Genomic DNA, 71,421 nt, shown 5'->3' on the forward strand with positions numbered 1-71,421 from the left:
TGTCTCTCCTTCCCTCTCCCTCCCTCCTCTCTCTCTTCCTCTCTTCCTCTCTCTGTCCCTTTCTCTCTTTCCCCCCTCTCTCTCCCTCTTCCTCCCTGCACCCAGTAAGTTGTATGATGCAATACCAAGATTTTGTGCCCCTTTTAGTAGCACCCTGGTAGTTTGTACAGGGAGGGGGGTGAATACTGGATGTTTCTGATAAGTACAGAGAAGGCTCCCATGGTTGATACAGGTGTTTTAAATGAAATACCTGAAGCTCATTTTCAAATCCCAACAATAAAGGGAAAATATTAGTTCCTACACAATGGCAGAAGCCTCTGGGGCCCTGTTATAGCTAATGATTTTGCCTGCCTATTGGGAGTCACTGTGGCTCCCTGGGCTGACCCAGAATGGGATTACAGCCAGGAAGATTTAAAACACTTGGTACATTTCTAGGCTTGTCTAGTGGAGGGGTTGATAAGAATCAGGACTAAACCATTTAGCTATAGCAAGTTAGCTAGCTATCAGTGAACAAGAACCAAATAAAACCTCTCAGCCTTGGGACCAGAGTGTTAGAACAGCGGGTAGGGCGTTTGCCTTGCACACAGTTTACTGGGTTCGATTCTCAGCATCCCATATGGTCCCCTGAGCACTGCCAGGAGTGATTCCTGAGTTCAAAGCCAGGAGTAACCTCTGAGCATTTCTAGGTGTGACCCCCCAAAAACAAACAAACAAACCGAATAGCCTTTGGGAAAGACCTACACAGACTCTCGGGAAGCACCTATGGAACATGACTCCATAAGATAAATTTCCCAGACATCAGGAAAACACTTCCAAATCAGGACTAGTCTAAGTAAACTAATGAAACTAATGAACAAGAAGAACAAGAACAAGAAGGAGGCCTTTGAAAAAGGGACTAAAGGAAAACAACATCTTGACTCCAGCTCTTAAATCTGTGCCTCCGGCCTTCCTTCTGACACCTCTGAAGGGAAGTGCCACTGCTGCCCCCAAGAAAGGCACTGGAAGAGCAACTGTCCAAACAAGACAATGCCCCCATCAGAACCCTCCTCACAGAGTGGAAAAGATCACTGGCTGCAAGACTCAGTCCAGCTGATATCGCCAGAGGATTACTAGTAGAGCTCTGTGCTTCTGGTAAATTCCAAGTCAATGATCAGCATTGTAGAAGGGGATTTAGGGTAACACTGGAGTTGGCAGGTAAAACCATTCACTCCCCTTTGGACACAGGCATGTTCTGGTTTAAATGCATATGTGGTACCTCTATCCTCCAACACCGGTCAAATTATTAGGGCCACGAGTTGCTACATGAGTGGACACCACACTTAAACGCCCTGCTGTTTGTGGAAACCATCTTTTCCCATGACTCCTTTTGGATAAAAATCTATTGGAGAGACACATGTGAAGGCTTCATGTGTCCTGACTCATCAAAGGAAAAGTGGATAATGCCTACAGTTAGTTACCACATAGTATCCTGCCTGACGCTTCCTTGAATTCCACAAGCTGTTTCCTATACAGATTCTTTTTGTTTTGGGGTCAAATCCATCCTCCTCATGGCTTATTCCTGGCCCTGCCAAGGAGTCACTCCTGGCAGTGCTTAGGGGACCTTATGGAGTGCTGGGGATCAAACCTACCAATAGTACCATTTCTCTGGGCCCTCTTAATCTGATTTTTAGTTCAATTTAAAGTCATATACTCAATATACAACATAAGCTTTCCTGTGTATTATCTCTGTGACCATAAGAAATTCACCTACTCACTCTGGATTCTTTATTCAGATTTAAGGGGATTTTCTAGAAGATCTCTCATAACTCTTTCAAACTTAAGTTGTAATTCTGCTAAGTATATTTATTTATTCCTTGCCTACCAGGTTTAAACTTTTCTGAACATAAAAAAGTGTTAAAAATAAGACTTCAAGATTTGCTCTTCAAGCCCATGTTCTCACTTAAACACAAATCTCACTTGCTTGTCTCTGTTTCTTTGCTGCCTTATTTCCACTCTGGAGAAGCCCGTGTTCTCTTTTGAACATGTACTTCTCATACTTTCCTCTCATATCTTTCTAAATAAGTTTCAGTGAAAACTTTCTTGCTTCAGAGAAAAAAAAAAGACTTCCAAGAACAAAAATATGAGAATAAATTCTCATTAAAGGAACAAATTTGGAACAATCTACTTGACATTAATACATGTATTATGTATGATGGCCTCTCTTCTTTCTATGCTTACCACTTTGCTGATGATCTCTGTAAACGTTTCTTTCACCTTGTCACTTGCAATATGTTTAATGGTACAATAGCCCTTTACTAACAGAGAAGTGGGGGAAACTGGGATAAAATTATTTCAACCAGAGTGGGAGACATAGTACAGAAGATAAGGTGCTTGCCTTGCATGAGGCCAGTCTAATTCAGTTCCTGGCACTACATATGCCTCTGAACTCCACCAGAGTTATCCCTCTCAGAATAAAATTCACCCCAGTGAATTTAATAAATAAATATTTGAGGGGCCAGAGCAATAATACAGCAGGAAAAGCATTTGCCTTTCAGAAGTCCAATCTGATTTGATACCCAGCACCACATATGGTACCAGAGACTTGCCAGGAGTGCTCCCTGGGCACAGATCAGGCAGCACTAAGCCCTGAGCATTGCTGGATGTGGCCCAAAAAACAAACAAGCAAAAAACAGATATTTGGGCCAGAGAGTACAGCAGGTTATCTCAGGTGGCATTTTAAACCACTGAGTTTTATAGTGGTTCATTATTTAGAAAAACTAATATATAATATACACTTTTTCCATCTGGACACAAGGCAGAAGTGAAACAACTATATATTTATTATTTTTTCAATGCATATATACAGCATTCTGGAGTATAGCATTCAAGACTCTTGGGTATTATATCTAAGATAACATATAACCTAAAATTTGTCATTTAGGGCCAGAGACATACCATAGTGCGTGAGGCACTTGCTTTGCATATGACCAACTCAGGTTCCATCCCTTGCACCACAGGTGTCTCGAGACTGCCAGAAGTGATCCCTGAGTGTAGGGTCAGAAGTAAGCCCTGTACACAGGCAAGTGTGGTCCAAAAACAGAAATCAAAAATAAAAGATTCAGAATCCATTCCATTGTGAGGTTGTTAGGCTCTGCTCTGTGAATATGGAGTATGCCATAATACCAGTGAATCCTGACCATGTACCTACTGTCTCACCTCATTTTCTACAAAAAGGGTCTTTTTTTGTCTTGAGAAATAACATTGATAGATCAGGCACTTGCAATCCCAACAATGGTGTTGTTGATGAAATACTTTAGGCAGAGAAGACAAATCTTCTACTTAGAAAAAAAAATAAGTCAACATGCCATAAATTTACTTGTTGGTATAAAGCTGGATATTTATTGTTTCAGGTTCTCTGGATGTTGTAGAGGTTGTGATGTTGTAGAATGTGCTACAACCCTCCTTGGAAGGCTATAAACAACTTTCAGATTTTTAAAAGTCCTTGATTGTCCCTGGAGAATTGTCTGTCAGGAACATTATCCCTAGGGTTCCTACAGGGAAACCCAAGGAGGGATGAAGTAATTATTACTGCAGCTGAGTAAGCTTGTCAAAATTGGGTTCCCAGGGACTGCAAGAAGCCATAAATCTCATTATGAAGGGAGTCCTGGGGTCACTTCCGTTCTCACTTCACCAAATATACCTTCCCCCAGTAATCCCACTCTCATACATGCACAACCTGGAAGGAAGGCAACATTTGCTCATTAATTTTTCCCATTTTCCTTGAGTGAAACTTGGAAGCTAAGGTCTCTTCCCAGAAGACTATTGATATGCATATGTGGTAAGTACAAGTATGGAAGTGAGAGGACTTAAGAATAAAAGCAAGAGTGCTTTACTTAAATAAGTAAGATATATTCAAATTCTACTCAAGGCCACCAGGTATTGCCTAACACAGAGAAGATATTAACAATCATTTGTGGAATTAATGAATTGATCAAGCAAGAAGATTCCACACTGTTAAGCTGTGACATCCTCAATGCAGTAGTGACAGTGAGAAATTAAATTTCAAATCTAGAAATCATAATTCAAATTCTGTCTCTACCAAGATCTGTTGCTCTATAATAACTATAATATAATCTACATTATAGAGTCATTAAAAGGATTAATAAATATTGAAATATTTAGTGCATCATGAAGTACTCAATATTGGTAAGTCTTGCCTTTATATGTTTTCTGTCTTGTTGAAAGTTTGTGATTTTCAAACAGCTCAAGAATTTACTCTGTAAATTAAATGTACCTTTTATTGCTTTATCATCTTTCCAAAGATGAAGACATTTTAAACTATGGAAAATTAAGAGAGAGATAATGTGTTATCAGCACTGCCATGATGCTGACAATGAAATCAATACGTGTCTATAACTATATAACTATGTATCCAAAATATTTTCACATGCCTATAACTCCTTTATTATGTCTACCACAGATTATTGAAATGTCTTTCTAATTTCTCCAGAATATTTGTTTTGTAAAATAATTTCCTTTGTACATTCTTTGAAACTTTTCAATATTCCAATCAGTTCTTTAATAGAGCCCTATGAAGAGTTTCAGGATAACCATTAAGAATTGGCTTGGGTGAAGCCAGAGAGATAGTACAAATGGACGGTGCTTGCCTTGCATAAGGCCAATCAAGGTACAATCCTTGGCATCCCATATGGTCCCCCAAGCACTACCAGAAGTAATTCCTGAGTGCAGAGCCAGGAGTAATCCCTGAGTATTGCCAGATATGGCCCCAAAATAAATTAAACAACAAAAGAATAGGCTTGGGTAAACATAAAGAAATATATATATATGTCATTCTATAGATACATGTTTATATAAATATATAGACATATACAAGCATATATATAGACTACATAAGCATATAGACATATACACATACAGTGGAAATAGTTAACAATAGCTAAATGCCAGTTGGTATCATCTTGGCCTGAGGTTTGAATAACAAAAAGAAACTTGACTCTTCAGAACCGACTTTACAAGTTTGGTGTGACAAGAAGGTCAAAGATACATAGGTGGGATAGAAAAAAGACGTAAAATATAAATTTTTTGTAGCCCAAAAGCCAAACAAAAACCTTAAGAGTTTAAGTATAGAGCCTGAAATAGTCTCTCCTAACTCCATAAACTGTTTCCAGAACTTTTGGGTCCCTCTCTAACACACACACACACACACACACACACACACACACACACACACACACAGACAGACAAATAACCAGAAACAAAAGTTAAGGCAGACGCAGGATAGCAGTACATGACTTGCTACCTTTTCCTGGAAATCTCCTTCTTGCTTCTCTCTCTGAAGAGATTCTTTCCTCTATTTTTCAGTCCCCAATGTTTCAAGTTCTAAATGTTCATATCTAAAATATCTAAGAACTAACCTCACTTCACCCACCCATTCCCAAAGAACCCGGAGTCAAAGGACAGGGACATTATGGGGGAAAGATTATCAGGGCCATTTTCTCTTGGGAACTTAAGCAGAAGTGAAGGTCTGCCATACTAGATATAATTATTATCAAGGCAGAAAAGCATTCTATAATGTTTGTGCCAAGTGGAGAAAGGTTTTTACTGTGGACCCGAGAGAACTCAGGGCAGCACCAGCAGGAGTCGCGTTAGTCATTCCGGGGGCATCAGTGTCCTGATACTGCATCAGCTGTGGACCCAACAGTGAGAATAAACAGCAGGCAGTGACTCTGCCTACTATTCTAGTCCTTGAAGCCTGTGGAAAGTTACTCTAATTATTTCTGGGAATTCCCAGGAAGTTCTCAGGTGAGCTTTGTGTTCTCTGGAGTATATTACACCAAAGTAGTCGCCACTTTGCACATCTCTCCCTTCCATGCAGTTTCCCACCGAGGACTCAGTCATTGAAGGGAGCTGAGCTGTGTGTCTGACGGTGGAGCTCAGGCTGTGCATTACAGGAGTCCTGGTCGATACTTGGCACTAAAGAGTCCCTCAAGGCAGTCAGCAGTGTCCTCTGAGCATTGCTGGCTGTGGCCCCAAAACAAAGCAAGAAATAGTCTGATAAAGCCACCACACATCCTTTAATTCCTACCAGCAGGGTCTCCAGTCCTTTGACTAAGACAATGGGATAGGCAGAGAATTAATAATGGAACCAGAGATGGTGGGCTGGAGCAATGGTACAGCGGGTAGGGTGTCTACCTTGCATGCAGCCAACCAGGGTTCAGTCCCCGGAAACCCCTATGGTTCCCCAGAGCACTGCCAGGAGTAATTCCTCAGTGCAGAGCTAGGAGGAAGCACTGAACATACCAGATGTGGCCAAAAAAAAAAAAAGATTCAGAGATAGTGATGTCTTACTTCTGCTGTACAGCTGTACAGCTTGTTCCACACACAAACCCAAAAGAAGCTTCTTTTTCATAGTCAAACAAATAACTGTTTATCAAACTAGGTTCCCCTACCCAAGAACAAATATGTATATTTTTTATTCACTGTGATTTACAAGGCTGTTGATAGTTTCAGCGTTTCAGCATTCATCGTTCCAAGTCCAAACCTACTACCAATGTCAGCGGCCCTCTACCAATGACACAGAGTTCCTTCTCTCTCCTCATTCCACCTCCACAGAAATTTATTATTTCTTAAATTTTCTTGGATCACATGCTTACACTAGTACTGACTCTAAAGTTACATAATAGATATGAAGCAGTTATAATGCAGAGTCACCTCACCTCCACATCACCGCAACAACCAAGACTCTTAATCAAAACCCTCCATTTATCACCAGCCGCCTCTGCCTTCTTGGGTCCTTCCCTGCATTCCCCTCCTTTCTTCCATGCATTCTCAGTTCCATAATCCAGGGCAAGGCTTTGCCAATATTTGATACCTTCATTTCTGTCTTTGTTACTCTGTATACCACAGATGAAGGATGACATCCAGTACTTGTCCTCCCTCTGACTTAATATGATACCCACTCTCCAGTTTCACAGGTTATAACAAACTGTATGATTAGAATAAATAAAATCTTCTCCATGTGCTCCCCAAATACTTTATAAGCAAAAAGAATCATGAAAACAAACCAACAAATATTTATAGATGCAAAATATTAATGTTATTTATATGTTTATTTATATTATACTTACACATTTTTATTTGGGTTCTATATATTTTATATATATACTAAATTTCCTAGAACAAAAATCACTATTAAATATACGATAAGTGAGGTGCCCAGGTTTGTGGTTCAATTGCAACAGCTTTGTATGCATGAGACCTTGAGTTTGACTTGTAGAAAATTCAATCCAACCTTGCTGATGGGACCCTCAAAGCTGCAGTCGAATGTGCAACCCCCAACACATATAATACGATTACAGACACCTTAAGGACATGTATTTCTAATACCAAAAGCTTTCCAAGTGCCTCAAAGTATACTCATGCACTCATTTATTCTACAAATATATCAATTACCCACCATATATTAGGTACAATTCCGCATGCTCAGTGGTTAAGAAAAATATGTTTTTCCTGTTTGGATAGCCCTTACATTTTATTGAAGAAAGAAAATTAACTTTTTAGTAATATAGAAAATTTCAGAGCAATAACTGATATGAAGACAAAAAGCAAGGGCAAAGCAACAAAAATGGGTGAAGGAAAGATATGTGATCAAAGAATCTCGAAATGAGAAAAGTCAAGAGAGACCAAGTTTCAGTGTGTCAAGGAATTCTAAGGGTGGGAACTAGCAAGAGCTATGATGAGCTCTGTTTTATCTTAGAAAGGAAAAGATAATGAAAAAAGCTGAAGACATAACAGGAAATTTGAGATTTGAGTGGAAAACAACTGAAAACCGCTGGAAAGTCTTTTTTTTTTAAATTTTATTGATTCACCATGAGGTATAGTTACAAGCTTTCATGTTTGAGTTACAATCACACACAATGATCAAACACCCATCTCTCCACCAATGCACATTCCCCACCACCAATATCCCCAGTATGCCCCCACCTTTCCCACCCTCCCACTGCCTCCATGGCAGACAATATTCCCCATACTCTCTCTCTACTTTTGGGCATTATGGTTTGCAATGCAGTTACTGAGAGGTTATTATGTTTGATCCATTATCTATTTTCAGCACACATCTCTCATCCCGACGGATTGCTCCAACCATCATTTTCTTAGTGATCCCTTACCCCTGGAAAGTCTGAAGAAAGTAAGCCAACTCTCAGACCCTGCACTTCCCAGGACACTTGCTATTTTTTAGAGATTCCTCCCATATTCTGAAATTACCTCATTTGTGTATGTAAACACTTGTCTGTGAAATTATTTTCCTACACAAACTGATTCCAAGTTTCTTGGGCAGAACTCAGTCTTCTGTTTCTTTGCATTTTCTATAACTATAAGAAATACAGGACCCGAATAATGACAAAGATGAATACTGTGTTTATAGTTATGGCTAAAACCATTAGAAAACCATTAAAAGAAAAACCTTTAGGTCTAACCCTCCCATTTTGATGTTTTTTTCTCTGTAGCCTCCGTTTTGGTCTTCTCTATGTGAATTATATAACTCCACATATTACATAATCTTTTAATGTACTTGAAAATACTTCCTATGTCACTCAAGTTTACTTCACATAAACTATTTTGGATATTTTTTGGGGGGAGGAATCAAACTCAAGACTCACTCAAGACTTACTCCTGGCTCTGAGCATAGGGAACACTGCTGGCAGGGCTCAAGAGCACCATATCAGGTGCTGGGGATCAAATCTGGATTGGCTAAAAGCAGAGCAAGTGCCCTAACCCACTGGACTATATCATTCCAGCCCCCAAATAAGCATTTTTGTTTGTTTGGTTTTTATTTTGGGCCATCCATCTGACAATTCTCAAGGGTTACTCCTGGTTCTGCACTCAGGAATCTCTCCAGGGTACGCTCAGGGAACAATATGTGATGCCAGGGATCGAATCCAGGTCAGTCATGTGCAAAGAGCCCTATCTGGTATACTATCTCTTAAGCCCCTGTAAACTTTTATTGGAGGCTTAACCTTATACACCTAACAAGCATGCTAATATATTTTTCTTTTGAAGCTTAAAAAGTCAAAATAGTTTATCTTGTTGTAAATCTTAAATGATCATACATATCTTACCGGTTTCTAAGGAGGACAGTTTATGTAGTACTTGACTAACATTTAGAAAAGTATTCTCAAATATATCTCAACACTTGTCATGTTATATCATCCATGTGTGTGTCTCCACACATGAATCCAGCAGCCACACACGATGAGGACCATGCCAGAGTTGGTATCAGCAGCACGAGAAGGAAGAATCTCTACCTCCTGAGAGGTGACAGAGGCCTGGAAATCTTGGGTAAGGTAAAGATAAATGAAAAGGCAACTGAGAAAATGGAAAGACAGGGGCTGGAGTGATAGTACAGCTGGTAGGGCATTTGTCTTGCTCATGGCCGACCCAGGTTCAATTCCCAGCATCCCATATGGCCCCCCGAGCACCACCAGGAGTAATTCCTGAGTGCAACATCAGGAGTAACCTCTGAGCATCGCCAGGTGTGCCCCCACAGAAAAAATGGAAAGACAAGCCCAGGCTTTGGGAGTAGTATTGGAGAAGGGAAGTTTAAAAATAATTATAATAATAATAATAATAATAATAAATGTTGGGGACTAAACTTGGTATAAAAAGTGTCATGGGAAAATTTTCCCACAAAAATATTTTATCTTCTGGCTCTTCATGCAGATACATCCAAGCAATGGAAAAGGAAAACCAAACCACAGTCTCTGAATTCTTCCTGCTGGGCTTCCCAACCTGGCCAGGACAGCAGGGCCTCCTTTTAGCTCTTTTCCTGTGTCTATACTTAACAGGACTGTTGGGAAACTTACTCATTTTGCTGGCCATTGGCTCAGAGCCACGCCTTCACACGCCTATGTATTTCTTCCTTGCCAATCTGTCCTTTGTCGACCTCTGCCTTCCTTCAGTTACAGTTCCCAAGTTGCTGCAAAATATCCAAACACAGACACAGTCCATCTCCTACTCTGGCTGTCTGGCTCAGATGTATTTCTGCATGATGTTTGCCAACATGGACAACTTCCTTCTCACAGTGATGGCCTATGATCGTTATGTAGCCATATGTCACCCTTTGCATTACTCCACCATCATGACCCGGAAGCTCTGTGCTTCTCTGGTGGCCGTGCCCTGGGTCGTGGCCACGCTGAACCCCCTCTTGCACACCCTTTTGATCGCCCGTCTGCACTTCTGCTCCGACAATGTCATCCACCACTACTTCTGCGACATCAACTCTCTCCTTCCTCTATCCTGTTCTGATACCAGTCTGAATCAGATCATGGTCCTGGCTGTCGTGGGGCTGATCTTCGTGGTACCATCAGGCTGTATTCTGGCATCCTATACCCTCATCATCTCTGCCGTCCTGAAAATCCCCTCCACCCAAGGAAAACTCAAGGCTTTCTCCACCTGCAGCTCTCACCTTGCCTTGGTCATTCTTTTCTATGGAGCAATCACAGGGGTCTACATGAGCCCCTCATCAAACCATTCAACTGAAAAAGACTCCGCTGCTTCTGTGATTTTCATGGTGGTAGCCCCTGTATTGAATCCATTCATTTACAGTCTCAGGAATAATGAGCTGAAGGCAGCTTTAAGGAGGGTTGTAGGCCAGAGCAAAACCTCCCAGTGATTCTGGATGAAAAGAGTTTAACAGGGGCGCAAATCCTAAAGAGATCTTCATTTTCATTCTCATAACAAACACAGTGGTTATGAAGTACCTAATAAAACGAGTCAGCTATCAAAGTTCACCACAAGTTCTAGGAATAACATAACTACAGTCCATTGAGTTTCCTAAGATTTTAATGATGTAGGCATGTGTGTGTGTGTGTGTGTGCGTGTGTCCCTGAAAATAACAAGTAGGAAATCAATATTTGAATGCATCGTTAAGATGCAGTGAGCAGAAAAAAAAAAGGCATCTCCCATAGAACGGAGTAAATAGGAGAGAATAATCACATTAGTATGCGTGAGACACAGTAAAGAAATCTTAGAAAGATTTCTAAGAAAGACACAGAAAAGGTTCACACCATAACTTTAATGTAAGGCAAAGAAAGAAATATTCATGAAGGCTTACAAGGCCAAATTAAGTTTCAGGGAAAAGAGCACTCATTTAGATCTTGAACGTAGATACATTTTATAAAGCAACAATGAGAATAGTCAACTCAGGTGAGGAATATTAGTAGGCAAAAAGGACCATGAGATGTATAATAATCTAAATACAATGAAGCATCCATATTAGTCTGGTGAAATAAGGGACCACTTACTTCTCACCCGAGCATTCCATACTTATTCAGCTTTCAAATTATATTATTTCCTAGCTCTCATTGCCCCTTGTGTAAAAAGCAGGGCTGTATGTATGTCTATGTTTATATCTATATAGATCTTCATAGCAGTCTAGGACTGGTCTGGAAAACTAACCATCATCATTTAAAAGTGTAAAGATTTTTGGTCGTACCTATTATGAAATCTTCATAGAATTATCCATATGAGAAGCAGATGACAGCAGCGATGGAAAGTATATGACAGTGTGTGACTAACAGACCATTTCCCAAGCCCACAATGTGCCCAGAACCTCCTCAGTGCACTTTCCCGTATGCTCTGTATTTAAATCATTCCATCAAACAATTGATTTTAAAAAAGAAGGATGAAAAAAGAAAGATGAGAAGAGTAGAAGACAGTAGAGGAAAGGAAAGGGTGGGGTGGGGGAAGGGAGGAGAGGCGAGATGCTCAGGGCCTGGGAACGTGGCTCAGCCATAGAGTATCTGACTCTTAGGTGGAGGGACCCGAGTTTGATCCCCAGCACCGTTCCACCTTTAACGTGTGATTCCCCCGAGTTATGGTGAGAGTTAAGAGGACATAAGAAACTAGTCAATTTATTTGGTTATTTTAAATTCTGTCCACCAAAAAGTTTTCCAGCCAAAACAATGCAGGGAGACCAGGTGCTGTGCACCCAGCCAGGTGGAGGGACACAGCCAGGACACCGCAGTCTGGCCCTGGCATCCAGTGAGAAACAGGTGCAGGAGTCACATGGGTGAAAGGAGAGTTCTGGACACTGGGGAAGGACCCAGGTCCATCTGCATAAACTGTACAATAAACTGGACCTCCTTAAGCAGCTGAATTTCATATGCGAATCTTTCGTAGAAGACTCGAGAACCCAGAGCAAAGGAATAAATCCACTTCCATAGTAACTCCCCGCACTGCTGCTCTGCTTGGTCCCCGAGGGCAATCTCAGGCACATTGCGACAAAATGGGTCAGGGAACACAGGTGAGCACCACCTCCAAGTGGGTGTTCCCTAGTCCCCAAACACAACCACCAGCACGGACTCAAGCACCACAACCATATATGCAACCCCTGGAAGACACAGCAACACCCTTTCAGCCCTACCTGGGACCACATTCATCCCACTGCTACCCAGGGGACAGTGCTTGGCCACCACAGCTCAGCTCCCTCATGAAGATGAGGAACGGGGGAAGAGATGTTTGTGGGAACAGTGTGTGCTGAAATGCTTCTCGACTGCACTGCAGCCGGAGGAGCAGGCTAATAGAACACACAGGCTGTAGTAGCAGGGTTTTGGCCTCAAACAGTCAAAATTGAAAGGAGGGGACTGTTGGGGAACAGTTTTCTCCCCAAGGAGCCCAGACACATTGTGCATTGGGCAGACATGAGGGGAAGGATGACAGGAGTGCAGAGAAACTCCCTCGGGGAGCAGCTGATGTCTGTTCACCTTATTGCCAAATACAAACATATTTTATAGAATGTAGACAGTTTTATAGGAAGGTCCAATCACACCTGGCCTACTCTGCTTTCCCTGGGTCCAATCCCATTCGAGGCTAGATACTGCAGTTAGGATGACATGCTAAGCATACGTGACAGTTTCTGCGTCTTATGTGAGTAAGAGGTGGGGTTTGCCTCAAGGCCAGACACCTGGTGCTGACATCCTGTTCTTGCCAACTTGGCCCAGACACTCCCTTCTGAGGGGCCTCACTTCAGGACCGCTTTGCAAGTCGGGACTTATCTGCTCCAATGCCCATTGTCATGCTCTGCAGGGGACCAGAGAGCAAATGGCCCCATTCAGGTATATTTAGAAAAGGGCACAGGAGGAGAAAGAAGAAAGGAAAGTGCCCAGATGGTGGGAGGGGTCTCCTACAGCAGGACTCTGAGATGGGATTAAGCCTTTCTCCTCCAAACCCTTTTTAGCAAGGAGGAGTGAGCATTTCTCTATTAAGTCCCATATTCTATGCTCTGGGCTGGAGCGATAGCACAGTGGGTAGGGCTTTTGCCTTGCATGCAGCCGACCCGGGTTTGATTCCTCCGTCCCTCTTGGAGATCCTGGCAAGCTACCTAGAGTATCCCCACCCCCCCCGCCCCCACCCCCCGAACTGCAGAGCCTGGCAAGTACCCGTAGCATATTCGATATACCAAACACAGTAACAACACGCCTCACAATGCAGACATTACTGGGCCCACTCAAGCAAATTGATGAACAACGAGAGGACTGTGCTACAGTGTAGTGCTATACTATGCTCCAAGAATGCAGGGGGAGAGGATACTGAGATGATTCTCTTCTGGTGTCTGGATCCAGTTGGGTTATCTGGTACCACCTAGTCCTCCCTGGTGACCCTTCCACACCAGGTGACTTTTTTGTGAGGGCCATATCCCAAATCTTGCCCTTCTATCCCTCTGATTAGTTGCTGGGTCACTGTCACTGTCACTGTCCTCCCGTTGTTCATCGATTTGCTCAAGCGGGCCCAGGCCCAGTAACGTCTCCATTGTGACAATTATTACTGTGTTTGGCATATCGAATATGCCACAGGTAGCATGCCAGACTTTGCCGTGCGGGCAAGATACTCTCGGTAGCTTGCCGGGCTCTCTGAGAGGGGAGGAATCGAACTCAGGTCGGCCATGTTGGCCGCGTGCAAGGCAAATGCCCTACCTGCTGTGCTATCACTCCAGCCCAGTTGCTGGGTAGATAGCACAAATGGTTATGCGCTAGGACCACAGCGATAGAATAGCACCTTAGCTGTTTGCCTTGCATGCATCCTCCCAGGGTTCAATCCCCAGCACCCCAGATGATTCCCTAAGCCCCACTAAGCCCCACCAGGAGTGGTCCCTGAGCACAGAGTCAGAAGTAGCCCTCAGCACCGCTGAGTGTGGCCCCCAAACGAACAAACAGCGCATGTGCCCGTCATGCAGGAGTCTCTGGGTGTGATCCCGGATATTGCAGGACCTACCCTGCAATACGAGACCCACCACTGAACCTTCGGGCCCACACAAGGGTGTCCAAGTAGTGGCGGGAATGCCTCCATACAACTGGGGGTGGCATTTATTTAGCAAACAAACATAGGGAAGAGAACTTCTGAGGCTGTGAGCCACAGGCTAGCAGTACCCCTAGATACCACAGACTGTGATCCAAAATCAAAAACAAAAGAAAGACAAACATACCTGCAACTGGTATGATAGCACAGCAGGTAGGGTGTTTGCCTTGCATGCGGCCGACCTGGGTTCAATCCTCAGCATCCCATATGGTTCCCCCAAGTCCCACTAGGAGTGATTCCTGAGTGCAGAGCCAGGAGTAAGCCCTGAGCACAGAGGTGCCCACCACACACACACACACACACACACACACACACACACACGTGATAATCACAATTGTGTCTAGTTCTCTCCAGAGACCTCTGAAGGTAATTGGCCTTCCCACTCTCCTCTGAATTTTCCCCAATACTGGTGAAGCAGGCAGGCAAATGGGAAGTCCCTGACAATGACTTTCTCCAAAAGTAATCAAACCAAGATATTATCAAGGTTTCTTGTCAACTGCCATAAAGCATGCAAGCTGGGCCCCTTTTGAACTGAAGCCTGACCGAGACTGCTAAGGATCCCAACCCAGAGAAGTCTGAGCAGCCTCAAGAGGGGAGAAACTTTGGCAGGAACCACTGTAGCACTATAGCACTGTCCTCCCGTTGTCCATCAATTTGCTCGAGCGGGCCCAGTAACGTCTCCATTGTGAGACTTGTTGTTACTGTGTTTGGCATATCGAATACGTCACGGGGAGCTTGCCAGGCTTTGCCGTGCGGGTGAGATACTCTCGGTAGCTTGCTGGGCTCTCCGAGAGGGGCGGAGGAATCGAACTCGGGTTGGCCATGTTGTCTGTGTGCAAGGCAAACGCCCGACTGCTGTGCTATCACTCCTCCGCCCCTTTGACCTATGTAAAGTAAGTAAGGCCCTCCCGTTGATCATCGATTTGCTCGAGCGGGCCCAGTAACGCCTCCATTGGAGACTTTGTTGTTACTGTGTTTGGCATATCGAATACGTCACAGGGAGCTTGCCAGACTTTGCAGTGCCGGCGAGATACTCTCGGTAGCTTGCCATGCTCTCTGAGAGGGGCGAAGGAATCAAACTCGGGTCAGCAGGGTCGGCCTCGTGCAAGGCAAATGCCCTACTCATGTGTTATCGTTCCAGCCCTGGCAGGAACCAAGGACCCTAAAATAAGAATTTAAAGAAAGACCACCAAAAGTGCAAAGTCTTTTTCCCTTGGCAACACCCTAATAAGCCTCTTATCTGCATAGAAAGAACCAACCTGGGGCAAAATAAAGGCAACTTTGCAAAAGCAATTAGAATCCTCATTCCTGGCTAATCTACTCTCGCCTTTCTTTAACTTTATGGGGTTGTCTTCGAAGTCTCTGGAGAAATCTATGATTTCTCCCCTACATGTTTCTTTCTTCTTTAGTCTCTCCAAGCCCCCTCTCCTTTTCGTCTCTCGTGTGTGTGTGTGTGTGTGTGAGTGTGTTTCCTCCCTCCTTCTCTCCTCACATTTCCTAAGTAAAACTTCACTGTTCGTCTTCTCCTAAAATTCTTTTATGCCACGTAGACAACAGAACTGGGAACGGTGGGTAGAACACAATGACGATTTTATAAACATTTAAAATTTTTATTTTTAACATATTAAATAATATGGATTTCTTTTTTCACTCATATAGATGTAGACTAAATAAAGTATCCTGGTTTATAACTAATAATTTATTAGAAAGAATCACTTGATCACTTGATATTCTGTTACTCATCGATTTGCTCAAGCGGGCACCAGAAACGTCTCCATTCATCCCTGTCATGTGCTAGTGTAGCCCAACATCTGCTCATTCTAGGAACACGAAGAACCTCAAACTGATCGTTCAGGGTCTTGACGAAGAAGTCTGACCATCTTGTAGGTGGGCAGCCATGTGATCTTTAGATGTCCCATGGAATCCAGTCGGTAATGGCTCTAGTCCTACGGTGGTCTCCAAATATCATTATTGTCCAGCCCATCTGATTTTTGATGACTTGGCAAACGAGACAGCGTCCCTGATTCTTGACCTTCAATGGAGGTCGGAACTCCCGAGTCTTTCTCTCATTACAGTGAAGCGTGATACTCCAAGCACAGCTCTTTCTATTCCTCTTTGGGAGACCCGAGTAGGGTTCTCATCCTGTTTTCGTAGGGCCTAGGTCTCTAAGGAGTATGTTAATGCAGGAAGAACAGTGGAATCGAAGAGATGTGCCTGGAGCTAGAGGTTCTTCGTCCTCTTAGCTATTTCTTTGACACTCTTGAAGGCATTTGAAGCCACTCTCTTCCTCCTGTGCAACTCAGGTGCAAGGTTATTCGTCATGTTGACTTCCCGACTTAGGTACGCATAGCTGTTGCATTCAGAAATGTTCGTCTTGTTGAGAGGGAATGGAACGTCAGGAACGAGACTGTTTCTCATAAACATTGTCTTCGTGAGATTCAGCTGGAGTCCCACCTTTCCACACTCATGGTCGAAGTTGGCCAGCAATTGTGCCGCTTGGCTAATGTTTGGCGTTATTAGAATGATGTCATCAGTAAGGTGGAGGTGGTGTAGTTGCCGACCATCTATCTTCACTTCCATTCCTTCCCACTCCAGTTGTCACAAAATGTTCTCGAGGGTGGCACTGAAGAGTTTCGGTGAAATGGTATCGCCCTGCCAAACCCCTCTCTTGACATGGATGATCACTTCTTTGTAGAATGGTGAGATCCTTATAGGGAATCCGTAATACAGCTCATGGAGGATCCTGATGTATTGACTTTGAACACCCTGTTTGGCTAGGGCTTCGATGATGCTTCAGTCTCAACAGAATCAAAGGCCTTCTTTAAATCAATGAATATTAGGCAAAGCGGCATCTTGAACTCCCGAGAAACATCAGTGAGCTTGGCTATTGTGTGGATATTGTCAATCGTGCTGAATCCTTTGTGAAACCCAGCTTGCTCTCATGGTTGTTCTTCATCTAGTGTTCTGCCAATCCTATTCAGGATGACTCGAGTGAACAGCTTGTAGATGACAGACAACAGGCAGATCGGACGATAGTTGCCAATGTCATGGATGTCTCCCTTCTTGTACAGTAGTACAGTCCTGCTGGCTTTCCACTGGGACGGAAACTTGCATTCAGACAGATAGCGTGTGAAGAGCTGAGCCAGTGTATTGATGAGTACTGCCGGCAGATTCTTCAGGTGTTTCCGTCTCACCTTGTCTGGGCCTGGTGCTGTTCGCTTCTTTACCAACAAAATAGCATGTCGAATTTTGGAAGGGAGAACATTGGGAATGACATATCCATCCTGTGGAATTTGGTATGTGGGCAGGTGGATGTGGGTTTGGGAGGGCTTTCTTATGTTGGCCAGACTTGTGTGCCCCCCCCCCTCCAGGGTCCCCTGCTGGCCTCCAAGAATGCGATTGGAGTGGGTGAACCCCTCGTAGCCACTCGTGAGGGTCAGTCAGGGATCACCCTGTTGGTGTCCCTGAGGGGGGACAGTTGCGGGCAAGCCCTCTCCTGTAGGCCAAGCAGGGGTCCCCTGGGGTGCCCGTGGCTCTGTGGTTTAGTGCAGGCATAGACCTCACCCTTCCAAGTTCCTGGATCCTCTGGTCCTATCCCTGTTCTCTCCGACCCCTTGACTTCTGTCCTTCCCTTGCTCTGTAGAATCTATGGTCCCGAATAATCTAGGTGCTCCCCTTCCCCCCCGCCACACACACACACTTTATATCCTGCATTCCTCATCCTTTTACCCAAATATCACAGATAAATGAGCTAAGTTCCCTTCTTGTCCCTGTGCAAACGTCTTTCTCCAATAAAATTCACTATTAAAAGTTTAAAAGTTGAGCGCACACAGGGGACTGAGGTAGATGAATCGCTGAAGTCCAAAAAGGCAAACTTGCTGTCAGGAGTGGGTACTGGGTTGACCATTCTCACTCCGTGAGAACAGCCCATCCAGTCCTTCTCTGAGAGCCGGAGAGGTGCGGGTCCGGGCAGGACCACGCGTGGCCGCTGCCCATTTCTCCCCGGGAGGCTGGACACAGAAGGAAGTGCTGGTGGAGAAGGATCTCTGCGCTGGCGCTGTCCTGGGCTGCTGTAACAGCTGTAAGAGCTCCGACATGCCAGGCTCGTGCTCGGAAAGCCCCACTATTCCATGCATGCCAGCAGAGTGGGGGGGTCCAGGGCACCCAGGGAGGCGGGACGAGCAGGAGGGGACCACCGGGGGCTCTGAATGCCTCATCTCTGCCCAGCGCAGCCCGCCTGCCAGGCCCACCCAAGGGCCAACCGCTCATGCCCCACAGGAAGAGGTTCTAGTACAACGCAGATGGGTTCAGGCCAACGGGTCCCACGGCAGACAGGGGGCAGGCAGCCGAGGGCCTGACGGGAATGTCTTCTTTTCCCCTGAAATCCCCTCCTGAGCTTTGAGAGTCTCACATGGGGCCTCTTCTGGGAGCAGCTGAGTAGCAGAAGTGTCACTGGATGTCACACTGAGAGGGGTCCCGTGCCTCAGCAGCGAAGCCCCTACAGAAGCACTCTTCTCCTTGCTGTATATGGGGAAACTGAGGCTGAGAGGTGGAGTCACGGTGGTGAGCCAGGTGCTTCATTCGAGTGCCAGGGGTCACTGTCACAGGAAAGGCCATTCACACAGAGAGGCCAGGCTGGAAGAGACGCCCCATGGCCGGCTGGGCAGCCCCAGGACTCCTCTCTGGAAGCCTGAGTCAGGGAGTGTCCACTCTCTGAAGGCAACCGGAGGAGAGGCCAGGGGCACACGGATGCCTGAGAAGCCAGAGCATGGTGTCCTTCTGTCAACGAGCTTTGCACCCGCCCCCCCTCTCGACTCATCTCTTGGGACCCCGCAAGTGGCCCCTCACTCTGGGGTCAGGGGCCGAGCCAGGTCGCTGAAGTCCTCGCTCGGGCAGATGCATCTTGGGAAGGGTCCGCTCAGGTTCCAAGAAGCTGCAGAACGCTCTCCAGTCTGATGCTCAAGTCTCGCTTCTGAAACAGGAGAAAAGTACTTTGATCCCTTCCTGCCATGCTCTTCTTGGTCCCTTTCATCACAGACAAGTTCTCAAAGTAGAAACCACATTCAATCTCTTTCCCAGGCTATTTCCCCATTGAACATGAGCATAAGCCTAAAAACCAGGGGTTTGGTGGGAAATGGCGAGTACAGTAGTAAGACACTCACTTGGCATGTAGTTGAGCTGGGTCCAATCCTGGCACTACAGAGGGTCCCCTGAGCCTTGCCAGGAATGAAACCTGAGCACAGAGTTAGGAGTAAGCCCTGAGAACAGATCCAGGAATAAGCCCTGAGTTCAGCCTTGGTGAGCCCAAAACAAGCAAGCAAAAAAACACCCCAGTTTTTTCCCCGTTTGTTCCTTTTCACAAGGAGATACTGAGACCACCGGCAAGGGATGGGAGGCAGGTCTATCATGCACAGAATTATTTCATACCTGCCAATACTGCGGATTCAGGGGAAATTTCACCCACTGGTATACAATGAGGGTAACACCCCCAAAATACCCCTCCCCAATAGTTCCTGCCTTCCCCCCCAACCCCCGGAGTTCTGTTGGATCTTTCCTGAGGGCCCCAGTGAGTCTCAGGCTTGCTTATGGGGTCCCCAATGCTCTGCTCACAGCTGCAAGTTCAGACGCAGCCGGGAGGGGCCCAGCGGGGCTGGAGAAACACGTTGGTTCCTGAAAGACAGTGACTTGGTCCCTGTGATTTGAATCCTGTTCTGGTTTATCTAGTCCCGGCATTTCTCTGTGTCAGCTAGCTTTCTCGCCAGCCTAAGCAAATGCATTAGAACTAATTCCGCATCGGGAGCTCAGACAGGTTCCAGAAAGGCCGTTTGCCCCCAGAGTGGTGCGCAGATGCCCCGCCAGTCACCTCAGTTTACTGGGAAAGAGCCTGCGGGTTGCAGAGCAGAGTGGGGAAGGCGGAGGCGCTGGGCCGCTAGGGGCCCTGGGTGCGGCTCCCGGCCAGTCCCCACCTTCCCCACCATCCCTGGACGCGCCCATCTCTCCGCATCCCCCCCTCCTGCCCGGCCTTCCAGGAAATTCAGCCTGGGAGGCCACGCCCGACCCGCCCGGTCTTATAAGGCAGCCGCTCAGGCCAGGTCCGCAGACCCCGCGGAGAAGCAGGTAGAGTTGCCGGGTGCCCGGGAGCTGGGAGGGGCACGGGGATAGTCCTGCTTTCGGCCCCCCGTGCTGCGTGGAGTCCAGGCTGGGCTTGTCCCTTCCCGGCAGTCGCGGACCCGCCGGCCCGCAGCCTCCACCCTGCTTGGTGGCCAGAGCCAGTGAAGGCGGGAGTCTAGGTCAGCACTGACCCCGCAAGGAGGGATCCTGTTTCCTGGCCCCTGCGGCCCCTGGTCCCGGGGACACTGAGGAGGGACAGGAGAGAACGGGTGTGGCAGTGGTCCTTAGAAGGGGTTGCGGGGGAGACTTGGGCCCCTGCAGCCCAGCTGCCCTGGAGACCCCCGTCCCCGGCAGTGCTGGCCAAGCCCCTCAAAGCAGCGACTGGCAGAGCTGAGGGCTGTGGGGGGTGGGCAGGGGGGTGACCTCACTGGCGGGCTGGGCCGCCGGCCTCTCTTCTGTCCCCAGCCAGATGACCATGGAGCCGCTGAGCACAGCCAACACCCTCTTCGCGCTGGACCTGTTCCGCGCCCTGAGCAAGGACGACCCTGCCGCCAACATCTTCTTCTCCCCCTTGAGCGTCTCCTCGGCGCTGGCCATGGTCTTCCTGGGCACGCGGGGCAGCACTGAGGAGCAGCTGGCCAAGGTCAGGCCAGGGCGGGCAGCTCCCTGCTCTCTGACATCGGGGTCATGGTGTGGGTGCCGGGGCAGGAGGCAGAGGGGCTGGTCCCAGTCGCGGCCCAGACCATCTCTTCAGAGCATGCTGGCAGCAGTCATGAGCCAGCCCTCGGGTGTTCGAGGCGGGCAGTGAGGACAGCTGGCCTCGGTGCTGTCCTGGTAAGGACCCTCTGGGACTGGGGCTTTGCGTGGGAGGCTGTCGCTGTGCAATACCATTCAGTCGTGGGTATCCCAGCAGATCCCCAGGCCGCTCTGTGCTTCCTGTCCTCCCTACTTGGTGTCTGGCTGCAGGGGTGGCCCAGGGACAGCGAGGGCCAGGCCCTGCATAGTGCAGCTGCAGAATCCTGTAGCAGGAGAGGCGCTTGGTGGGTGCTCCGGGTTCACTCAGGGCTCACTCCCGGCTCTGTGCTCAGGGTCACTCCCGGCTCTGTGCTCAGAGACCCAATGCAGTGCTAGGGTTAGAACCAGAGTCAGCTTCGTGCAAGGCATACCTTCCTCCTACCGCGGACCCTTCCCCACCCCCCATCATCTTGGGCCCTGAGCCACAGTCAGTGGTGGGGGGTGGGGCACTACTGTATTGTGCTGAGAAGACAGATTCCAACTCTGGTCTGGGGACCCTCCACTTCCCCTGTGCCTGGGAAAGGTGCAGCAGCAATGAGAGTCCCTGGAACACACCTGCTCAATCCCTGCCCGCCCCTGACACCTGGGGTGGGAACCCAGCCCCAGGCTCAAGGTCATGAGCTTGTTCCTCCTGGGAAGCTTCTACTCTTAACCTTCATGGAAGCTCAAACCCTCCTGCCACTCACGGTTGCCTCTTTCATGCATTCCCCGCACCCCCGTTTACCACTCACACTTCCCTCTTACAGATAGGCTCAGCTGCTAGCCTGCTTCTTGCATGGCAACAGGTCCATTGTAGCCACTATGCAAACATTCCCTCTCAGAGGGAACACTGGACTTCTGTACTCAGAGGGTTTTTCTTCTTCCTCTCTCAAGCAAGGAACCAGCTTGTAAGCCCTAACGAACACTTGATTTGAACTTGATTCGCAGGAAACCAAACTTTTGTCATATTCTTAGGCTAAACAAGTTGTTTTTTCAACAAGTGACTTACTGCCGCTCTTTGAGTGATAAAAAGAAAGTCCAAGGTATTGTGCACCCGCATAGGCGTTTCTGATTGCTTATGTCTGAGAAACTTGAGTCAAATTATATGCAAGAGCAGTAGGCATAGAGCTCGCTCATTTGGGGTTTCTTTTTTTTGGGGGGGAGGGAGAATGGCAGATTTGTAGAACTATTTAGTTTACTAATTCATATTTGTGGAATTGCAAGTATAAAAAAACTCATGCAAAAGCTGCCTCTAATATTTGAATCCTCATGTTTCACAAAACGATATATTTTATATTCTTTATCATTTGTTCTCCTTGGAAAATAAAGTGTTTGGGGATGAAGAGATAGTCCAGTGGGTAAGGTGCTTGCCTTGCATGAGATTGGCCCAGGATCAATTCCTGGCACCCCATATGGCCCCAGAGCACTGAAGGAGTCATCCCAGGGTTCAGAGCTGGGAGTAATTCCTGAGCACCACTATGTCTGGCCGCACAATAAAGAAAATAATAATAATAATAATAATAATAATAATAACAATAATGTATTTGTCAGAGAATCGTCCCTAAATGTAATTTGAGGAAAGCAATTGCAAGGTATTATATTGTAACAAAAAGTAAACAGGTCCAAAAAGAATGTGTTCTTTGTGTGTGTGTGTGTGTGTGTGTGTGTGTGTGTGTAGTGGGGGGGGGGGGCTTTGGGTCACACCCTGAGATGCACAGGGGATTCTGCTGACTCATGCACTCAGGAACTACTCCTCGTGTTGCTCAGGGGACCATATGGGATGCTGGGAATCGAACCTGGGTCAGCTGCGTGCAGGGCAAATTCCCTACCTGCTGTGCTATCGCTCCAGCTCTGTCCTTTATTATAGACCCTTCATTTTGACATGGTGGAGGAGATTCATTCAAGATTCCAGAGTCTGAACGCTGATATCAACAAACGTGGCGCTTCCTACATTCTGAAACTCGCCAATAGGCTGTATGGAGAGAAAACCTACGACTTCCTCCCCGTGAGTACTTAGTGCTGTGTTCTGCAGTTCCCGAGGCTGTGCAGAGGTTTTCCCACACACTCAAGCTAACAAGTCAGTTCAATTTGTAGAAGTGCTTAGAAAACAGGACTGGAGCGATAGCACAGTGGGTAGGGTGTTTGCCTTGCCTGTGGCTGACCCAAGTTTGATTCCTCTGTCCCTCTCAGAGAGTCCGGCAAGCTACCAAGAGTATCCTGCCCGCACGGCAGAGCCTGGCAAACTCCTTGGCGTATTCAATATGCCAAAAACAGTAACAACAAGTCTCACAACAGAGACGTTACTGGTGTCCACTCAAACAAATTGATGAACAACAGGAGGACAGTGCTACAAGCACAGCTACGGTTTAGAAATGATGCATGTTTAAAACCCAGTGGCCGCTGTCCCCTACTCATTGATGGGGTTTCAATCCATGTTCCTGCAGGGGAGGGTCGAACCCCGGTGCTCTCTGAAGGTGACACTGACCGCTGCTCTCCTCACCTTTGACCAGCATTTGTGTTTTGATGAAGATTTTAGTCAGAGTTTAGGGAAGAATTGGTTAAGTTTTAAAAAACACTGGAATTCTGCATGCTTAAATTCTGTTTACACAGTAGATGTGTGTGTATGTGAGTATGTGTGTGTGCCTGTGTGTGTATGTGTATGTAATAAATGAGTAGAAGAGCTAGAATGAATCACATGAAATTGATGTTTCTTAAGGCAATTTTTGTGGCATTGAAAGATGTAAGAAAACTGCTTCTGTATGTCATTGCATTTATTGAGGACATTTCTGTCTTTTCTTCTTCTTCTCCTTCTCCTTCTTCCTTCTTTCTTCTTGATTCTTCCTTCTCCTTCTTCTCCTTCTTCCTTCTTTCTTCTTCTTTCTTCTTGATTCTTCCATCTTCTCCTTCCTTCTACCTTCTCCCTTCTCCCTTCTTCCTTCTTCCTTCTTTCTCTTCTTCTGTAGGAGTTCTTAACTTCGACTCAAAAAATGTACAGTGCTGAACTGGCCAATGTGGACTTCAAGCACGCATCTGAAGATGCAAGGGAGGAGATCAATGCATGGGTCAAAGGACAGACTGAAGGTAAGACTTGGACGGACCACCCACCTCCCAACAGAGTTACAGCAAAGTCACAGCACTGGAAACTCTATGACATGTCATTGAAGACACTGTCTAGTTCCCACCCAAACACTTATCCAAACCATATTTTTGAAAGTATGAAATGTTGAATGTAGGTAAAAGAAATAAAAATCAGGGAGGGAATGCAGTGGGTGCCATATTATTCAGTACTCAAATGCAAAGAGTCACCTTGAAATGGTGAATCATTGTTTCCGATCTCTGGGATTGGGCATTTTTCTTTCCCCAACATCACATCTAAGAAATAAGATGTGATAGGCAGGAGTCAGTCTTAGTAGATCTCACTGAGTGTGGAGGTGACTCAGGGCCCCCGGTTCTTTCACGGAGGATCCATAGCCTGTGTGACCAGACACATGTGGTCGTATGTGGTGCATAGTTCTGTAGGACGCGCTCCTGCATTGTGAATATTTATCTTTCTCTCAAAAATAAACTTCCTGGTCGAGTGATAGTACAATGGGGAGGGGCTGGCACATGGCCAACCTGGGTCAATCTCTCGCATCCCATATGGTCCTCCCGGCACTGCCAGGATCATTCCTGAGTGCAGATCCAGGAGTCATCCTTAAGATCGCCAGATGTGTCGCAAAAAAGCCAAAAAAAGAAAGAAAAAAGAATCCTGGAAGCAGTTGAAGAATTGACACTAGTGATTAAAAACATCTCGTGGAAAAATAGTTTGTGTTCCTAAAAAGGATAACTGTTCACAAAACAAACTGACTAGGGGGTCACAGTCTCCAGAAGGAGGAGACTGTCTGGCTTTCCAACCCTGTGCACAGGGCCATGGGTCACCCTGACTGCCTCAGGAGTTAGCCTATTCCAGAGAAACACAAGCCGCTCTTCCCCAACTTAGTACCCAGTGGAAGGAAAAGGAAAATCAACGCATGTGCTTGGATTGCCTGTCAGTGCCCCTGAAGGTGCATAGTAGAGTTTAAATTCTCATCTATGTTTTTCACACACACACACACACACACACAAAAAAAAAAAAAAAAAACTTGATCATTTTAGGGAAAATTCCGGAACTGTTGACTTCAGGGATGGTTGACAGCATGACCAAGCTGGTGCTGGTGAATGCCATCTACTTCAAAGGGAAGTGGCAGGAGGAATTCACAAAGCAGGACACAAGGGAAGTCTCTTTCAGGCTGAATAAGGTGAGAATGTCAGGATGCACCCTGCACTCTGGGGGTGGGGATGGGGGGACTTGGTGACTCTCCAGACACTCTGTGCTCTGTGGGGGCGTGCAGCTGTTAAGGGGCACTTGCTTTCCCCCCTGTGCAGAAAGACACCAAAAAAGTGAACATGATGCGTCAGAAGAACCAGTTCCCCCTGGGCTACATCGAGGCCCTGAAGTGCCGCGTGCTGGAACTTCCCTACCAGGGCGAGGAGCTCAGCATGGTCATCCTGCTGCCCGATGACATTGAAGACGCTTCCACGGGCCTGAAGGAGGTGACAGGGCCTCGCTATGGGCTTCTGGGAACTCGGCTCTTCCTGGTCTGATCTGCCGGCCAGTCACAGTTCACTGACTCAACTTTTCTTTCTTATTCTTTGTAATTCCATGATCAGCTCCTACGGCACCGCCAGGAGTAATTCCTGAGTGCAGAGCCAGGAGGAACTCCTGAGCATCACTGGGTGTGGCCCAAAAAGCAGAAAAAAAAAACTAGATCTTTTTCTATTTTCATCTGAATATTGGCAGTTACTTTAGCTCCATAAGGCTCAAAGAACAACGCAGTCATCAATCAGAACAGAGCAGGAGAAAGGAGCAGAAGAAATCTTTACAATTTCCCCTTGTGTCACAGAGCTAATTATCTGATATGTAAGCTAGCAACCCTGGCCCTCACTGGGATGGGTGGATGCGGAGGTGACTAGGTGGATGGTTGGATGGATGGATGGATGGATGGATGGATGGATGGATGGATAGATGAGTGGTTTATGGGTGGGTGGGAGGCGACTGAGAGGCTGGATGGGTGATGAGTGGTTGACAAGGACCCATACCCAGACCTCTGAGAGCTGCAAATGCAGCTGTCATTTCATCAGTACTTGCTGAAATAAATTTGCACTGGACACCAAGGGAGCTCATTAGCAACTGATTATATGGATCCCTTCATCCAAATGATACTTAATTGACGGAAAAAATTGTCTCCAACTCTTTCCTTTGTCCATTCAAATTCCAGATCGAGGAGCAGCTGACTTTGGAGAACCTGACAGAGTGGACCCTGCCCGAGAACATGCCCGTTGTGAAGGTCAACGTGCACCTGCCCAGGTTCAAGCTGGAGGAGAGCTACATCCTCAATGGGGCCCTGGCCCACCTGGGGCTGCGTGATCTCTTCGACAGCAGCACGGCTGACCTGGCGGGCATGACCAAGCTTCAGGATCTTTTCATTTCCAAAGTGGTACACAAGTCCTTCGTGGAAGTCAACGAGGAGGGCACCGAGGCGGCAGCGGCCACAGCGATTATCTCCAAGACCTGCACGCTGGCACCCGAGGAACACTTTGTCTGTGACCACCCCTTCATCTTCCTGATCCGTCACAAGGCCTCCCGCAACATCCTGTTCCTGGGCAGATTCTCCGCCCCGTAGAGGACAAGTACCAGCTTGGTTAAGTGTCCTTCTGAGGTGGCAGTTTTCTTGAATCTTTACCAATAAAACGACTACCCAAGCCTCAGTTTTAATTTCATTTTGTTTCTACACTATTAGTAATTAACACCCATTTGGCTTTGGTACAAGAATCTATTTCATCTATTTTTATATTGAAAAACATAAATGATGGCATTTGAATGCATTCAGTTAATGAAAATGTCAAGGAAGAGACCAAATTCTTGACAGCATCAGGGTTTATGGAATCACTGTCTTCTCTCAACGGCAGGAAAAATGCAATTGTGTAATTTATTTTACAAGTAGAAGTTTGGGTATAATGACATGGAGACACTTTGAGTTGAAGGGAGACTTAAAAAGAACTGTTCAGTTGAAAGACAAGATGATACCCTGTGCCAGGCTGGGAGGTTATAAAATGTTCCTTGATCGATGTTCCACCATTTTTTCTAAATAATGTGTTCTATCACAATACTCCAGCTCCTGATTATTTCATCAAACAGCCTCCCCTTTCTGTTCGAGTACAAGGAGCTTAGGTTTATCAGGTTGTGTTAGGACGCGGATCGAAATCTCCCTTTAACGACAAAGAGACGCCAGAGACTTCAAACAGCAAACAGAGTTTATTGTAAGACTGGCTAGCCATGGTCCAACTGCCTACACAGACACGCAGGTCCAGCAGGTTGGGTAAAGACCCCGAGCTTCTTCAAAGAAGATCTTTTATAAGCCCTTCTAGGCCGTTACAGCAGAGCCTGCGCATTTCATAGCCAATAGATTTGTAATAACGCATACTTTCCTAACCAATCCAATTAAGGGTAAATCACATCTTAGCCTATAGTTTAAAGATCAGCATTTGCATCAGTGCTTAGGAACGTCCTAGTTTTTAGGGCAGTCCTGGGTCTTGCGACATGGGTCTTGTGAGAGACATCTGGTTTTCTGGTCTGACCCCTACCCCCGTCACGTGACTTGCAACTCCAGGCATCTGTATCTGAATTCCTTGCTCAGGGGCAGACAAACCAGTTATTTTGCAATGCGCGTCCCTGTTGAACTAAGCTAAATTAATTCTGGTGGTGGTCCATTTTGGGCCTGTCCCTCACAGGAGGAGTCTCTGAGATAATCTGGTGGTATATATGGTATTGTAGTAATATACACCAGAAACGATCATTTAAAAAACTATCATTGATGGGGGTGTGGTGCCACCAGCAGGTCAATCTGTACCTGTGAGGCAAGTGCAAGAGCAGCCTGATGGTGCTTCCAGACTTACAGATACCCCAAAATTGCTGCTGTGCCTTTGGCCAGACCCCAAAAACTTGGGGCAAAGTTTGCCAAGAAAGTAAACGGCCAAAATTAGGTATGTGGGAAACACACCCACAAACCACCTCCAGCTCAGCTATATAATTGGAGCCAAGGGCTCCCTGGATCCTGATTGAACTGCTTAATGGCCAGGATCCCAGAGACTCAGAAACAAATCTCGAAACCCCACAGATTTTCGCAGAAATGTGTCCGGTCCCTGCAGTACGTTACCGGTGCTGGGCCAACCCATGTGGGAATCGGTTTCGTGCATTGGCCTGTTCTCCCTGGCAGCCCAATAGCCAACATCCTTCAGAGGCCACTGGACAGTCAGGTTTGGGCCCCCAGTGATGAGACACATAGGGCCTCGTGGGATAGGGGTGGAGCTGGGCCTGTCCGCCCCACCCAAACGAGACTCCAAGTCATTGCCCACGAATGGCCTCTCTGGCTCCTGATCAAGCTGCTTAACAGCCATGATCCCAGAGACTCAGAAACAAATCTCAAAACCCAGTGGCTTTTGGCAGAAATATGTCTAGACCCCGCAGTAAGTTACTATCACCGAGCCACCCCAGAGAGGAAAGGGTGTTGCCCTCCACCTGCTCCCCCTTGGAGGCTCGGTGGCTATCATCCTCCAGAGGCCATTGGACAGTCAGGTCTGGGCCCGCAGTGACTAAACTTGTTGGGCCTTACAGGATGGGGGTGGAGCCGGTTCTGGTCTCCCTGTCCCAACGAGACCCCAAGTCATAGCCCATGAATGGCCTCTCTGGCTCCTGATTAAGCTGTTCAACCACCATGATACCAGAGACTCAGGAGCAAATCTCGAAACCCAGTGGCTTTTGGCAGAAATTCCGCCAGATTTAAGTGTCAAAATTTCAGAACTTCAAAATCGCATGGCCCTACTGCAGCCACACAACATCATATGTTATTCATAACCAACAATCAACTTCACTTGATCACTTGACTTCCTGTTAATCATCAATTTGCTTCAGCGGGCGCCAGTAACGTCTCCATTCGTCCCTGTCGCGTGCTAGTGTAGCCCAATGGCGTCTGTACACTCTAGGAACACGAAGAGCCTCAAACCGATCATTCATGATCTTGATGAAGAAGTCTGACCATTTGGTAGGTGGGCGGTCACATGGTCTTTTGACATCCCGTAGAATCCAGTCAGTAACAGCTCTAGTCCAGCGGTCATCTTTAAATCTCTTACGTGACCAGCCCATCTGATTTGTAACACCTTTACAAACGAGACAGCGTCCCTGATTCTTGATTGTCGACAGAGGTCAGAACTCCGGATTTTTTCTCTCATTTGAGTTAAACGTGATATTCCAAGCATAGCTCTTTCAATTCTTCTTGGGAGATCTGAATAGCATTCTCATCCTGTTTGCATAGGGCCCAGGTCTCTGAGGCATATGTTAATGCAGGAAGAACAATGGAATCAAAGAGATGTGCCCAGAGCCGAAGGTTCATCATCCTCTTAGCTATTTCTTCGATGCACTTGAAGGCGTTCCAAGCTGCTCTCTTCCTCCTGCGCAGCTCGGGTGCCAGGTCATTTGTCATGTTGAATTTTCGACCTAGGTACACATACCTGTTGCATTCGGAGATGGTCATTCTGTTGAGAGCAAATGGGGCGTCAGGAACGAGGCTCTTTCTCATAAACATTGTCTTCATAAGATTCCTCTGTAGTAGCAAGCATCATCCTCAATGGGGAAAAACTGAGAGCCTTCCCTCTAAGATCAGGGACGAGACAAGGATGCCCACTCTCTCCACTGCTGTTCAATATAGTACTGGAAGTACTCGCAATAGCGATTAGGCAAGAAAAAGATATTAACGGCATTCAGGTAAGAAAGGAAGAATTCAAGCTCTCACTAGTCGCAGATGATATGATACTATACTTAGAGAACCCTATAACCTCCACCAAAAACTCTAGAAACAATAGACTTGTATAGTAAAGTTGCAGGCTATAAAATCAATACCCAAAAGTCCATGGCTTTCCTATACGCAAACAGTGAGAGAGAGGAAAGCTACATGAAAAAAACAATCCCATTCACAATTGTGTCCCAGAAAATCAAGTACCAAGGAATCAGCTTAACTAAGGAAGTAGAGGACTTGTACAAAGAAAACTACAAAACACTACTTCAGGAAATAAAAGAGGACATGATGAAATGGAAAAATATTCCCTGCTCATGGGTCGGGAGACTTAGCATTGTCAAAATGGCAATACTACCGAAACCATTGTATAAATTCAATGCAATTCCTATAAGGATACCCATGACATTCTTCAAAGAAATGGAGCAAACACTCCTGAAATTTATATGGAACAATAAGCCCCCGCGAATAGCTAAAGCAATTCTTGGGAAAAAGAAAATGGGAGGAATCAACCTCCCTCACTTCAAACTCTACTACAAAGCGGTAATAATTAAAACAGCATGGTACTGGAACAAAGGTAGAACTGCAGACCAATGGAACTGGGTTGAATACACTGACATCTCCCCTCAATCATATGATAATCTAATCTTTGATAAAGGTGCAAGAAATGTGAAGTGGAGTAAGGAAAGCCTCTTTAACAAATTGTGCTGGCATCACGGGATGGCTACATGCAAAATAATGGGCTCAGAACTCTGCCTAACACCATGTACAGAAGTAACATCAAAATGGATTAAAGACCTCAACATCAGACCAGACACCATAAGGTACATTGAAGACAAAGTGGGCAAAACCCTCCATGACATTGAGGCTAATGGTATTATCAAAGATGCCATGCCACTGGCCGAGCAAGTGAAAACAGAGACAGATAAATGGGACTATCTTAAACTAAGAAGCTTCTGCACCTCCAAAGAAACAGTGACCAAAATACAAAGACAGTCTACAGAATGGGAAAGGATATTCACCGAATACACATCTGACAAGGGGTTGATATCAAGGATATACAAAATACTGGTTGAACTCCACAAGAAGAAAACATCCAACCCCATCCAAAAATGGGGCAATGAAATGAACAGAAATTTTCTCAAAGAAGAAATCTGAATGGCAAAAAAGCACATGAGAAAATGCTCTACATCATTAATCATCAGGGAGATGCAGATCAAAACCACAATGAGATACCATCTCACACCTCAGAGACTGGCCCACATTCCAAAGAACAAAAGCAACCGATGCTGGCTCAGATGTGGCAAGAAAGGGACACTCCTTCACTGTAGCTCTTAGAAAAGATAAAGTCATGAAATTTACATACAATTGGTACAATATGGAAACTATCATGCTAAGCGAAATGAGTCAGAAAGAGAGGGATAGACATAGAAAGATGGCATTCATCTCGGGGATATAAAGTAACAAAATATGAGATTAATACCCTGGAATAGCTGAGATCAACATCAGAAGGACTACTCCATAGCTTTGAGGCTAGCCGGGTATTCTCAAGGAAAGGGCAGTTCAGATAGAGAAAGGAGCACCAAATAAAGGGTGTTTGGAGGATCCTCCCAGGAGGGGAGATGCATGTTGAAAGTAGACTATGGACTGAACATGTTTGCCACTCAATGCCTATTTTGCAGACCACAACACCCAAAAGGAGAGAGAGAACAAAAGGGAATGCCCTGCCACAGAGGCAGTGTGGGAGGGGGGGTGGGGGGGATATTATCCATGGTGGTAGAAAATGGGCACTGGTGGAGGGATGGGTATTTGATCATTGTATGACCGAAACCCAAGCACAAAGATTTGTAAATCTACAACTGTACCTCATGGTGCTTCACTAATTAAAAAAAAAAAAAGGTTTCTCTGTAGTCCCACCTTTCCACACTCACGGTCGAAGACGGCCAGTGTTTGCGCCGCTTGGCTAATGTTTGGTGCTATTAAAACAATGTCATCAGCAAAGCTAAGGTGGTGTAGTTGCCAACCATTTACCTTCACTCCCATTTCTTCCCATTCCAGTCGTCTCATGATGCTCTCGAGGGTGGTACTGAAGAGTTTCGGTGAATTGGTATCACCCTACCGAACCCCTCTCTTGACAGCAATGATTACTTCTTTGTAGAATGGTGAGATCCTGGTAGTGAATCCGTAATACAGTTCATGGAGGATCTTGATGTATTAAGCTTGAATGCCCTGATTGCTAGGGCTTCAATGACCACTTCCATCTCAACAGAATCAAAGACCTTCTTTAAATCAATGAACAATAGGGAGAGCGGGATCTTGAACTCCTGAGAAACCACAATGAGCTTGGTTATTGTGTGGATATGGTCGATATGGTCGATGGTGCTGAATCCTTTGCAGAACCCGGCTTGCTCGCATGGTTGTCCTTCATCCAGTGTTCTACCAATCCTATTTAGGATGACTCGAGTGAACAACTTGTAGATGACAGACAATAGGCAGATCAGGAGATAGTTGCAATGTCATGGATGTCTCCCTTCTTGTACGGTAGTACAGTACTGTTGGTTTTCCATTGGGACAGAACCTTGCATTCAGACAGGTAGCATGTGAAGAGCCGAGCCAGCGTATTGATGAGTGCTGATGGCAGGTTCTTCAGGTGTTCAGGTCTGACCTTGTCTGGGCCGAGTTCTGTTCATTTTTTCACTGACAAAATGGCGTGTCAGATTTTGAAAGGGAGAACATTGGGAACGACATATCCATCCTGTGGAATTTGGTATGTCGGCAAGTGGACATGGCTATCAAAGAGATTTGAGTACAAGTCAAGGATAATCTTCTCCATTGCCCTTCTGGATGAGGTGATAGATCCATCAGGACGCCAGAGGGCAGTCATCTTGGTCTTGTAGTTGGCGAAGGACAGGCGTGCGTTATGAATACTTTTCCCAACTGCTGCCGCATCTACCAGCACTTCTGCTCTTCTCTCTTTGAGGTCTTCCTTGATTGCATCTCTGCACTGCTTTGCGAGCTCTGATGTTTACTTGCGGTTGCATGAGGCATGCGCTAAACCACGTTGGCGAATAAGCTCAAGAGTTTTCGAAGACAGGCTTTTTTTGTGGCTATCTCTCTCTTGGCGCTCCTCACACAATCATGGAGGTGCTGAACCAGTCGGTCGTATTCCTCATCAAAGTTGTCAACAATGGCATCTTGCCATGTTGCCGCAATAGTGCCAAAGAGCTCCCAATTGGTGGTCGTTCTGGGAGTTCTCTTTTTAAACTTTGCAGCCCTTTCTCCCCGCTCTGTGAAGTAGAATTTTTCACGAAGGAGATGGTGGTTCGATCCCGTTTGGAATTTTGGGACAACAGCGACATCGGTCAGGCAAAACTATTGATTGACTATGATGTGGTCTATTTCCTTGTGGAATTGTCCACTGGGAGACTCCCATGTCCAACGTTTAGATTCGGCCTTCTGGAATCTTGAGTTACCATGGATGGTCTTGGTTGACATGATGAACTCAGACAGTCTCTCACCCTGTTTGTTCCATTCTAGGCCATGGGTCCCGATGTGAAGTTCTTCAGCTGATCTCGGTCCTATCTTGGCATTAAAATCACCCACAATGATCTTGTAGAAGGTGCGATCTTCTTTATAGAACTTCTCCAGCTCCATGTAAAACTTCCCAATTTCTCCTTCATCATAATTAGATGTTGCTGGGTAGACAACGAAGATAGAAACTGCCAGCAGTGAGCCACATCTATTCAAATGTAAACGTCTGATTCGGATTGTTAGGCATTCGAATGAATCAAATGCTCATGGCCAAGTTTGTGTTGACAAAGACACCGACGCCTCCGACACCTCTTTTATCGCATGTTCCAAGGAACAATTCTTCTCCAGTATCGAAAACGGCATGATGAGATTGGTGCCTTCTTGTCTCAGTTAGACCATTGATGTACTTGATCTTTCATGCTTGTACCATCAAGTCCTCGATGGATGCATCTGATGCTAGCGTACGTGCATTGAAAGTATAAACAATCATTTTTGTATTCCTTCATTGTGGCAGCCTAGATCGGCCTTGAGATTTTATTGGCCTCTCCTTCCTCATCCTTCTCAATGGGTATCATTCCCCTGACCCTGAAGGCTTCACCAATATGGCAGCATTGAGAAGGATAACCAACAATAGAACACAAATTGTCTACTGTTGCCTTTTCAGCAGATCTGAGTGTTGGGGTAAAATCTCAAATAATAATGGCGCGTCTGGTGTCGAAATATTGAATGTGATCAAAGTAGAGAGAGAGTAATGTGGAAATCATCTACCCCACAGGTGGGGGGGTGGGATGGGGGTATACTGGGGTTTTTGGTGGTGGAGAATGGGCACTGATGAAGGTACAGGTGTTTCATTGTATGACTGAGACTTAGACCCAAAAACTTTGTAACAGCTCTCGCGGTGATTCAATAAATCACGATCACGATCATCCTATTGTTCGTCGATTTCCTCAAATAGGCACCAGTAACGTCTCCTTCTTCCTAGCCCTGAGATTTTAAAAGACTCATTTCAATACTCTTTCAGGATTAGGAGAATGAGACCCATCATTGTTACTGGTATTTGGCATATTGAGTACACACGGGAAGTTTGCCAGACTCTGCCGTGTGGGTAGGGTACTTTTGGTAGCCTGCCAGGTTCTCCAAAGGAAAAAATAAGATGTCGCACGGCAGTGGATTCGACCATGCACACTTCCGGGAGCTGGGTTTTATAGTCTCTGCGTCTTGGCCCTTGATGGGACCAACCTGGCACTGGCAGCAGCTGGTGGGTATGACGCCTACCTACTGAAAGTTGGGGGGTGGGGGTCTGGGTGGAGAAGGCCCAGTCCCAATCCGAGTAGGCTTGGAGACCTCAGCCTTGGGACCCGCATGCCTGGGTTCCTCTGCCAGTTCTTTCATGCATGAGGCCCGTCCGGATGTGTGGAGAGTGGTCCTAGCATGGCCGTGGCTGGCTCCAGAGGTCCACAGCTGCTGGGGCTCTGCTTGGGGCGGGAGAGGGGGGAGAGAAACTCAACCCTCTCCTCTCCAAGGGGCCCCAGGGAGGACAGCCAGGCAAGGGGGCAGGAGACTCTGCACTGTTCTCCTCCCGGAGCTGGGTTTTATACTCTCTGCCTCTTGGCCCTTGATGGGACCAACCTGGCGCTGGCGGCAGCTGGTGGGTGTGACACCTACCTACTGGAAGATGGGGGGGTGGGGGTCTGGGTGGAGAAGACCCAGTCCCAATCTGAGTAGGCTTGGAGACCTCAGCCTTGGGACCCGCATGCCTGGGTTCCTCTGCCAGTTCTTTCATGCATGAGGCCCGTCTGGACGTGTGGAGAGTGGTCCCACATGGCCGTGGCTGGCTCCGGAGGTCCTCAGCTGCTAGGGCTCTGCTTGGGGTGGGGGGGTGAAGAGAAACTCAACCGTCCCCCCTCCAAGGGGCCCCAGTGAGGACAGCCAGACGCGGGGACAGGAGATTGAATAAATAAAAAAATGAAAAAAAAAGTAAGGTGGAGTTCATGCACAATTCAATCAGCTAATCAGTGGCTGAATAAATAGCAGTACTCCTACATAAAAAATAAAATAAAAAAATAAAAAACTATCATTGATAGTATTATAAATCACACTACATCAATACAAAAGGGGGAGGGGCAGAAAGAGAATACAGCACGTAGGGTGCTCGCCTTGCACACAGCCAACCCAGGTTTGCTCCTCAGCACTACATACGCTCCTTTGAGCCCCACCGGGAGTGATTCTTGAGCACAGAACTGGAGCACAGTTCTTGAGCACTGCCGGGTGAGGTTCTGATACCAAAAAATAAATTTTAAAAAATAATTAATTAATTGAATTAAAATGGGGATAAATAAATTCTTTAAATATTCTAGGAGAAAATAAACAATTTCAGGGGTGTATGGAACTATAACAAAAGAGCTAACATTATGGAATAAGAATCCCAGAAAGTAAAAGAGAGGAAGATTGAAAAATTGTTCAAAGAAATGGCTTAAAATTTCCCGAAATTTCAGAACATCCATCACTTAATCACTTAATCACTTAACTTCCTGTTAGTCGTCGATTTGCTCGAGCGGGCACCAGAAACGTCTCCATTTGTCCCTGTTGCGTGCTAGTGTAGCCCAATGGCATCTGTTCGCTCTGGGAACATGAAGAGCCTCAAACGGATCATTCATGATCTTATCGAAGAAGTCTGACCATCTGGTAGGTGGGTGGCCACGCGGTCTTTTGACATCCCGTGGAATTCAGTCGGTAAAAGCTCTAGTCCAGAGGTCGTCTTTAAATCTCATTACGTGACCAGCGCATCTGATTTTTGACACCTTGGCAAATGAGACAGCGTCCCTGATTCTTGATCATCGACGGAGGTCAGAACTCCGGATTCTTTCTCTCATTTGAGTGAAACGTGATATTCCAAGCATAGCTCTTTCAATTCTTCTTTGGGAGACCTGAATAGCGTTCTCATCCTGTTTGCGTAGGGCCCAGGTCTCTGAGGCATATGTTAATGCAGGAAGAACAGTGGAATCAAAGAGATGTGCCCAGAGCCGGAGGTTCTTCGTCCTCTTAGCTATTTCTTTGACGTTCTTGAAGGCGTTACAAGCCGCTCTCTTCCTCCTGCGCAGCTCGGGTGCCAGATCATTTATCATGTTGACTTCTCAACCTAGGTACACATAGCTGTTGCATTCAGAGATGCTCCTTCCGTTGAGAGTGAATGGGGCATCAGGAACAAGGCTGTTTCTCATAAACATTGTCTTCGTAAGATTCAGCTGTAGTCCTACCTTTCCACACTCACGGCCAAAGTCAGCCAGCATTTGTGCCGCTTGGCTGATGTTTGGTGTTATTAAAACAATGTCATCAGCAAAGTGGAGATGGTGTACTTGCCGACCATCTATCTTCACCCCCATTACTTCCCATTCCAGTCGTCGCATGATGTTCTCGAGGGTGGCACTGAAGACTTTCTGTGAAATGGTATCACCCTGCCGAACCCATCTCTTGACATCAATGATTACTTCTTTGTAGAATGGTGAGATTGAGACCGAGACAAGAAGGCACGAATCTCACCATGCTGTTTTTGACACTGGAGAATAGTTCCTCGGAACATGCGATAAAAGAGGTGTCGGAGGCGTCGGTGTCTTTGTCAACACAAACTTGGCCATGAGCATTGATTCATTCGAATGCCTAACAACCCGAATCAGATGTTTACATTTGAATAGATGTGGCTCACTGCCGGCAGTTTCTATCTTCGTTGTCTACGCACCAACATCTCATTATGATGAAAGAGAAATTGAGAAGTTCTACATGGAGCTGGAGAAGTTCTATAAAGAAGACCACACCTTCTACAAGATCATCGTGGGTGATTTTAATGCCAAGATAGGACCGAGAAGATCAGCTGAAGAACTTCACATCGGGACCCATGGCCTAGAATGGAACAAACAGGGTGAGAGACTGTCTGAGTTCATCATGTTGACCAAGACCATCCATGGTAACTCAAGATTCCAGAAGGCAGAACCTAAACATTGGACATGGGAGTCTCCCGGTGAACGATTCCACAAAGAAATAGACCACATCATATTCAATCGACGGTTTTGCCTGACTGATGTCGCTGTTGTCCCAAAATTTCAAACGGGATCAGACCACCATCTCCTTCGTTAAAAATTCTACTTCACAGAGCAGGGAGAAAGGGCTGCAAAGTTTAAAAAGTGAACTCCGAGAATGACCACCAACTAGGAGCTCTTTGGCACTATTGCGGCAACATGGGAAGATGCCATTGTTGACAACATTGACGAGGAATACGACCGACTGGTTCAGCACCTCCATGATTGTGCAAGGAACGCCAAGAGAGAGATAGCCACAAAAAGTCGCCTATCTTCGAAAACTCTTGAGCTTATTCGCCAGCGTGGTTTGGCGCATGCCTCATGCAAACGCAAGTGAACGTCAGAGCTCGCAAAGCAGTGCAGAGATGCGATCAAGGAAGACCTCAAAGAGAGAAGAGCAGAAGTGCTGGTAGATGTGGCAGAAGCCGGGAAAAGTATTCGTAACGCCCGCCTGTCCTTTGCCAACAGCAAGACCAAGATGACTGCCCTCCGACATCCTGATGGATCCATCACATCCTCCAGAACGGCAATGGAGAAGATTATCCATGACGTCTACTCAAATCTCTTCGATAGCCATGTCCACTTGCCGACATACCAAATTACACAGGATGGATATGTCGTTCCCAACATTCTCCCTTCCGAAATCCGACACGCCATTTCGTCGATGAAGAAATGAACAGCACGCGGCCCAGACAAGGTCAGACCTGAACACCTGAAGAACCTACCGTCAGTACTCATAAATACACTTGGTCGGCTCTTCACATGCTACCTATCTGAATGCAAGGTTCCATTCCAATGGAAAACCAGCAGGACCGTACTACTGTTCAAGAAGGGAGACATCCATGACATTGGCAACTATCGCCACCCGATCTGCCTATTGTCTGTCATCTACAAGTTGTTCACTCGAGTCATCCTAAATAGGATTGGTAGAACACTAGATGAAGGACAACCATGCGAGCAAGCTGTGTTCCGCAAAGGATTCAGCACCATTGACCATATCCACACAATAACCAAGCTCATTGAGGTTTCTCGGGAGTTCAAGATGCCACTCTGTTTAACATTTATTGATTTAAAGAAGGCCTTTGATTCTGTTGAGACGGATGTCGTCATTGAAGCCCTAGCCAATCAGGGCATTCAAGCCCAATACATCAAGATCCTCCGTGAGCTCTATTGCGGATTCACTACCAGAAGATCCATAGACACTTAAATTTTCCCAATGTACTTTCCCAAAATACATAACCTTATAGATTCATTAAGCTAGTAGAATTCCAAGCAATATCCCAACCCTCAGACCCCATACCAGACACATCAGAGTCAAACTGCTAAAACTAAAATCACGGGCAAAAATATACCAAAAAGCAACTTTTGGAGAGACATCTGGAGAGCGGGAGGCAACTGGGTGAAAGGGGTGTCATTGGCAGAGAGAACTTGTGATCCTGCAATACTTAGCCTTGCTTAGTCTCAGCAGAGAGCCATTTTGGAAAAGCACAGCTTTTGCCAGTAACTGTCAGTTGAACCAGATAACACCCATTTCGGGGGATCAGCCAAAAAGGCAAAACTACGCCAACCCATTGATGGGTATCAGCCGAAAAAGCAGAATTACCCCCTGCACGAAGTCAGTGGAGATAACCACCAAACAAACCAAGGAAAAGGTCACCGGAGAGTGGCAGAAGATGGTGAAGGAAGTCCCTTGCGATTTCAGAGTATAAAAGGACTCTAGAGAACAAGGGGGAATGCCCTGCCACAGAGGCAGGGTGGGACGGGGGGGGGGGGGGGGAATAGAGGGTGGGAGGGATGCTGGGACCCGTGGGGGGGAGGATGGGCACTGGCGGAGGGATGGGTACTTGATCATTGTATAACTGAAACCTAAGCACAAAAATTCATAAGTCTATAACTGTACCTCATGGTGTTTCACTAATAAAAAAATAAAATAAAAAAAATAAAAGGACTCTAGAAACAAGGGGAGGGGTCACTCTCCTACTGGACGGGATGGCCCTGACCGGTCAGCTCTCTAAACTTGGTGCTTGTTCGACTGGTGCCAAATTAAATCTTACACTGCAGAGTTCATTGCTTTGTGTGGTCTTTCAGACACCGGACCCTAACAAAGTGAACACTGATTAAGGGACTGGTGTTGAAATACCATATGCCTGAAACCCAATCATAAATAATTTTATGATTTCACAATGACTGAATTTTTTAAATTCTCATCTTATATATGCTTATTTCACATTATCACGAGATACGTTATTACTGATATTTAACATGAGAAAAAATAAATAATGAAAATGGGTTTTTAGGAATCATAGGCATGAAGGACCTAGTTCAGGTCGAGTTTAATAGAATTTACTATACCAGGACATGACAGCTGTTTTAAAGAAATGAAAACAAGAAGAAACGTGAAGTAAGATCTGTAAAAATAAGAAGACACAGACAGAGAGGGCATTGACCAGAGTTACCTCATAGTTCTCACAAAAAGTCAAAGATTGTACAAAAATTATCTCCACATACATTTAAAATGACAACTTATGGCCTAAATTATAGTCCCATATCGGAATAAATTTCATTGAAAATCACCCACCAGCAGTGTTTTATATGTAAAATTTTTACTTTTCCTTTCTGGTTCATCTAGTATGTTATTATTTTAAATGTTATCCTGACATTTTAGTATGCTATTAATATCTGAACACTTATGACATGAAACTATCACACTGCTTAACTATTGCCCTAGAAAGGCCAAAAATTACTATAACAATTTAGAAAGTATTCTTAAATTTAATTGGGGTCGGAGCGATAGTACAGCAGGGAGGGCATTTGCCTTGCACGCAGCCTACCAGGGTTCAATTCCCGACATCCCATACAGTCCCCCAAGCACCACCAGGAGTAATTCCTGAGTGCAGAGCCAGAAGTCACTGCTGAGCATCTCTGGGTGTGACCCAAAAAAAAGAAAGAAAAAAAAATTTATTAGCTACACAGAGAGAAGGGGGAGAGGGGCTGTCACCAAGCAGGTTCTCATCCACCTTCTCCTTGTGTCTGCAGAGGGCCAGCAAGAGCAAGGTCAAGACCTGGTGCCAGGAACCAGCCCGCTGCCCAGCACTGAGACCTCGGGCCGGGTTCCCGGGTCAGAACACAGCCAGGGGCACAGGCACGTCCAGTCCCTGCCTGTCACTTGACTACCAGCTCCTTGGGGGATCCACGGGGAAACCACATGTGGTCCCCTACTCATTGCCCATGGGATGACATCTCAGAGTCTAAAGCCAAGCTTGAACCTCTGTAGGGTGGGGGGTATTTCAGGCCTGACTAAAGGTACTCGAGGGCCACCCATAGCTCTGTGCTCCAGGCTCACGGGCTGTGGTGCTCAGGGTACCAGACGGTGCCAGGTTTTGAAGCCAGGCTCCCTCCTGCAAGCAACAGTGCTCCAGCCCTCTGCGCTATCTCTTGAGCCCAAATAAATGCAGACAAGTCCAGAAAAAATTATTGGCAATTCCACCCCAGGGGGGAAAGGGTGTTGTCCCTCCGCCTGCTTTCCCCTGGCAGCGTGGTGGCCGTCATCCTCCAGAGGCCATTGGACAGTCAGGCTTGGGCCCTCAGTGATGAGATATTTTGGACCTCATGGGATGGGGATGGAGCCGGGCCTGTCCTCCCCACTCAAACGAGACTCCAAGTCATCGCCCACAAATGGCCTCTCTGGCTCCTGATCAAGCTGCTTAATGACCATGATCCCAGAGACTCAGAAACAAATCTCAAAACCCAGTGGCTTTTGGCAGAAATGTGTCCAGACCACGCAGTAGGTTACTGTCGACGGGCCACCCCAAGGGGGAAAGGGTGTTGTCCCTCTGCCTGCTGTCCCTTGGCTGCTCGGTGGCCATCATCCTCCAGAGGTCATTGGACAGTCAGGCCTGGGCCCACAGTCACAAAACTTTTTGGGCCTCACAGGATGAGGGTGGAGCTGGTCCTGGTCTCCCCTCCCAACAAGACCCCAAATCACTGCCCACGAACGGCCTCTCTGGCTCCTGAACAAACTGTTCAACGGCCATGATCCCAGAGACTCAGGAGCAAATCTCGAAACCCAGTGGCTTTTGGTAGAAATCACTCCAGATTTAAGTGTTAAACTTTCGGAATTTCAAAATCACATGGCCCTACTGCAGCCACGCGACATCATATGTTATTCGTAACCAGCAATAGAACACAAATTGTCTACTGTTGCCTTTTCAGCAGATCTAAGTGTTGGGGTAAAATCTCAAATAATAATGGTGGGTCTGGTGTCGAAATATTGAATGTGATTAGAGAGAGAGTAATGTGGAAATCATCTGCCCCACAGGTAGGGGGAGAGTGTGGGATGGGGGTATACTGGGGGTTTTAGTGGTGGAGAATGGGCACTGGTGAAGTACGGGTGTTTCATTGTATGACCGAGACTTAGACCCAAAAGCTTTGTAACAGCTCTCACGGTGCCTAATAAAATTATAAAAAATGAAAAAAAAAAGTAAGGTTGAGTTCATTCACAATTCAATCAGCTAATCAGAGGCTGAATAAATAGCAGTACTCCCACATTAAAAAAGAAAAAAATAATGGCTATTCATATTCACTTTGAAACAGAACTTTAACATCCAGTGACCAATATTTGTTTCTTTTCTTGTGCTGATTTCATTTTCACAAAGTACTTGCAACTAAGATGCATGGCATTCCCAATGGGGCAGAATTATCAACATTTTAATCTACAGATGAGTGAAATTGTCAACATTTTAATCTACAGATGAGTGAAATTATACCGTACTGTCCTCCCTCTGACTTATGTCACTTAACACGGTGCTCCCCGGGTCCTTCCAAGTTGCAAAAACCTGCAAGACTTCGTTTACTCTTAGAGTTGAGTAGAATTCTGTTAGGTATTTATCTGTGATATATAAACAAAAGAGAATAGACAGAATCAAATAATGACATGTACTTTTAAATCTTAGATCCATTTTGACTTAATTTTAATAAAGAGTGAGCTCTGCGATTAACTTTTTTCATGTGGATATACAGTTGTAAACAATACAGAATCAAGCTGCGCTGCTCCTCTGGGCGTGGCTTTCCTTCCTCACGGGCCCCGGTCCAAGGAGCCGGTGGGCCGGTGCTGGACATGGCGGCCTCGGTTCTGGCAGATGGTGCGGGCGGCGGGGCTGCGAGCACTATGAGAGAGGATGTATCCTGAAGGCACCTTGCTGTGAAAAACTTTATACTTGCCGGTGGTGTCATGATAGTCAAGAGGATCACCAGGTAGATCACTTTAAAGTAAAGGAAGTGCAGTTCATGAACTGTGAAAAAATTCAACATGCCCAACAGACTTGTGAAGAATGCAGCACGTCATTTGGAGAATATTACTGTAGTATATGCCACCTCTTTGACAAAGACAAGAAGCAGTATCATTGTGAAAAATGTGGAATTTGCAGGATTGGTCCAAAGGAAGATTTTGTCGACTGTTTGAAGTGTAACTTATGCCTAGCTATAAATCTTCAAGAGAAACACAAGTGTATTGAAAATGTCTCCTGACAGAATTGCCCAATATGTTTGGAGGACATTCATATATCCCGTATTGTTGCTCATGTCTTACCATGTGGGCATCTTTTACATAGAACATGTTATGAAGAAATGTTGAAAGAAGGCTACAGATGTCCATTATGTATGCATTCTGCTTTAGATATGTCTAGGTACTGGCAACAGCTGGATGATGAGGTAGCACAGACTCCCATGCCTTCAGAATATCAGAACGTGACTGTGGACATTCTCTGCAATGATTGCAATGAAAGATCAACAATTCAGTCTGCTCAAACTGGAGGATATAGAATTTCACCAGACCAGCAATGACCAACCTATACTTGATCACTTGATCACTTGACTTCCCGTTAATAGTCGATTTCCTCGAGCAGGCGCCAGTAACGTCTCCATTTGACCCTGTCGTGTGCTAGTGTAGCCCAATGGTGTCTGTTCACTCGAGGAACATAAAGAGTCTCAAACCGATCGTTCATGATCTTGATGAAGAAGTCTGACCATCTGGTAGGTGGTTGGCCACGCGGTCTTTTGACATCCCGTGGAATCCATTCAGTAACAGCTCTAGTCCAGAGTTCGTCTTTAAATCTCATTACGTGACCAGCCCATCTGATTTTTGACACCTTGGCAAATGAGACAGCGTCCCTGATTCTTGATCATCGACGGATGTTGAAACTCCGGATTCTTTCTCTCATTTGAGTGAAACGTGATATTCCAAGCATAGCTCTTTCTATTCTTCTCTGGGAGACCTGAATAGCGTTCTCATCTTGTTTGCGTAGGGCCCAGGTCTCTGAGGCATATGTTAATGCAGGAAGAACAGTGGAATCAAAGAGATGTGCCCAGAGCCGGAGGTTCTTCGTCCTCTTAGCTATTTCTTCGACGTTCTTGAAGGCATTCCAAGCCGCTCTCTTCCTCCTGCGCAGCTCGGGTGCCAGGTCATTTGTCATGTTGACCTCTCGACCTAGGTACACATAGCTGTTGCATTCAGAGATGGTCGTTCCGTTGAGAGCGAATGAGGCGTCAGGAACGAGGCTGTTTCTCATAAACATTGTCTTCGTAAGATTCAGCTGTAGTCCTACCTTTCCACACTCACGGTCAAAGTCGGCCAGCATTTGTGCCGCTTGGCTGATGTTTGGTGTTATTAAAACAATGTCATCAGCAAAGCGGAGGTGGTGTAGTTGCCGACCATCTATCTTCACTCCCATTCCTTCCCATTCCAGTCATCGCATGATGTTCTCGAGGGTGGCACTGAAGAGTTTTGGTGAAATGGTATCACCCTGCCGCACCCCTCTCTTGACATCAACGATCACTTCTTTGTAGAATGGTGAGATCCTGGTAGTGAATCCGCAATACAGCTCACGGAGGATCCTGATGTATTGGGCTTGAATGCCCTGATTGGCTAGGGCTTCAATGACCGCTTCCATCTCAACAGAATCAAAGGCCTTCTTTAAATCAATAAACATTAAGCAGAGCGGCATCTTGAACTCCCGAGAAACCTCAATGAGCTTGATTATCGTGTGGATATGGTCGATGGTGCTGAATCCTTGGCGGAACCCTGCTTGCTCGCATAGTTGTCCTTCATCTAGTGTTCTGCCAATCCTATTCAGGATGACTCGAGTGAACAACTTGTAGATAACAGACAATAGGCAGATCGGGCGATAGTTGCCAATGTCATGGATGTCTCCCTTCTTGAACAGTAGTACGGTCCTGCTGGTTTTCCTTTGGGACGGAACCTTGCATTCAGACAGGTAGCAAGTGAAGAGCCGAGGCAGTGTATTGATGAGTATTGACGGCAGGTTCTTCAGGTGTTCAGGTCTGACCTTGTCTGGGCCGGGTGCTGTTTGTTTCTTTACCGACGAAATGGCGTGTCGGATTTCAGAAGGGAGAACATTAGGAACGACATACCCATCCTGTGGAATTTAGTATGTCGGCAAGTGGACATGGCTATCGAAGAGATTTGAGTAGAAGTCATGGATAATCTTCCACTACCCAACCGTCGCCAAACTCCAGGACGCTTTCCGGACCCGCGCAGCAGCTCTGACCAAGACCCACGCACGACTGAAGACCCTCAGAACAAGATAAGCAGAACTCTCTGAGACCTTGGACTCCAGGCTCGGCGGACCCAGGGACAGAGCTTCTCTGCTTGCTCCCACCACCACAGGTGACAAAGGGATTCTAATCAGGAGCACCCCCCCCCTACCCTGCCCTGTCTGTTTCCTTCAACCACCCAGGGATCGAATTGTGCACAGGAGACCGACCCTACCCAGATAAATACCCCACTTGCAGACTTCCACTCTCAAAACTACTTCCACTACCCAACCATCGCCACACTCCAGGATGCTTCCTGGACCCGCGCGGCCGCTTGCGGCCGTGCGACACATCATATGACACTAAATACCCATCTTCTGGAATTGTTGTACCATATTTGATAGGGTTCAAATATGGTAACACCTACAAGGGTGATTAGAGGTCACCCCAAAAGCCTCTTTCCCTCTCGGAAAAACTGGCAAGCTACCGAGAGTATTCCGCCCACACGGAAGAGCCTGGCAAGCTATCCACTGTGTATTCGATATGCCAAATCCAGTAACTACAACTGGTCTCATTCACCTGACCCTGAAGGCTTCACCGATATGGCAGCACTGAGAAGGATGAGAAAGGAGAGGCCGACAAAATCTCAAGGCCGACCTAGGCTGCCACAACGAAGGAAGACAAAAATGATCGTCTGTACTTTCAATGCACGTACGCTAGCATCAGATGCATCCATCGAGGACCTGATGGTACAAGCGCGAATGATCAAGTATGACATCATTTGTCTGACCGAGACAAGAAGGCACGAATCTCACCATGCCGTTTTCGACACTGGAGAAGAATTGTTCCTCGGAACATGTGATAAAAGAGGTGTTGGAGGCGTCGGTGTCCTTGTCAACACAAACTTGGCCAAGAGCATTGATTCATTTGAATGCCTAACAACCCGAATCGGACGTTTACATTTGAATAGATGTGGCTCACTGCCTACAGTTTCTATCTTCGTTGTCTACGCACCAACATCCAATTATGATGAAAGAGAAATTGAGAAGTTCTACATGGAGCTAGAGAAGTTCTATAAAGAAGATCACACCTTCTACAAGATCATTGTGGGTGATGTTAATGCCAAGATAGGACCGAGAAGATCAGCTGAAGAACTTCACATCGGGACCCATGGCCTAGAATGGAACGAACAGGGTGAGAGACTGTCTGAGTTCATCATGTCGACCAAGACCATTCATGGTAACTCACAGTTCCAGAAGGCAGAATCTAAACGATGGACATGGGAGTCTCCCAGTGGACGATTCCACAACGAAATAGACCACATCATATTCAATCGACGGTTTTGCCTGACTGATGTCGCTGTTGTCCCAAAATTTCGAACAGGATCGGACCACCGTCTCCTTCGTGCAAAATTCTACTTCACAGAGTGGGGAGAAAGGGCTGCAAAGTTCAAAAAGAGAACTCCCAGAATGACCACCAACTGGGAACTCTTTGGTACTATTGCGGCAACATGGGAAGATGCCATTGTTGACAACATTGACGAGGAATACGATCCACTGGTTCAGCACCTCCATGAATGTGCGAGGAACGCCAAGAGAGAGATAGCCACAAAAAGTCGCCTATCTTCGAAAACTCTTGAGCTAATTCGCCAGCGTAGTTTGGCGTATGCCTCAGGCAACCGCAAGCTAACGTCTGAGCTTGCAAGCAGTGCAGAGATGCGATCAAGGAAGACCTCAAAGAGAGAAGAGCAGAAGTACTGGTAGATGCGACAAAAGCCGGGAAAAGTATTCGTAAGGCCTGCCTGTCATTGACCAATTATAAGACCAAGATGACTGCCCTCCGATGTCCTGATGGATCCATCACATCCTCCAGAACGGCAATGGAGAAGTGAAAACAGAGATAGATAAATGGAACTATCTTAAACTAAGAAGCTTCTGCACCTCCAAAGAAACAGTGACCAAAATATAAAGACAGTCTACAGAATGGGAAAGGATATTCGCCGAATACACATCTGACAAGGGGTTGATATCAAGGATATACAAAGTACTGTTTGAACTCCACAAGAAGGAAACATCCAACCCCATCAAAAAAATGGGGCAATGAAATGTACAGAAACTTTCTCAAAGAAGAAATCTGAATGGCAAAAAAGCACATGAGAAAATGCTCTACATCATTAATCATCAGGGAGATGCAGATCAAAACCACAATGAGATACCATCTCACACCTCAGAGACTGGCCCACATTCAAAAGAACAAAAGCAACCGATGCTGGCGCTGATGTGGCGAGAAAGGGACACTCCTTCACTGTTGGTGGGAATGCCGACTAGTTCAACCCTTTTGGAAAACAGTATGGACGTTTCTCAAAAAATTAGAAATTGAGCTCCCATTTGACCCAGTGATACCACTCCTGGGAATATATCCCAGAGAGGCAAAAATGTGTAGTCGAAGTGACATCTGCACTTGTTTGTTCATTGCAGCACTCTTTACAATAGCCAGAAACTGGAAGAAACCTGAGTGCCCAAGAACAGATTACTGGTTAAAGAAACTTTGGTACATCTACGCAATGGAGTACTATGTAGCTGTTAGAAAAGATGAAGTCATGAAATTTACATACAATTGGTACAATATGGAAAGTATCATGCTAAGCGAAATGAGTCAGAAAGAGAGGGATAGACATAGAAAGATTGCAATCATCTGGAGGATATAAAGTAACAAAATATGAGATTAATACCCAAGAATAGCTGAGATCAACACCAGGAGGATTACTCCATAGCTTAGAGGCCAGCCGGGTATTCTAGGGGAAAGGGCAGTTCAGATAGAGAAGGGAGCACCAAATAAAGGGTGTTTGAAGGATCCTCCCAGGAGGGGAGATGCATGTTGAAAGTAGACTATGGACTGAACATGTTTGCCACTCAATGCCTCTTTTGCAGACCACAACACCCAAAAGGAGAGACAGAACAAAAGGGAATGCCCTGCCACAGAGGCAGGGTGGGTTGGGGAGGATGGGGGTGGGAGGGATACTGGTATCCATGGTGGTGGAAAATGGGCACTGGTGGAGGAATGGGTATTTGATCATTGTATGACTGAAACCCAAGCACAAAGATTTGTAAATCTACAACTGTACCTCATGGTGCCTCACTAATAAAAAAAATAAAATAAAAAATAAAAATAAATAAATAAATAAAAGATTCTGATACACGCCACTGGCCGAGCAAGTGAAAACAGAGATAGACAAATGGGACTATCTTAAACTAAGAAGCTTCTGCACCTCAAAAGAAACATTGACCAATATACAAAGACAGCCTACAGAATGGGAAAGGATATTCACCAAGTACACATCCGACAAGGGGTTGATATCAAGGATATACAAGGTACTGGTTAAACTCCACAAGAAGAAATCACCCAACCCCATCAAAAAATGGGGTGAGGAAATGAACAGAAACTTTCGCAAAGAAGAAATTCGAATGGCAAAAAGGCACATGAGAAAATGCTCTACATCACTAATCATCAGAGAGATGCAGATCAAAACCACAATGAGATATCATTTCACACCACAGAGACTGGCCCACATCCACAAGAACAAAAGCAACCGGTGCTGGCGCGGATGTGGCGAGAAAGGGACCCTCCTTCACTGCTGGTGGGAATGCCGGCTGGTCCAACCCTTTTGGAAAACAGTATGGACGACTCTCAAAAAATTCGAATTTGATCTGCCATTTGACCCAGCTATAGCACTCCTGGGAATATATCCCAGAGAGGCAAAAAGGTATAGTCGAAGTGACATCTGCAATTGTTTGTTCATTGCAAGCACTCTTTACAATAGCCAGAATCTGGAAAAAACCTGAGTGCCCAAGAACAGATGACTGGTTAAAGAAACTTTGGTACATTTACACAATGGAGTACTATGTAGCTGTTAGAAAAGATGAAGTTATGAAATTTACATACAAGTGGTACTACATGGAAAGTATCATGTTAAGCGAAATGAGTCAGAAAGAGCGGGATAGACACAGAAAGATTGCATTCATCTGGGGAACATAAAGCAACAAAAAGGGAGAGTAACACCCAGGAATGGCTGAGATTAGTACCAGGAATTTTGCTCCATGAATGGAAGGCCAGCCACAGGCTCTAGATGAAAAGGAAGCTCAGATAGAGAAGAGAGTACCAAATGAAGGGTGTTGTGAGGGTCCTCCCAGGGTGGGAGAAGCATGCTAAAAGTAGTCGATAGACCAAACATGATTGCCACTCAAAGCCTCTCTTGCAAAACACAGTACCCAAAAGAAGAGAGAGAGAACAAGGGGGAATACCCTGCCACAGAGGCAGGATGGGACGGGGGGAGGGGGATGAGGGGGGGGGATACTGGGACCCATGGGGATGGATGAGGGGCACTGGTGGAGGGATGGGCACTTGATCATTGTATAACTGAAACCGAAGCACAAAATTTGTAAGCCTATAACTGTACCTCATGGTTTTTCACTAATAAAAAAAGAAAAAAAACTGAAAAAAAAAAGATTCTGATACAAGCATTGTAACATCTTCCAGAAAATATATAAAAACTATATACAGAATCTTGTATACTTTATTTTTTATTTAATAATGTAGGAGCACTGCTATTTATTCAGCCATGGATTAAGCTGATTAAATTGTTCATGAACTTCAAAACAAAGAAAAGAGGTATGCCCCCATTTGACTCCTTGTCTTTGACTCCTTGTCTTTTATTCTCTTTAAAATTTTTAAATTTAACCCAAGGAGAGCCCCTATACAGCAGCTGAAAGGCATTTTCAGGAAGGTACAAAGATTCAGGAAACAAGAATTCTCTCTGCGTTAAAATTGACCAAAAAATGGTTAGCAGAGAAACTCCTTATTTGGGGAAAAGAGACTGCTTTTGTTTCAACAGATGAAAACCCCAGTAAGAAACTTTGGGTTCCATTACATCGCGTCAGGATTTGAATTCATCCATCTGATATGACCCTCAGACAGTCAGAGACTCAAAACCCTCCAAACTCCAGTGCCAAGCCATCGCCAAACTGATTTCAGTTGGAAGTCACAAGGAAATAGAGGAGGAGCCAGCGTCCGAGGACCTGCAGCAAAGGCCTCTAGCTCCTTTCACATATCCTGAGGTCACGTTAAGAACATTCCGTAAAGCCTTCTTTCACAGGTTGTGGATTGGGCAATGCCAGGACCTCATTTGGATGAACCATTCCTTACTTTTCCTCTCTCCTTGGAATGAATTCACAGATGCTTCCATTCCTGAAGGAGAAAGCGATGACTTTTTTTTTTCAGGTTTAATTAGCACAGCGGGTAGGGCGTTCGCCTTACACGCGGCCAACATGGCCGACCTGAGTTCGATTCCTCCGCCCCTCTCGGAGAGCCCGGCAAGCTACCGAGAGTATTCGATATGCCAGACACAGTAACAACAAAAAGTCTCCAATGGAGACGTTACTGGGCCCGCTCGAGCAAAATCGACGATCAACGGGAGGGCCTTTACCTTTACCTTTACCTTATTTATTTATTTATTTATAGTGAGGGCACTTCTGGAGGTGTTCAGAGTTCGATAACTTTTAATAGGAACACGTTTTCATTTCTCTCTAGGATATCCCTTTGTGCCAGAGAGCGCCCTGTCCCTTTTTCTGCCCCCAGCCCCTGGAGATGTACCAAACCCTGATGCTCAAAACCTCTGATAACTTAAAAAAGTGTTTTTTCTCAAATATAAGCTAGGTCTCACACCTATAGCTGCCAGTGAAGCTGACCAGAGAATGGCTGCATTCCCCTGCTGCAGGACTCCTGACAGAAATTATGATGCTCCTGCTCCAGTGCTCCCTGCCTGCTCCTAGAAGTTCATCAGAATCCTAAGAGTTGCTCCCCTGGAACTCATTGCTGTGACCACTACTGCTGCTGTGGCAGGAACAACTCTTCAAACTTTGATCCAGACATTGGATTTCTTCAAAACATGATTAAATTGACTCTCATCATCCCAGGACAGGGCAAGACCATGGGACACTTTACAACAAGACTGCTCTGGGCTCAGGGACGGTGTGAAGTTTTAGAACAACAAATGAGACTGTTTTGTGATTGGAATTGTTCCCCTCTCTATTTTTGTGTTTTTGTAAAGAGAAAAGGGGGAGATGTAGCATAACGTTGGATTGTCCTTTCTCCTCTGCTTCAAGGTGTTAAGGTTTATTGGGGTACACCCATCACAGTGTGCCGTGTAACCTCTCCTCTGTACTCTTCTCCTATCTGTTAATCACCTAGATCCCAAAATCAGACTGTGACTTGTAAGGTCAGATCTTTTAAGGACCCTGAATTTTGCATTTGTAAGAAATATTGATTTTCTCTTTTCCTTATGTCCTTTGAATAGTTTACTTTAGAGTTATGTTCTTTGTATAGACACACCAAAACAGTTGATGCTGTGATTTTGTACCTTGGGAGTTAATTGACTTCGAATAACATTTGTATTCCTGGGCATCTGTCATACTTATTCAACCAAAGCTTCTGTTGCCCTTAGTTCCTAGCACCTCAAAGCAAGGTCCTGATGAAGGAACTGAATGGACCCAGGGCAAGCTGTGAGCTACCCTGGCACCGAAATGGGACGGGCCAAGTGCCATAATTCTTAACTATAAGTTAAGAGCATGGTCATGGTCAAAGTCTGGCATGATCCAAAGAGAAACAACTGGACAAGGACCCAGCTGGGATTAGAAAGGACTAATCTGGTGTGAGAACTGTAGTCTGAGATCTATAGCGAGAGGTCCCCAGGAGAGCCACCCTATAAGCTTAATGTATCTCTTACTGTGTCCATACCAAATGACTAATATTATTAAGAAGTAGAATTACGATGAATGTTTAAATGGTTATTGGACTCAAGAAAGGAAATATGCACCCCTAGAAGGTATTTTGCATGTAGGTGGGTCATCTTGCTGAATGAGAATTTATCCTAGAAGAAGCTTCCCCCAAGGGAAGGACTTTACATCTGTTGATCATATAACCCCACCTATGTGTAATTGCTACACCCTCATGATTTGGGGATATAACTAAGGATGTAAGAGGGATAGGAGGAGAAGGAGGAATACAGTAGTGGGTGAGACTGGAAGGAGCAAGAGGGAGACGAGATGGTAATAAATTGCAACTAATCACCAACCAGCCTGGCCCTACTTTCTTCTTTCCATCCGCCCATTGCCATCGGCCATCCGTGGGAGGGAAGTGGCCCAAGACCACCGAATGCAGGCAGCGAGAGCCATAGCATCGTACTTATTTTTTGAATACACAGGTTTCTGTTTTGATGTCCCCCTTTTCATTTCTGATTCAGTTATTAGGGTTCTCTCTCCTACTCTTTCTTTGTGAGTCTCGTTGGTGGTTTATCAGTATTGTTTATTTTTTCAAGGAAGCAGCTCTTTGTTCTATTGACCTTTTAGATGGTTTTTTGGGAATCCAGCTCATAGATTTCTGCTCTAAATTTTATTATTTCTTTCCTTCTGGATGGTTTTGACTCCTTTTGTTGGTCATTATTTTAAGTTCCAAAGCTGTGAAGTAAAGTTATTTATGTGGGTCCTTCCTTCCTGAGAACAGTCTGCCGAGCTTTTTTCCCTGTAACAGTGCTATACTTATGTCCCACAAATTCTGGTAGCTGGTGTCTTCATCCTCATTTGTTTCTGAGAATCTTTTTATTTCTTCCTAGATATCTTCTCTGACTCACTTATTGATCAACATTGAGCTGTTTCATTTCCAGTTCTTTGATTTCATTTCCTGTTTCTGTGTGTGATTATCTTCTATCTTCAGTGAGTCATAGACTGAAAAGATAGTTGATACACTTTCTATCTTCCTGTTTCTATTGAAGTATGTTTTGTGGCCCAGCACATGGTCTTCTTCGAAATGTTCCATGTGCACTGGAAAAGAATGTGAATTCGGTTTGGAAGGTGGGGGCATGAAAAGCCCTTTATATATCTATTAGCCCTCTCATTTCTATTTCTTCCTTCAGAGCCAGTACTTCCTTGCTGAGTTTCAGTCTTCTAGATGAAGAGCTGATGAGCAATATTAAAGTCCATGACCTCTATTGTGTTACTTGCAATGTCGTTCTTGAAGTCTATTAGCAGTTTTAAGTTTAATGCCGGCCCATCATTGGGTGCATATATGTTTAGGGGTGTAAACACATATGATGTACATATCCTGATGTACATATCACTTTATTATTAAAAAATGACCTTCATTTCTCTTCTAATATTTTTTTTTCCTTTTGGATCACACCCAGCGATGCTCTGGGGTTACTCCTGGCTCTGCACTCACGAATTACTCCTGAAGGTGCTGGGGGGACATATGGGATGCCAGGGGTCGAACGAGGATCAGCAGCGTGCAAGGAAAACATCCTACCCATTGTGCTATCGCTCTGCCCCCCTCTCTTCTAATCTTTTTCAGCCTTAAATCTATGTTGTTGGATACTAGCATGGCTACCCCAACTTTCGGCGGGCGTTGTTTGCTGAAAGATTGTTTTCCATCCTTTGACTTTCAGACTCTGTTTGCTCTGACTATTCAGATGTGTTTCTTCTAGGCAGCAAAATGTTGGATTCAGTTTTCTAATCCATTTCTCCACTCTGAGTCTCTTAATTGATGCAGTTAGACCATTGACATTGAGAGAGATTGTTGCCATGTGGTTTTGTGCCAACTTTCTGTGGAGATGTTTGATTACCGTTTCAATTTCTTTGAAAGCGATAAGTCTATTCAGGTATTCCAAATATTTTGGGTTCAGTCTTGGAAGGTTACAGGAATTAAAGAATTTATTGACTTCTTCTGGGTTCTCTTGTTTCTTGTCAAACAGACTTTCCAAGTAACCTCTGATTTTTTAATTTCCTTAGTTTCTTTTGTACTGTCCCCCTTTACATTTCTGATTCGGTTTATTGAGGTTTTTTCTCTCTCTCTCTCTCTCTTTTGTTATGAGTCTTGAAAGTGGTTTACCAACTTTGTTTTTTTTTCAAAGAAGCAGCTCTTGGTTTCATTGATCTTTTAGATTGGTTTTTGGGAATCCAGATCGTTGATTTCTGCTCTAACTTTATAATTTCTTTCCTCCTGAATGGTTTTGACTCCTTTTATTGGAATTTCCTAAGCACTAAACCTGGAAGTCAACTTTTTCATATGGGATCATTGACACTGACATCCGGGGTTGGGGGTTCCTAGATTGTTCAAAAGGGGTGACCCCTATAGGTCCCTAACATAGCACTGATCGGGGGGTGAGAAATGCCCTTGTCCATCAGGTTGTGCATCCACCAGGATTGTTCCCTGATGGGGACCCCCCGGGTTTCACTCAGGGGTCGACAATTGGGAGTTGTTGGATGGAGAGCCACCTCTTGACAGCCAGCCAGGGTTACTTTTTGGGGCCATGAGTGGGAGATGCAGAGGAGCTCTCTCGTGCCAGTCAGACAGGGGTCCTCCCTGGAGTCCCCTGCTGGCGTCCATGAGGGATGTGGGTTTGGGAGGGCCTTCTCATGTAGGCCAGGCATGTGTGTTCCCCCCCCCCTCCCGGGGTCCCCTGCTGGCCTCCGAGAATGTGACTGGATGTGAGTGAACCCCTCGTAGCCCACTCGTGAGGGTCAGTCAGGGATCACCCTGTTGGTGTCCCCGAGAAGGGTCAGTTGAGGGCGAACCTCCTCCTGTGGGCCAAGCAGGGTTCCTCTGGGGTGCCCGTGGCGCTGTGGTTTAGTACAGGCATAGACCTCACCCCTCCAATTATCTGGATCCTCTGGTCTTATCCCTGCTCTCTCCAACCCCTTGACTTCTGTCCTTTCCTTGCTCTGTAGAATCTATTGTCCCGAATAATCTAGGTGCTCCCCCCCACAAACACACACACTTTATATCCTGCATTCTTCATCCTTTTACTCAAATATCACAGATGAATGAGTTAAGTTCCCTTCTTGGCCCTGTGCAAACTTCTTTCTCCAATAAAATTTACTATGAAAAGGTTAAAAGGTGAGCGCACACAGGGGACTGAGGTAAATGAATCGCTGAAGTCCAAAGAGGCAAACTTGCTGTCAGGAGTGAGTACTGGGTCGGCCCTTCTCACTCGGTGAGAACAGTGCGTCCTGTCCTTCTCTGAGAGCCAGAGAGGTGCGGGTCCGGGCAGAACCGCGCATGACCGCTGCCCATTTCTCCTCGGGAGGCTGGACACTGCAGGAAGTGCTGGTGGGGAAGGACCCCTGCGCTGGCGCTGCCCTGGGCTGCTGTCACAGCTGTAAGAGCTCCGACATGCCAGGCTCGTGCTCGGAAAGCCCCACTGTTCCATGCATGCCAGCAGAGTCGGGTGTCCAGGGCACCCAGGGAGGCGGGACGAGCAGGAGGGCACCACCGGGGGCTCTGAATGCCTCATCTCTGCCCAGCGCAGCCCACCTGCCAGGCCCACCCAAGGGCCAACCACTCATGCTCCACAGGAACAGGTTCTAGTACAACGCGGATGGGTTCAGGCCAACGGGTCCCACGGCAGACGGGGGGCAGGCAGCCGAGGGCCTGACGGGAATGTCTTCTTTTCCCCTGAAATCCCCTCCTGAGCTTTGAAAGTCTCACATGGGGCCTCTTCTGGGAGCAGCTGAGTAGCAGAAGCGTCACTGGATGTCACACTGAGAGGGGTCCCGTGCCTCAGCAGCGAAGCCCCCTACAGAAGCACTCTTCTCCTTGCTGTATATGGGGAAACTGAGGCTGAGAGGTGGAGTCACGGTGGTGAGCCAGGTGCTTCATTCGAGTGCCAGGGGTCACTGTCACAGGAAAGGCCATTCACAGGGAGAGGCCAGGCTAGAAGAGATGCCCCATGGCCGGCTGGGCAGCTCCGGGCCTCCTCTCTGGAAACCTGAGTCAGGGAGTGTCCACTCTCTGAAGGCAGCCTGAGGAGAGGCCAGAGGCACACGGATGCCTGAGAAGCCAGAGCATGGTGTCCTTCTGTCAACGAGCTTTGCACCCGCCCCCCCTCTCGACTCATCTCTTGGGACCCCGCAAGTGGCCCCTCACTCTGGGGTCAGGGGCCGAGCCAGGTCGCTGAAGTCCTCGCTCGGGCAGATGCATCTTGGGAAGGGTCTGCTCAGGTTCCAAGAAGCTGCAGAACGCTCTCCAGTCTGATGCTCAAGTCTCGCTTTTGAAACAGGAGAAAAGTACTTTGATCCCTTCCTGCCATGCTCTTCTTGGTCCCTTTCATCACAGACAAGTTCTCAAAGTAGAAACCACATTCAATCTCTTTCCCAGGGTATTTCCCCATTGAACACGAGCATAAGCCTAAAAACCAGGGCTTTGGTGGGAAATGGCGAGTACAGTAGTAAGACACTCACTTGGCATGTAGTTGAGCTGGGTCCAATCCTGGCACTACAGAGGGTCCCCTGAGCCTTGCCAGGAATGAAACCTGAGCACAGAGTTAGGAGTAAGCCCTGAGCACAGATCCAGGAATAAGCCCTGAGTTCAGCCTTGGTGAGCCCAAAACAAGCAAGCAAAAAAACACCCCAGTTTTTTCCCCGTTTGTTCCTTTTCACAAGGAGATACTGAGACCACCGGCAAGGGATGGGAGGCAGGTCTATCATGCACAGAATTATTTCATACCTGCCAATACTGCGGATTCAGGGGAAATTTCACCCACTGGTATACAATGAGGGTAACACCCCCAAAATACCCCTCCCCAATAGTTCCTGCCTTCCCCCCCAACCCCCGGAGTTCTGTTGGATCTTTCCTGAGGGCCCCAGTGAGTCTCAGGCTTGCTTATGGGGTCCCCAATGCTCTGCTCACAGCTGCAAGTTCAGACGCAGCCGGGAGGGGCCCAGCGGGACTGGAGAAACACGTTGGTTCCTGAAAGACAGTGACTTGGTCCCTGTGATTTGAATCCTGTTCTGGTTTATCTAGTCCCGGCATTTCCCTGTGTCAGCTAGCTTTCTCGCCAGCCTAAGCAAATGCATTAGAACTAATTCCGCATCGGGAGCTCAGACAGGTTCCAGAAAGGCCGTTTGCCCCCAGAGTGGTGCGCAGATGCCCCGCCAGTCACCTCAGTTTACTGGGAAAGAGCCTGCGGGTTGCAGAGCAGAGTGGGGAAGGCGGAGGCGCTGGGCCGCTAGGGGCCCTGGGTGCGGCTCCCGGCCAGTCCCCACCTTCCCCACCATCCCTGGACGCGCCCATCTCTCCGCATCCCCCCCTCCTGCCCGGCCTTCCAGGAAATTCAGCCTGGGAGGCCACGCCCGACCCGCCCGGTCTTATAAGGCAGCCGCTCAGGCCAGGTCCGCAGACCCCGCGGAGAAGCAGGTAGAGTTGCCGGGTGCCCGGGAGCTGGGAGGGGCACGGGGACAGTCCTGCTTTCGGCCCCCCGTGCTGCGTGGAGTCCAGGCTGGGCTTGTCCCTTCCCGGCAGTCGCGGACCCGCCGGCCCGCAGCCTCCACCCTGCTTGGTGGCCAGAGCCAGTGAAGGCGGGAGTCTAGGTCAGCACTGACCCCGCAAGGAGGGATCCTGTTTCCTGGCCCCTGCGGCCCCTGGTCCCGGGGACACTGAGGAGGGACAGGAGAGAACGGGTGTGGCAGTGGTCCTTAGAAGGGGTTGCGGGGGAGACTTGGGCCCCTGCAGCCCAGCTGCCCTGGAGACCCCCGTCCCCGGCAGTGCTGGCCAAGCCCCTCAAAGCAGCGACTGGCAGAGCTGAGGGCTGTGGGGGGTGGGCAGGGGGGTGACCTCACTGGCGGGCTGGGCCGCCGGCCTCTCTTCTGTCCCCAGCCAGATGACCATGGAGCCGCTGAGCACAGCCAACACCCTCTTCGCGCTGGACCTGTTCCGCGCCCTGAGCAAGGACGACCCTGCCGCCAACATCTTCTTCTCCCCCTTGAGCGTCTCCTCGGCGCTGGCCATGGTCTTCCTGGGCACGCGGGGCAGCACTGAGGAGCAGCTGGCCAAGGTCAGGCCAGGGCGGGCAGCTCCCTGCTCTCTGACATCGGGGTCATGGTGTGGGTGCCGGGGCAGGAGGCAGAGGGGCTGGTCCCAGTCGCGGCCCAGACCATCTCTTCAGAGCATGCTGGCAGCAGTCATGAGCCAGCCCTCGGGTGTTCGAGGCGGGCAGTGAGGACAGCTGGCCTCGGTGCTGTCCTGGTAAGGACCCTCTGGGACTGGGGCTTTGCGTGGGAGGCTGTCGCTGTGCAATACCATTCAGTCGTGGGTATCCCAGCAGATCCCCAGGCCGCTCTGTGCTTCCTGTCCTCCCTACTTGGTGTCTGGCTGCAGGGGTGGCCCAGGGACAGCGAGGGCCAGGCCCTGCATAGTGCAGCTGCAGAATCCTGTAGCAGGAGAGGCGCTTGGTGGGTGCTCCGGGTTCACTCAGGGCTCACTCCCGGCTCTGTGCTCAGGGTCACTCCCGGCTCTGTGCTCAGAGACCCAATGCAGTGCTAGGGTTAGAACCAGAGTCAGCTTCGTGCAAGGCATACCTTCCTCCTACCGCGGACCCTTCCCCACCCCCCATCATCTTGGGCCCTGAGCCACAGTCAGTGGTGGGGGGTGGGGCACTACTGTATTGTGCTGAGAAGACAGATTCCAACTCTGGTCTGGGGACCCTCCACTTCCCCTGTGCCTGGGAAAGGTGCAGCAGCAATGAGAGTCCCTGGAACACACCTGCTCAATCCCTGCCCGCCCCTGACACCTGGGGTGGGAACCCAGCCCCAGGCTCAAGGTCATGAGCTTGTTCCTCCTGGGAAGCTTCTACTCTTAACCTTCATGGAAGCTCAAACCCTCCTGCCACTCACGGTTGCCTCTTTCATGCATTCCCCGCACCCCCGTTTACCACTCACACTTCCCTCTTACAGATAGGCTCAGCTGCTAGCCTGCTTCTTGCATGGCAACAGGTCCATTGTAGCCACTATGCAAACATTCCCTCTCAGAGGGAACACTGGACTTCTGTACTCACAGGGTTTTTCTTCTTCCTCGCTCAAGCAAGGAACCAGCTTGTAAGCCCTAACGAACACTTGATTTGAACTTGATTCGCAGGAAACCAAACTTTTGTCATATTCTTAGGCTAAACAAGTTGTTTTTTCAACAAGTGACTTACTGCTGCTCTTTGAGTGATAAAAAGAAAGTCCAAGGTATTGTGCTCCCGCATAAGCGTTTCTGATTGCTTATGTCTGAGAAACTTGAGTCAAATTATATGCAAGAGCAGTAGGCATAGAGCTCGCTCATTTGGGGTTTCTTTTTTTTTGGGGGGGGAGAATGGCAGATTTGTAGAACTATTTAGTTTACTAATTCATATTTGTGGAATTGCAAGTATAAAAAAACTCATGCAAAAGCTGCCTCTAATATTTGAATCCTCATGTTTCACAAAACGATATATTTTATATTCTTTATCATTTGTTCTCCCTGGAAAATAAAGTGTTTGGGGATGAAAAGATAGTCCAGTGGGTAAGGTGCTTGCCTTGCATGAAATTGGCCCAGGATCAATTCCTGGCACCCCATATGGCCCCAGAGCACTGAAGGAGTCATCCCTGGGTTCAGAGCTGGGAGTAATTCCTGAGCACCACTATGTCTGGCCGCACAATAAAGAAAATAATAATAATAATAATAATAATAACAATAATGTATTTGTCAGGGAATCGTCCCTAATTGTAATTTGAGGAAAGCAATTGCAAGGTATTATATTGTAACAAAAAGTAAACAGGTCCAAAAAGAATGTGTTCTTTGTGTGTGTGGGGGGGGGGGGGAGTGGGGGGGGGGCTTTGGGTCACACCCTGAGATGCACAGGGGATTCTGCTGACTCATGCACTCAGGAACTACTCCTCGTGTTGCTCAGGGGACCATATGGGATGCTGGGAATCGAACCTGGGTCAGCCGCGTGCAGGGCAAATGCCCTACCTGCTGTGCTATCGCTCCAGCTCTGTCCTTTATTATAGACCCTTCATTTTGACATGGTGGAGGAGATTCATTCAAGATTCCAGAGTCTGAACGCTGATATCAACAAACGTGGCGCTTCCTACATTCTGAAACTCGCCAATAGGCTGTATGGAGAGAAAACCTACGACTTCCTCCCCGTGAGTACTTAGTGCTGTGTTCTGCAGTTCCCGAGGCTGTGCAGAGGTTTTCCCACACACTCAAGCTAACAAGTCAGTTCAATTTGTAGAAGTGCTTAGAAAACGGGACTGGAGCGATAGCACAGTGGGTAGGGTGTTTGCCTTGCCTGTGGCTGACCCAAGTTTGATTCCTCTGTCCCTCTCAGAGAGTCCGGCAAGCTACCAAGAGTATCCTGCCCGCACGGCAGAGCCTGGCAAACTCCTTGGCGTATTCAATATGCCAAAAACAGTAACAACAAGTCTCACAACAGAGACGTTACTGGTGTCCACTCAAACAAATTGATGAACAACAGGAGGACAGTGCTACAAGCACAGCTACGGTTTAGAAATGATGCATGTTTAAAACCCAGTGGCCGCTGTCCCCTACTCATTGATGGGGTTTCAATCCATGGTCCTGCAGGGGAGGGTCGAACCCCGGTGCTCTCTGAAGGTGACACTGACCGCTGCTCTCCTCACCTTTGACCAGCATTTGTGTTTTGATGAAGATTTTAGTCAGAGTTTAGGGAAGAATTGGTTAAGTTTTAAAAAACACTGGAATTCTGCATGCTTAAATTCTGTTTACACAGTAGATGTGTGTGTATGTGAGTATGTGTGTGTGCCTGTGTGTGTATGTGTATGTAATAAATGAGTAGAAGAGCTAGAATGAATCACATGAAATTGATGTTTCTTAAGGCAATTTTTGTGGCATTGAAAGATGTAAGAAAACTGCTTCTGTATGTCATTGCATTTATTGAGGACATTTCTGTCTTTTCTTCTTCTTCTCCTTCTCCTTCTTCCTTCTTTCTTCTTGATTCTTCCTTCTCCTTCTTCTCCTTCTTCCTTCTTTCTTCTTCTTTCTTCTTGATTCTTCCATCTTCTCCTTCCTTCTACCTTCTCCCTTCTCCCTTCTTCCTTCTTCCTTCTTTCTCTTCTTCTGTAGGAGTTCTTAACTTCGACTCAAAAAATGTACAGCGCTGAACTGGCCAATGTGGACTTCAAGCACGCATCTGAAGATGCAAGGGAGGAGATCAATGCATGGGTCAAAGGACAGACTGAAGGTAAGACTTGGACGGACCACCCACCTCCCAACAGAGTTACAGCAAAGTCACAGCACTGGAAACTCTATGACATGTCATTGAAGACACTGTCTAGTTCCCACCCAAACACTTATCCAAACCATATTTTTGAAAGTATGAAATGTTGAATGTAGTAAAAGAAATAAAAATCAGGGAGGGAATGCAGTGGGTGCCATATTATTCAGTACTCAAATGCAAAGAGTCACCTTGAAATGGTGAATCATTGTTTCCGATCTCTGGGATTGGGCATTTTTCTTTCCCTAACATCACATCTAAGAAATAAGACGTGATAGTCAGGAGTCAGTCTTAGTAGATCTCACTGAGTGTGGAGGTGACTCAGGGCCCCGGTTCTTTCACGGAGGATCCATAGCCTGTGTGACCAGACACATGTGGTCGTATGTGGTGCATAGTTCTGTAGGACGCGCTCCTGCATTGTGAATATTTATCTTTCTCTCAAAAATAAACTTCCTGGTCGAGTGATAGTACAATGGGGAGGGGCTGGCACATGGCCAACCTGGGTCAATCTCTCGCATCCCATATGGTCCTCCCGGCACTGCCAGGATCATTCCTGAGTGCAGATCCAGGAGTCATCCTTAAGATCGCCAGATGTGTCCCAAAAAAGCCAAAAAAAGAAAGAAAAAAGAATCCTGGAAGCAGTTGAAGAATTGACACTAGTGACTAAAACCATCTCGTGGAAAAATAGTTTGTGTTCCTAAAAAGGATAACTGTTCACAAAACAAACTGACTAGGGGGTCACAGTCTCCAGAAGGAGGAGACTGTCTGGCTTTCCAACCCTGTGCACAGGGCCATGGGTCACCCTGACTGCCTCAGGAGTTAGCCTATTCCAGAGAAACACAAGCCGCTCTTCCCCAACTTAGTACCCAGTGGGAGGAAAAGGAAAATCAACGCATGTGCTTGGATTGCCTGTCAGTGCCCCTGAAGGTGCATAGTAGAGTTTAAATTCTCATCTATGTTTTTCACACACACACACACACACACAAAAAAAAAAAAAAAAAACTTGATCATTTTAGGGAAAATTCCAGAACTGTTGACTTCAGGGATGGTTGACAGCATGACCAAGCTGGTGCTGGTGAATGCCATCTACTTCAAAGGGAAGTGGCAGGAGGAATTCACAAAGCAGGACACAAGGGAAGTCTCTTTCAGGCTGAATAAGGTGAGAATGTCAGGATGCACCCTGCACTCTGGGGGTGGGGATGGGGGGAGTTGGTGACTCTCCAGACACTCTGTGCTCTGTGGGGGCGTGCAGCTGTTAAGGGGCACTTGCTTTCCCCCCTGTGCAGAAAGACACCAAAAAAGTGAACATGATGCGTCAGAAGAACCAGTTCCCCCTGGGCTACATCGAGGCCCTGAAGTGCCGCGTGCTGGAACTTCCCTACCAGGGCGAGGAGCTCAGCATGGTCATCCTGCTGCCCGATGACATTGAAGACGCTTCCACGGGCCTGAAGGAGGTGACAGGGCCTCGCGATAGGCTTCTGGGAACCCGGCTCTTCCTGGTCTGATCTGCCGGCCAGTCACAGTTCACTGACTCAACTTTTCTTTCTTATTCTTTGTCCTTCCATGATCAGCTCCTACAGCACCGCCAGGAGTAATTCCTGAGTGCAGAGCCAGGAGGAATTCCTGAGCATCACTGGGTGTGGCCCTAAAAGCAAAAAAAAAAGCACTAGATTTTTTTCTATTTTCATCTGAATATTGGCAGTTACTTTAGCTCCATAAGGCTCAAAGAACAACGCAGTCATCAATCAGAACAGAGCAGGAGAAAGGAGCAGAAGAAATCTTTACATTTTCCCCTTGTGTCACAGAGCTAATTATCTGATATGTAAGCTAGCAAACCTGGCACTCACTGGGATGGGTGGATGGGGGGGGGGGGTGACTAGGTGGATGGATGGATGGATGGATGGATGGATGGATGGATGGATGGATGGATGAGTGGTTTATGGGTGGGTGGGAGGTGACTAAGAGGCTGGATGGGTGATGAGTGGTTGACAAGGACCCATACCCAGACCTCTGAGAGCTGCAAATGCAGCTGTCATTTCATCAGTACTTGCTGAAATAAATTTGCACTGGACACCAAGGGAGCTCATTAGCAACTGATTAGATGGACCCCTTCATCCAAATGAGACTTAATTGACGGATAAAATTGTCTCCAACTCTTTCCTTTGTCCATTCAAATTCCAGATCGAGGAGCAGCTGACTTTGGAGAACCTGACAGAGTGGACCCTGCCCGAGAACATGCCCGTTGTGAAGGTCAACGTGCACCTGCCCAGGTTCAAGCTGGAGGAGAGCTACATCCTCAATGGGGCCCTGGCCCACCTGGGACTGCGTGATCTCTTCGACAGCAGCACGGCTGACCTGGCGGGCATGACCAAGCTTCAGGATCTTTTCATTTCCAAAGTGGTACACAAGTCCTTCGTGGAAGTCAACGAGGAGGGCACCGAGGCGGCAGCGACCACAGCAGTCATCGGCCTGGGCTGCACGCCGGCACCTGAGGAACACTTTGTCTGTGACCACCCCTTCATCTTCCTAATCCGTCACAAGGCCTCCCGCACCATCCTGTTCCTGGGCAGATTCTCTTCCCCGTAGAGTTCAAGTACCAGCTTGGTTAAGTGTCCTTCTGAGGTGGCAGTTTTTTTGAATCTTTACCAATAAAATGACTACCCAAGCCTCAGTTTTGATTTTATTTTGGTTCTACACAATTGGTAATTGACACCCATTTGGCTTTGGTACAAGAATCTCTTTCATCTATTTTTATATTGAAAAACATAAATGATGGCATTTGAATGCATTCAGTTAATGAAAATGTCAGGAAGAGACCAAATTCTTGACAGCATCAGGGTATATGGAATCACTGTCTTCTCTCAACGGCAGGAAAAATGCAATTGTGTAATTTATTTTACAAGTAGAAGTTTGGGTATAATGACATGGAGACACTTTGAGTTGAAGGGAGACTTAAAAAGAACTGTTCAGTTGAAAGACAAGTTGATACCCTGTGCCAGGCTGGGAGGTTATAAAATGTTCCGTGATCGATGTTCCACCATTTTTTCTAAATAATGCGTTCTATCACAATACTCCAGCTCCTGATTATTTCATCAAACAGCCTCCCCTTTCTGTTCGAGTACAAGGAGCTTAGGTTTATCAGGTTGTGTTAGGACGCAGATCGAAATCTCCCTTTAACGACAAAGAGACGCCAGAGACTTCAAACAGCAAACAGAGTTTATTGTAAGACTGGCTAGCCATGGTCCAACTGCCTACACAGACACGCAGGTCCAGCAGGTTGGGTAAAGACCCCGAGCTTCTTCAAAGGAGATCTTTTATAAGCCCTTCTAGGCCGTTACAGCAGAGCCTGCGCATTTCATAGCCAATAGATTTGTAATAACGCATACTTTCCTAACCAATCCAATTAAGGGTAAATCACATCTTAGCCTATAGTTTAAAGATCAGCATTTGCATCAGTGCTTAGGAACGTCCTAGTTTTTAGGGCAGTCCTGGGTCTTGCGACATGGGTCTTGTGAGAGACATCTGGTTTTCTGGTCTGACCCCTACCCCCGTCTCGTGACTTGCAACTCCAGGCACCTGTATCTGAATTCCTTGCTCAGGGGCAGAAAAACCAGTTATTTTGCAATGCGTGTCCCTGTTGAACTAAGCTAAATTAATTCTGGTGGTGGTCCATTTTGGGCCTGTCCCTCACAGGAGGAGTCTCTGAGATAATCTGGTGGTATATATGGTGTTGTAGTAATATACACCAGAAACGATCATTTAAAAAACTATCATTGATGGGGGTGTGGTGCCACCAGCAGGTCAATCTGTACCTGTGAGGCAAGTGCAAGAGCAGCCTGATGGTGCCTCCAGACTTCCAGATACCCCACAATTGCTGCTGTGCCTTTGGCCAGACCCCAAAAACTTGGGGCAAATTTTGCCGAGAAAGTAAACGGCCAAAATTAGGTATGTGGGAAACACACCCACAAACCACCTCCAGCTCAGCTATATAATTGGAGCCATGGCCTCCCTGGATCCTGATTGAACTGCTTAATGGCCAGGATCCCAGAGACTCAGAAACAAATCTCGAAACCCCACGGCTTTTCACAGAAATGTGTCCGGTCCCTGCAGTACGTTACCGGTGCTGGGCCAACCCAGTTGGGAATCGGTTTCGTGCCTTGGCCTGTTCCCCCTGGCGGCCCAATAGCCAACATCCTTCAGAGGCCACTGGACAGTCAGGTTTGGGCCCCCAGTGATGAGACACATAGGGCCTCATGGGATAGGGGTGGAGCTGGGCCTGTCCGCCCCACCCGAACGAGACTCCAAGTCATTGCCCACGAATGGCCTCTCTGGCTCCTGATCAAGCTGCTTAACAGCCATGATCCCAGAGACTCAGAAACAAATCTCAAAACCCAGTGGCTTTTGGCAGAAATATGTCTAGACCCCGCAGTAAGTTACTATCACCGAGCCACCCCAGAGAGGAAAGGGTGTTGCCCTCCACCTGCTCCCCCTTGGAGGCTCGGTGGCTATCATCCTCCAGAGGCCATTGGACAGTCAGGTCTGGGCCCGCAGTGACTAAACTTGTTGGGCCTTACAGGATGGGGGTGGAGCCGGTTCTGGTCTCCCTGTCCCAACGACACCCCAAGTCATAGCCCATGAATGGCCTCTCTGGCTCCTGATTAAGCTGCTCAACCGCCATGATCCCAGAGACTCAGGAGCAAATCTCGAAACCCAGTGGCTTTTGGCAGAAATTCCGCCAGATTTAAGTGACAAAATTTCAGAACTTCAAAATCGCATGGGCCTACTGCAGCCACGCAACATCATATGTTATTCATAACCAACAATCAACTTCACGTGATCACTTGACTTCCTGTTAATCGTCGATTTGCTTGAGCGGGCGCCAGTAACGTGTCCATTCGTCCCTGTCGCGTGCTAGTGTAGCCCAATGGCGTCTGTTCGCTCTAGGAACACGAAGAGCCTCAAGCCGATCATTCATGATCTTGATGAAGAAGTCTGGCCATTTGGTAGGTGGGCGGTCACATGGTCTTTTGACATCCCGTGTAATCCAGTCAGTAACAGCTCTAGTCCAGCGGTCATCTTTAAATCTCTTACGTGACCAGCCCATCTGATTTTTAACACCTTGGCAAACGAGACAGCGTCCCTGATTCTTGATTGTCGACAGAGGTCAGAACTCCGGATTCTTTCTCTTTTTTGAGTGAAACATAATATTCCGAGCATAGCTCTTTCAATTTCTCTTTGGGAGACCGGGATAGCGTTCTCATCCTGATTGCGTAGGGCCCAGGTCTCTGAGGCATATGTTAATGCAGGAAGAACAGTGGAATCAAAGAGATGTGCCCAGAGCCGAAGGTTCTTCGTCCTCTTAGCTATTTCTTCGATGCACTTGAAGGCGTTACAAGCTGCTCTCTTCCTCCTGCGCAGCTCGGGTGCAAGGTCATTTGTCATGTTGAACTTTCGACCTAGGTACATATAGCTGTTGCATTCGGAGATGGTCATTCTGTTGAGAGCAAATGGGGCGTCAGGAACGAGGCTCTTTCTCATAAACATTGTCTTCATAAGATTCCTCTGTAGTAGCAAGCATCATCCTCAATGGGGAAAAACTGAGAGCCTTCCCTCTAAGATCAGGGACGAGACAAGGATGCCCACTCTCTCCACTGCTGTTCAATATAGTACTGGAAGTACTCGCAATAGCGATTAGGCAAGAAAAAGATATTAAGGGCATTCAGGTAAGAAAGGAAGAAATCAAGCTCTCACTATTCGCAGATGATATGATACTATACTTAGAGAACCCAATAACCTCCATCAAAAAACTCTAGAAACAATAGACTTGTTTAGTAAAGTTGCAGGCTATAAAATCAATACCCAAAAGTCCATGGCTTTCCTATATGCAAACAGTGAGAGAGAGGAAAGCTACATGAAAAAAACAATCCCGTTCACAATTGTGTCCCAGAAAATCAAGTACCAAGGAATCAGCTTAACTAAGGAAGTAAAGGACCTGTACAAAGAAAACTACAAAACACTACTTCAGGAAATAAAAGAGGACATGAGGAAATGGAAAAATATTCCCTGCTCATGGGTCGGGAGACTTAACATTGTCAAAATGGCAATACTACCGAAACCATTGTATAAATTCAATGCAATTCCTATAAGGATACCCATGACATTCTTCAAAGAAATGGAGCAAACACTCCTGAAATTTATATGGAACAATAAGCCGCCGCGAATAGCTAAAGCAATTCTTGGGAAAAAGAAAATGGGAGTATTCAACCTCCCTAAATTAAAACTCTACTACAAAGCGATAATAATTAAAACAACATGGTACTGGAACAAAGGAAGAACTGCAGACCAATGGAACAGGGTTGAATACACTGACATCTCCCCTCAATCATATGATAATCTAATCTTTGAAAAAGGTGCAAGAAATGTGAAGTGAGTAAAGAAAGCCTCTTTAACAAATTGTGCTGGCATCACTGGATGGCTACATGCAAAAAAATGGGCTCAGAACTCTGCCTAACACCATGTACAAAAGTAAGATCAAAATGGATTAAAGACCTCAACATCAGACCAGACACCATAAAGTACATTGAAGACAAAGTTGGCAAAACCCTCCATGACATTGAGGCTAATGGTATTTTCAAAGATGCCACGCCACTGGCCGAGCAAGTGAAAACAGAGATAGATAAATGGGACTATCTTAAACTAAGAAGCTTCTGCACCTCCAAAGAAACAGTGACCAAAATACAAAGACAGTCTACAGAATAGGAAAGGATATTCACCGAATACACATCTGACAAGGGGTTGATATCAGGGATATACAAAGTACTGTTTGAACTCCACAAGAAGAAAACATCCAACCCCATCCAAAAATGGGGCAATGAAATGAACAGAAACTTTCTCAAAGAAGAAATCTGAATGGCAAAAAAGCACATGAGAAAATGCTCTACATCATTAATCATCAGGGAGATGCAGATCAAAACCACAATGAGATACCATCTCACACCTCAGAGACTGGCCCACATTCCAAAGAACAAAAGCAACCGATGCTGGCACGGATGTGGCAAGAAAGGGACACTCCTTCACTGTAGCTCTTAGAAAAGATGAAGTCATGAAATTTACATACAAGTGGTACAATATGGAAAGTATCATGCTAAGCGAAATGAGTCAGAAAGAGAGGGATAGACATAGAAAGATTGCATTCATCTGGGGGATATAAAGTAACAAAATATGAGATTAATACCCAAGAATAGCTGAGATCAACATCAGAAGGACTACTCCATAGCTTTGAGGCTAGCCGGGTATTCTAAAGGAAAGGGCAGTTCAGATAGAGAAAGGAGCACCAAATAAAGGGTGTTTGGAGGATCCTCCCAGGAGGGGAGATGCATGTTGAAAGTAGACTATGGACTGAACATGTTTGCCACTCAATGCCTCTTTTGCAGACCACAACACCCAAAAGGAGAGAGAGAACAAAAGGGAATGCCCTGCCACAGAGGCGGGGGGGGGGGGGGGGGGGGAGGATATTATCCATGGTGGTGGAAAATGGGCATTGGTGGAGGAATGGGTATTTGATCATTGTATGACCGAAACCCAAGCACAAAGATTTGTATATCTACTACTGAACCTCATGGTGCTTCACTAATAAAAAAAAAAAAAAGATTTCTCTGTAGTCCCACCTTTCCACACTCACGGTCGAAGTCGGCCACCATTTGCGCCGCTTGGCTAATGTTTGGTGCTATTAAAACAATGTCATCAGCAAAGCTGAGGTGGTGTAGTTGCCGACCATCTACCTTCACTCCCATTTCTTCCCATTCCAGTAGTCTCATGATGCTCTCGAGGGTGGCACTGAAGAGTTTCGGTGAAATGGTATCACCCTGCCGAACCCCTCTCTTGACAGCAATGATTACTTCTTTGTAGAATGGTGAGATCCTAATAGTGAATCCGTAGTACAGTTCATGGAGGATCTTGATGTATTGAGCTTGAATGCCCTGATTGCTAGGGCTTCAATGACAAGTTCCATCTCAACAGAATCAAAGGCCTTCTTTAAATCAATGAACAATAGGGAGAGCGGCATCTTGAACTCCTGAGAAACCTCAATGAGCTTGGTTATTGTGTGGATATGGTCGATATGGTCGATGGTGCTGAATCCTTTGCAGAACCCTGCTTGCTTGCATGGTTGTCCTTCATCCAGTGTTCTGCCAATCCTAGTTTGGATGACTCGAGTGAACAACTTGTAGATGACAGACAATAGGCAGATCAGGAGATAGTTGCAATGTCATGGATGTCTCCCTTCTTGTACGGTAGTACAGTACTGCTGGTTTTCCATTGGGACAGAACCTTGCATTCAGACAGGTAGCATGTGAAGAGCCGAGCCAGCATATTGATGAGTGCTGATGGCAGGTTCTCCAGGTGTTCAGGTCTAACCTTGTCTGGGCCAAGTTCTGTTCGTTTCTTTACTGACGAAATGGCGTGTCAGATTTTGAAAAGGAGAACATTGGGAACGACATATCCATCCTGTGGAATTTGGTATGTCGGCAAGTGGACATGGCTATCAAAGAGATTTGAGTAGAAGTCATGGATAATATTCTCCATTGCCCTTCTGGATGATGTGATAGATCCATCAGGACGCCAGAGGGCAGTCATCTTGGTATTGTAGTTGTCAAAGGACAGGTGGGCGTTACGAATACTTTTCCCAACTTCTGCCACATCTACCAGCACTTCTGCTCTTCTCTCTTTGAGGTCTTCCTTGATCGCATCTCTGCACTGCTTTGCGAGCTCGGACGTTCACTTGCGGTTGCATGAGGCATGCACCAAACCACGTTGGCGAATAAGCTCAAGAGTTTTCGAAGACAGGCTTTTTTTGTGGCTATCTCTCTCTTGGTGCTCCTCGCACAATCATGGAGGTGCTGAACCAGTCGGTCGTATTCCTCGTGAATGTTGTCAACAATGGCATCTTCCCATGTTGCCGCAATAGTGCCAAAGAGCTCCTAGTTGGTGGTCATTCTGGGAGTTCTCTTTTTAAACTTTGCAGCCCTTTCTCCCCGCTCTGTGAAGTAGAATTTTTCACGAAGGAGATGGTGGTCCGATCCCGTTTGGAATTTTGGGACAACAGCGACATCGGTCAGGCAAAACTATTGATTGACTATGATGTGGTCTATTTCGTTGTGGAATTGTCCACTGGGAGACTCCCATGTCCAACGTTTAGATTCGGCCTTCTGGAATCTTGAGTTACCATGGATGGTCTTGGTCGACATGATGAACTCAGACAGTCTCTCACCCTGTTCGTTCCATTCTAGGTCATGGGTCCCGATGTGAAGTTCTCCGGCTGATCTCAGTCCTATCTTGGTATTAAAATCATCCACAATGATCTTGTAGAAGGTGCGGTCTTCTTTATAGAACTTCTCCAGCTCCATGTAAAACTTCCCAATTTCTACTTCATCATAATTAGATGTTGGTGTGTAGACAGCGAAGATAGAAACTGCCGGCAGTGAGCCACATCTATTCAAATGTAAACGTCTGATTCGGGTTGTTAGGCATTCGAATGAATCAAATGCTCATGGCCAAGTTTGTATTGACAAGGACACCGACACCTCTGACACCTCTTTTATCGCATGTTCCGAGGAACAATTCTTCTCCAGTATCGAAAACGGCATGATGAGATTGGTGCCTTCTTGTCTCAGTCAGACCATTGATGTACTTGATCTTTCACGCTTGTACCATCAGGTCCTCAATGGATGCATCTGATGCTAGCGTACGTGCATTGAAAGTATAAACAATCATTTTTGTATTCCTTCATTGTGGCAGCCTAGTTCGGCCTTGAGATTTTATTGGCCTCTCCTTCCTCATCCTTCTCAATGGGTATCATTCCCCTGACCCTTAAGGCTTCACCAATATGGCAGCATTGAGAAGGATAACCAACAATAGAACACAAATTGTCTACTGTTGCCTTTTCAGCAGATCTGAGTGTTGGGGTAAAATCTCAAATAATAATGGTGGGTCTGTTGTCGAAATATTGAATGTGATCAAAGTAGAGAGAGTAATGTGGAAATCATCTGCCCCACAGGTG

General features: G+C 46.5%; 3 protein-coding genes and 1 pseudogene across 3 annotated transcripts; all 4 read left to right on the forward strand.

Annotated features, from left to right (window-relative positions):
• Positions 1–9,711: 9,711 nt before the first annotated feature.
• LOC130040489 (putative olfactory receptor 1F12P) lies at positions 9,712–10,672 on the forward strand. The gene has a single exon (XM_056132623.1). The coding sequence runs from the start codon at positions 9,734–9,736 to the stop codon at positions 10,670–10,672; it is 939 nt and encodes a 312-aa protein (XP_055988598.1). The 5' UTR covers positions 9,712–9,733.
• Positions 10,673–20,429: 9,757 nt separating this feature from the next.
• On the forward strand, positions 20,430–26,942 carry LOC130040431 (leukocyte elastase inhibitor-like). Its single transcript, XM_056132509.1, has 7 exons — positions 20,430–20,472; positions 20,932–21,109; positions 23,108–23,245; positions 24,204–24,321; positions 25,375–25,517; positions 25,645–25,812; positions 26,538–26,942. The coding sequence occupies exons 2-7, from the start codon at positions 20,936–20,938 to the stop codon at positions 26,940–26,942; spliced, it is 1,146 nt and encodes a 381-aa protein (XP_055988484.1). The 5' UTR covers positions 20,430–20,472; positions 20,932–20,935.
• Positions 26,943–42,827: 15,885 nt separating this feature from the next.
• LOC130040162 (RING finger and CHY zinc finger domain-containing protein 1-like) lies at positions 42,828–43,552 on the forward strand (annotated as a pseudogene).
• Positions 43,553–57,462: 13,910 nt separating this feature from the next.
• Positions 57,463–63,950, forward strand: LOC130040448 (leukocyte elastase inhibitor-like). Its single transcript, XM_056132528.1, has 7 exons — positions 57,463–57,505; positions 57,965–58,142; positions 60,118–60,255; positions 61,214–61,331; positions 62,381–62,523; positions 62,651–62,818; positions 63,546–63,950. Exons 2-7 carry the CDS (start codon positions 57,969–57,971, stop codon positions 63,948–63,950), a joined length of 1,146 nt encoding a protein of 381 aa, XP_055988503.1. The 5' UTR covers positions 57,463–57,505; positions 57,965–57,968.
• The last annotated feature ends 7,471 nt before the right edge of the window (positions 63,951–71,421 follow it).

This window comes from Sorex fumeus, unplaced genomic scaffold (assembly GCF_029834395.1).
Source record: "Sorex fumeus unplaced genomic scaffold, SorFum_2.1 ptg000094l, whole genome shotgun sequence".
NCBI classification, from domain to species: Eukaryota; Metazoa; Chordata; class Mammalia; order Eulipotyphla; family Soricidae; genus Sorex; species Sorex fumeus.

Coding starts and splice junctions, on each gene's coding strand:
- LOC130040489 (XM_056132623.1), top strand. CDS start 9,734: ATGGAAAAGGAAAACCAAACCACAGTCTCTGAATTCTTCCTGCTGGGC.
- LOC130040431 (XM_056132509.1), top strand. CDS start 20,936: ATGACCATGGAGCCGCTGAGCACAGCCAACACCCTCTTCGCGCTGGAC. Junction 24,322..25,374: donor GGTCAAAGGACAGACTGAAG/GTAAGACTTGGA, acceptor TGATCATTTTAG/GGAAAATTCCGGAACTGTTG. Junction 25,813..26,537: donor CTTCCACGGGCCTGAAGGAG/GTGACAGGGCCT, acceptor TTCAAATTCCAG/ATCGAGGAGCAGCTGACTTT.
- LOC130040448 (XM_056132528.1), top strand. CDS start 57,969: ATGACCATGGAGCCGCTGAGCACAGCCAACACCCTCTTCGCGCTGGAC. Junction 60,256..61,213: donor AAACCTACGACTTCCTCCCC/GTGAGTACTTAG, acceptor CTTCTTCTGTAG/GAGTTCTTAACTTCGACTCA. Junction 61,332..62,380: donor GGTCAAAGGACAGACTGAAG/GTAAGACTTGGA, acceptor TGATCATTTTAG/GGAAAATTCCAGAACTGTTG.